The sequence below is a fragment of the Rhamphochromis longiceps genome, linkage group LG16 (assembly GCF_057381845.1).
Source record: "Rhamphochromis longiceps isolate RC_006_pf linkage group LG16, R_longiceps_female_GT1.1, whole genome shotgun sequence".
Classification (NCBI taxonomy): domain Eukaryota; kingdom Metazoa; phylum Chordata; class Actinopteri; order Cichliformes; family Cichlidae; genus Rhamphochromis; species Rhamphochromis longiceps.
Window position 1 is genome coordinate 25,187,704 of NC_140572.1, and position 51,391 is coordinate 25,239,094.

At 39.5% G+C, this 51,391-nt stretch overlaps 1 protein-coding gene across 1 annotated transcript; it reads right to left on the minus strand.

The window, feature by feature from the left end:
- Window positions 1-26,473: 26,473 nt before the first annotated feature.
- kcnj3a (potassium inwardly rectifying channel subfamily J member 3a) lies at window positions 26,474-50,121 on the minus strand. Its single transcript, XM_085384937.1, has 3 exons — window positions 48,602-50,121; window positions 47,416-47,632; window positions 26,474-28,294 (listed from the first exon to the last, which is right to left on the minus strand). The coding sequence occupies exons 1-3, from the start codon at window positions 49,277-49,279 to the stop codon at window positions 27,699-27,701; spliced, it is 1,491 nt and encodes a 496-aa protein (XP_085241063.1). The 5' UTR covers window positions 49,280-50,121; the 3' UTR covers window positions 26,474-27,698.
- Window positions 50,122-51,391: the final 1,270 nt, after the last annotated feature.

Genomic DNA, 51,391 nt, shown 5'->3' on the forward strand with positions numbered 1-51,391 from the left:
CATAACAGCAGTTACAGATGACTCTCCCATCACTCCCCAATTCTCCCACAGCTTTATTTTGGTGCTCCAGTTTTCCACTCCCATTTTAATGCCCCCTTATACCTTTCAAATGTACTTAGACTAGAACCTCTGTCTAAGGAGCTTTTAACCTTTATTTTTATTGCTGCAGCTACCAGTGTCTTCCAGTTGGGTGATTCTCAGCTTCTTTCTTCGACCTCCGGGGTTAGACCACCCTTTAGTCATTGCACAGTTCTGGGGATTATTCTGCCCCGATTTCAAACAAAGATCTGTGTGTTTTGGGTTCACCGGCGTGTCCCCCTTTTTGCCAAGAGCCTCTTGAACCTCGTTGGTCTGGTGTTCCTGGTTTTCGCCAACCCCTTCATGGTTATTGCTGTGTTTGTGGGATCCATCTTCTCCAGGAGCCCAAACGTCATGACACTTGACCCCAGTTGCTGTCTCGGCAGTCCCTACATCTGTCCCTGCTGTGAAGGGTCCTCACATCTCCGGGTCCCCGTCTGGTGTCTGTTCCTTTCTCTGCAAGAGACAGAAAACCAAAACACCTCTCTCCCTAGCCTTGATAATCTAATATTGTTATCCATTGTTCTTCTAATGATTCAAATTTGGTTTAAAATATTATGTTCAGAACCTATTCTAATCATAATCTATGTGTGTGTAAAAGAAATCAAAAATTAATGAACCATTTCTAAGTCTACCACATTATAAGCTTAAGTTTTACCATAGCTAAATTATTAAACACACAAATAAAGTCATAAAATGTTCATAACACCATTGTTTGATGTTCGGACTCAACTCCCCCTTTTTGACACACTCCCATGTGTCAATTCATTGGAGCTAGACACTTAAAAGAGAAGGTTAGTGACATCATATCTGGTAACTGGTCCATCCAGAGCTGTAACATTTTGAAATGTACATACAACAAGCCAAACCACACCTTGGTCACACCAACTCTTTTCCGCCCCGAAGATGTCCAATGCCATCCTAGTATGGACTGTCAAAAGTGGCTTTAACGCTGACTGTCCTGACAATCCATTTTATAACGTTTCCTGGTCAGATTTGCCAATCTCTGCACCAGGGTTTTAAACTTTTCGCCATTTCCATTAGTTGTTATTTTTATTTAGTTTCGACTCCAGATTTTCAATTTTTACCAGTTGTAATTAGTTTTTACCAATTCTTTGCTAGTTTAGTGTTGTTTTTATTTTCTGAAAATCCTTAGTTTCAATTTAGTTTTATTTGTGTTTTGCAAAAATTAAGTGTAACAAAATCCCAGTTCCATCATATCAGTCATGCTCTTCTGGTTATCCTTGGGTGTTGAGACTAATAACTATTAACTCTTGCCGCACCGTGTGGTCCTAATTTTGGTTCAAGTGAATTGATAACCTTTTGAAGGCGATTGTTTCACACCTTTATTTAGATGTCCCAGTCCTGTTGTCTCGGGATACATCACGCTGCCTTATCTGGGGTTAGCTGTTTTCTGGGGATGCGGGTTGAGTGGGTGAGCTCTTCAAGGAGGGGGAGTGTGCTCCCCCTGATGAGGTCTTCTAGGTAAGCTAGGTTAACCTTCTTGTGTGGGCTTTTCAAGTGCACTTTAAGGTTAGTGGGACTTTTAGTTTTATAAATGTCCCTCATGTCCCCCTGATGACCCAGTATTTCAATTTTGCACACTGTAGTACACATTTTAGTTTTTGCTTGTAGCTCGCATACTCTACTTGCCACTCCTCTAAGTCCTGATGTTTCTTAGAGAGGGCAACAGTACCTTTAAAATTATATCACACGTGTGGGGGTGTGGCCTTGCCAATTGTTTTGCCCACCTTTTCAAAATGGCTGGCGTGCCCACAAGCACATTTCATGGAAAAAGAAAGGTAATCTTGATATTTACATTTAAAATGTTTTGTTAAACTCAGATTTTTATTTTATTCTTTTTGCAAGTACCCCTCCTCGGTGGCGAGAAACTGTTGGTGTGGTCAAGTGGGTGCTCTGGAAACAAACGCTCAGGACAGAACAGTTATCAGTCATGTACTTCCTACAAATTTTGCATATGTTTTATTTCATATTGATCCTCTGAGTGTAATGGTACATTTTAATTTGAATTTATCCAAACTAAACACAATATTTTCTTTATTTACTTTGCTCTTGTTCTTTTGCAGTACCACATCCTATCAAATGTCCCTGTCGATTATATTCTACATTTAATAACTTACTATTTCAAGTGAGAACCTAAATCACGTGGACCAATGTTTATTATTGCATATCTCTATTCTGAATGTGGCCAGTCATTCATAGGTATTGTTCAATTTTGGCGATTTTCCTCTATAAAATTTAATTGACTTTTTACAGTGGCCTGCTGTGGTTAATAGTAACATATTCCAGTCATGAGTGGTATCAAAAGTCTTCTCCACTGTAGCATTTGGCATTCCCAATAATATAACATGATACCTTACTCAAAACACAGCTAATATAGCACAGTTTTCTTAATGCAAACATCGGTAACTCAAAATCAGCAACCACAGTGTTAAGTCTGCAGTTCATACTTATGTGAAGCTAGAGTCTCCTCCTCCAGTCTCTCTTATCCTCCTGCTCCTGAAAAAACAAAACAAAACAAAGCGAAGCATCCACCCTTCTCTTGTCGGCTGGGTGAATTGTTTATGAATTGTTTATTGGCATTTACTAATCCTAAAGTGGGTGCAGTCATTGTCTCAGTATCAAGTCAGTCAAAACTTTTAGTCGTCAGTCCATCACAGTCCATTCACATGCATACCTCCATACACATTCATACCAGATGTTGCTGATAATGGAGTCTCCCGCGCAACCTATTCGAGCCTTCATCACCAGCAAGATGACGTCATCATTTTAAAGGAAAACAATTCCTTGTTGTTTTTTGGGCCGGATTGACTCGGTGCAATCCTTTTAGATCAGTGTTCCCTATAAGTGAATTTCTCCCAAGCCAATTACAATCATGGAGAAGCACACTTTGCAACTGTTTACAGTAATAATATTTTATAGCGCTTTAAATTTCAATCTTTCAGGCCTTGTTTAAAGAGCTGATTGTTAAATCATGAACTCACAAAATATCAACATATCACCACCGGTGGATCACACCTCTCAGATTTTCTTATCTCAGTGCACTGTAACAAAACGAAAACAGACATAACCAACAAAACACTAACAACAATAACACAAACTAGGGCCCGTTGCAGACATGTCCAAGCATAAAACTATCCCTCTCTCGCTTACGAGAAAGAACACAAGCCAAAGCTCACTGATAACATCAAACTAGCGCTAAACAAAACCAAACAATCAACCAGAAATTCACAGGAACATTTTGCTTCCTGCCGGGACAATATTGTGTGGGAATGAGAACCTCAGGTGCCGTAACACCTTTTGTTCCTCCTTGAATTAAAACTCAATCACAGAAAATGCCGTACTCCGACCTAAAACTTACACTATTAATTCATCATTTTCACTCTGTGCCACTGTTCCTCATCAGGGCTGTGTGAAGCACAGCAAAGAATTCAGTCAAGGCCTTGAGCCATAAACAGACATCACGCACAGACATTGTTTTCATAACCAAACCGTTTTAGAGCTTATTCCTAAAATCTACATAAATGCCCTCTGGGTGACATATAACACATTCTAAGTATTTAATGGTAATCAATGGCTCCTCATAAAAATTATGCATTGGGATGTTTGTGTGCAGCATTTTGCATATCAGCATAAGCAAAGCATTCTTCATTGCATCAGCGTGTATGTGTGTGTGCGTGTGGATCACTCTTCATTGCACAAGCGTGTGCATGTGTATGTGTGTGCATCACTTCTCAGTGAATCAACATTCCCGTGTGTGTGTGTGTGTGTGTGTGTGTGTGTGTGTGTGTGTGTGTGTGTGTGTGTGTGTGTGTGTGTGTCATTTCTCACTCACTCAACGAGTGCACGTGTTCATGTGTGTATTTCACTTCATTCTGAATCTGTGTGTTTGGAGACGTGTGTGTGTGTGTGTGTGTGTGTGTGTGTGTGTGTGTGTGTGTGTGTGTGTGTGTGTGTGTGTGTGTGTGTGTGTGTTCATCACTTTCCTGTTCTGGTGTTCTGGGTAAACCACGGCCTGAAGCGTGCCCTGGGGTCCTCCCCCCCCTCCTTTTCAGTTTGTTTGCGACCATTGCTGCTGCTGCTGCTCAAAATTCAGTCCATCCTGGTTCTGACCCCAATTGGGGCAGTCCTTTCTCCAGTGTCGATGTTCACCGCAGGTGAAACCTGCATCTTCTTCTGTGTTTTTGTCCATTCTGAGGTGCCTTCTGACCTCAGTTACTCCTCCTGTCTCGGTCACGCCCTTTTTTCGCCACCCGATCATCCGTGTTGGTCCATCACTGTCCTGCACAGTGTGAATGCAAAGTTATCAAGGTCAGCATTCTTTCGCTCGGCCTTACTTTTCATTCGGGCTTGGCGGGCGTCTCGTCACAGCTCTGTCAGCTGACGCAGTCTGGGAATTTTTCCCCCGTGTAGTGAAACGGGCCTTAGGTTTAGTGCTCTCCGTCTCGGCTGCATAAGATCACATTCCTGCAGGTCTGTTGACATTCTCAGGTCGTTGTTGTGGGTCCAGCTGTTGCAGCATTTGGTCAGTGTCACGTATGGGGGAGAGCAGGAGTCCAGTCAGCCTCGGCTTTCAGGGCCGGCAAAGCAGCCTGTAATTAAATATGTATAGAAAAAACAAAACAAAACAAAAACAAACAAAAAACAAAAACAAACGAACAGGAAAATGTTGTTGTGTTGGCTGTGTTATTCAGAGGGGAGACAATGGGGCCAGGCCCTGTGTCAGCCTTCTCTCCCCCTTTTTTTGTTTTTTGTCTCCCGATATAATCAACTCCTAACCCACCAAGTTGACAGGACAACACCGGTATATGTTAAAATTCTTAAGATCATGTTTAAAAGCCCAAAAAAGGAACTTTCTTTCATTCAGTAATCACTTTTATTAATCAATCAACAGAAAACATGTCACAATTTGAATCTTTTAACCACTAAATTTGTTGTGTCTTGCCTGGTTGGTTAGACCAGTGTTCCTTTTTTTTTTTTTTTTTTTTTTAGTTAAATTGTTGTCCTGCAACCCAGAGGGTTTCTTTGTCAGTAATGTATAGACTTCATCATTTAAGTATGTTAATTTTTCTTTAACCTTGCTGGAAAATCTTCACGTGTTCATGAGTGTAAGCTGTTTCTTCATTGTGTGTATGTGCATTTGTATAAAAGCAGGTTAATTTTATCTTTTCTCAAACTAGGCGTTACCTTAAAAGGAGCCTTTCTCTCAGATTTCTCTGCTTGTGTGTGTTTTTGTTTCACCTTTTTGTTGTGATGCTCCGGACGCCTTCCCAACCTCCACAAGTCCGTTGGCCCCAATTTTATGTGTTAAAACTTCTCTTAATTTCTCCTCTAATTCTCTCCTCGCTGCTGTCTTTTTCACAGCTGCTGATTCGTGCTGGGTGTGGTTCCCATTACCTATAATTTTGCTTCGGCCGCTGTGCTTGTGGGGGCAGTTGGTCCAGGTCCGCAGCTTCCTGTATTAACACACTAAGAGATTTATTTTAATTTCATTTTCATCACATGTTAAACAGATAAGCAGGCAACCCGCCTACCTTGACAGCGTAAACTGTACGCCAGTCTCCCAACACATTCCTCTCTCTACTCCTCCATAATTCTCCACTGCACACCTCTTACTATCTCTCCTTTTTATTTTTATTACACCACAGAGTAATACACCCAATTATGCCCGTCTATCTCCATGTGGCTCCAAATTCCCTCTTTATTTTAATTTCACACTCGTCAGGGGACAGGCACACAACAATTTCAACCACTGAAACGAGGAATTCAACCTTTTTATATTTCTTTACTAATCTAGACTCAACGTTTGTTCGCAAAATCTGTCTTGTTCTAGTCCGAAAATAAATGTGAACCCGTGATTACACGGCCGTTCCAGTGTTATTTCCGTGGCTATGCGGGGGCCCTCACCTCCCCAAGTCACCACCTCAGCACCCGGACGACGCCGGTCCTGGCCACGCGTCCACGGACAGGAGGGTCGCTACTCCATAGGCAAATGTTCCACAGGTACACTAGGCATCAACCTTTGATCCTAAAATGTGTATTTGCTCTAATGTCCTCCTAATCAAACACATTAACCGTCACTGTCACTGTGTTCACGCTTCACACTCCACATAAAAAACACACTCAGAGCGCGCCTCACTCACAGTCTCACTCAGTGCGCGCTTTACCCACAAGACAGCACCCAGAGCGCGCCTCGCAGCTTCACACACACTCTCTCACCCAGAGCGCGCTTTCACACTCACACACACAACACTTTTCCTCAGCGGGAATTTTACACAGAAACCTCTGAGCTCAACTATTAGATCTTCTGAAAGCACACTGCACCATAGACCAAAATACCCTTTTCTCTGCGCTTATGACCGCCACCACGGGGCAAAGTCGCATCATAAAAGTGATGCTTGCATCCCCGAAGTTATACCAGACATCATAAACCAGGTTTTGCTCTATGTACTTCTTGGCAAGTAAAATTTTACTTTGTTTTATGACCGCAGCCCTTAAAAAAAAACTCGACTGACGCCACAAACCACCGTCAAGCCTCTGTTCAATGTACTAAAATTAGCACCAACCACTACTGCACTTCACGGCCGCACCACCGGAACACGGCCGTATCATAAACCAAACCTACGGACGTGTTTCGCTCTCGCGTTGCCAGTGTTCAACCGCACCGTGAAGCCAGCATCTGCTTTTCCTTAAATCAACTTCTATTTCATAGCCGGCAAGAGCCAGGACGTAACCGACACCATAAACAAACTTCAAACCTCGACTTCAATGTACTGAACTAATGGCCGCGTCTTCAGAATAAATTCTAATGTATTATTGCTACAGAAGCCAGTATTAGACAAAATTAAATGTGGAAGGTAAAGTGGCTGCCACTAGTCCAACGTAGTATGTTATTAGTATCTCGGTAGAAGCAGATTACTGCAACTAGTCCAACGTAGTATGTTATTAGTATCTCGGTAGAAGCAGTTTATTTAACACACTGGAATTCAGCCTCAACTTATGTTGTTAGTATCTTGCGCCAAAAACCAGACACCGACAAATTTACTGTGAAAATACATGTGACTCAGCGAACAGATTAATTTGGAAAGCCCAATATGCACATTTGGTATTTATAATACAACAGGCTGTGCTTACCTTTTTATTTTTGGACCGGTCCTCTGTTCACCTCGCCTCACGATCTCACCAAAGGTCAAATCTGCACCTCCTCAGCACACCAAAGATCCGGGTCACACGGCACCAAGTTGTTGAATTCTCCCAATTCTTTGAATCTTTGGGCTGAAGGAGGGACAATACTCGGTGTATAAATGCTCAATCAACAATCATTTATTTCCATACAATTCAACAGTCAGAGCATTACAACGTCCGGACGGGAGAGATGCTACCAGAGGGTCAGGCACATGTCTCAAAATGGTGACGGGTTGCTCAGCTTTTTATAGTCTCTAGTGGCCCCCAGCTAGTCGTAAAAGCCAAAACATCACATTTTTTCTCTGTTACAGCGCCTAAGTTATGACCTCGGCAGTTGTTTCTCTGCTTTCTGTAAGGTGGGGGTGTGGAATGTGGTCTGTCTATCTCCCCTGTCTTTAGACACAGAGTCTCCTGCTTACAACCTTCTCTTCATGATTCAACAATTAAGCATGTCAAGAAAACAGTGTAACACATTCCCAGCAGATCAAGGATACAGAGTGATGCACATTTATCTAATGAACTAATATGTGAATATGTTCTGTTAACTCAAAAGTATAATGAGAACTAAACTACATACAGCTCACACACTCTATATTAAAGGGTATAATGTGATCTACAGCAGTATTCTAATTCAACTACTTTGACTACATATATAAGGTAACATATAATAACAGAATAATCTAATAATAATTAAATTAAACAATCAAATGAGCACATGATTACTTATAGGTTTATCTTCTGGGATTAAGTCATTTAAAAGCACCTAAGGTACCACTTTTATAAATATATATTCCTATGCATTTAAAATTTGAATATCTTATAAGAATTAAGAATTTCAATTGATTGGGGACCCAAGTGGACCAGCAACACATAACAACATGGGACAACATGACAACAAGCAGAGGAAGAGACAGAGCACTAAATACACAGAGGTTAACGAGGGGATGGGAAACAGGCGGGAAAAACAGCTGGAACTAATCAGACTAACAAGCCAGGGAACATAATGCACACAGGATAGGAGACTATGAAAATAAAGCAGGAAACAAGAGACGCACAAGGACACGGACTGACTGAATACAGGGAACAGAGAAACAGACATTGACTGATGAATAAACATGGAGACAGAACTTAGCATACTTGTTAGACATGACAGACTACACAGGGAGGCACAAAAGACAACAGACTAAAATGAACAAGAACCTAAGAACTAGGAACTAAACTGAAATTAAATGAGAACATAAGGAACATATAACACTGGGTCATAGACTCAGTACCATGGCAGTTTGCCTCGCATCTTGCTGGGATTATGCTTCAACTGAAATCCTAAAAAGGATAAGCTGCAGGTAAATAGATGGATGGATGCAGTAAGAGAACTGGAGTAATCAGAAAAAACTCGAGATGTTATCCAAACATTTTAAAGATAGTTGGAGAGTCGTTGTCAACATAACTAAAGCTTTATTAATCATGCAACAGTATTTAAAGCCACGTGCTTTCCAACATGATATTTCACCACAAATGAGGTGATTTGAAAAAATGACAGGCAACACCACCAGCTCATCTACCTTGCCTGAGAGTGAAGATTGTATCAGACACTAAAAAATAACCTCTGATGGGGGAAGAGTAGTGTGTGTGACCACATAAATATAAGTCCAAAATAAAACCAAATATAAGAGAATGATGGTGACAGACAAGTACCACATATTGGTTTAGAAAAATGCTTAGGAGAAACTACAGGTTGGTCTGTGCTGGGTTGATGTTCTGAGTTGTCAGATTAATATTTTTCCTAAATGTCGAACAAAGTGGAAGGGTTCAGTACAGAAAGTTTTAAATAGTGTCAGTAACACTGCTAATCTGCACACATGAAATCAATATTTCTTAATGTTATCACTTTTGTCTCCTCTCTGTCGCATCTCCTAAAAATATGTCCCAGATTAAAGTTTGTCAATTTTAAAATGGTTGGGGGAAATGGGATTTGGTAGCAGCAGAAAAGCTGCCACGCCCACATAATATCCAAATTCAGCTAATAACATAAAGAAAGGAAGGGAATGACAACAACTGAGGAAAGAACTTGGCAACCTTGTCACACTCACAGGAGAGTGCTGTCAAGTCATACTACTGTACTACCTGTCTGGAATGATGGAGAGGCAAATGATTAACAGCGACGTGATTTGAAGCCAACACACACTGCATTCAGTAGATTACACAAGACGGCTTCAACTTTGACGTGAAAGTGGAAATAGACAGGGAGATTCAAGGAGACTCTTCTTCTTCTTTGACTGAAAAACCCTCTAGCCCCAAAAGACCTAAGATAGAGATCATAGATAAATACTACTGATTCCAACAAGAAGCTTCAAAGAATAGTAGGTATCAATGTGTTTTAGTTTAAACTCTTAAATATTTTCCCCATTTTCTTTTAGTGCATTAGATGGCGCCATTGTCCTTTTATTGTGGTTATTTTCAACCCACAGTCATATTCACATATTTTTTAATCACCAATAGTGATTAGAGCACTCTGCAAAATTGATAACATTAGGCTGAATAGGGTTTCTATTTTAATTTAAAGCATGTTTCATGACAAGCTTTTGATGTGTGCCCACTTTTTTCTATAATCATTAATACTATATGTGAGCAGGAATTGATGTTGGCTTATATAACAACCTCACAGCTGAATAAATATTGTCAACAGATAAAAGAATCAGTAACTACATCACAAATAATGCACCAAAAATTAGTTTAAGGTTATTTAGAAGACTAACATGAATATAAGTATAACTGTATGACAGTACTTATGCTCAATTGCACGGCCAAACCATGCAAGAGATAGCTGGATCCTTTTGTGGATAAATAATTTGACTTGCCTCGTCTCTTGTGACACTTCCTGACTCTGTAAAGGCTGATTTGTTTGCTTCATGTACCCGCACAAGTCCAATGTTGTCATCTTAAATGAAGATCCATGGCACTAACAGGCTTACATCCTGCAGCCGCTTTGCCTTAATGTGTTCTTGGTGCACTGAAGGATCACCGTGCATTCTCTATATGTGTATGTATATATGCTTTATAGCTTTTCCCACTTTTATGAAGGGTATCAGTGGTAAGCACACAGTGTCTTAATTTTGTGTAGGTAAACTATAAAGACTGCCACACCTAAAAAGTATATGGAGTATAAAGCAATAATATAAGTATAGACACACAAGTGGAAACATCATCACAGAGAAATTCATTTTTCCCCTTTTGGCTCTGTTGATTTCTTTACTTTTAACTATTAACCTGCACTGAAAAGAGAGATGGTGCTTAATGTAATAAGTAAAGTTTTTTTTATCCAAAGCCCTTTGATCCTGAGCACGCCTGTATATGATGTATCCAAAATGACACACGCATATATGTCGTTAAGAGCGGCCGTATAAACTGCTGTTTGTGCTGATGTTGAAAGGCAGGATCTCAGACTGCGAGATTTATTTGCATCTGTAGTTCGAATTGTTTCGATATGAATTTAAAACCAGTCCCCGGTGTACAGTACGAGCAGCATGAGGTGTTATGGACGAAAGAGAGAAGCACTTTTTCACAACCCCTGCAGAGCAAGGTGGCCTGCGCTCCATATCAAAACGGAAAATCTTCTACACCTGACAGAGCTCGTCTGACAGGAGAGCAGTGTGTCATTATAGGTGACTCATTATCTGCTCTCCTTGCTGCTTGTGTGTGTATGCGTGTTCTTCCCTGCGCATTAGTTTGTGTGTGTATGCACACGTTTGATATGGCATTTTCCCTTTTTGAGTATACATAGCAATTATGGAGGCATCGTGTTTAATACAAACACTGTGTTACCAACAAAAGGGGAGGCAAGTTTCATAAAGGTAAAATACAGCAGTGAGCATTAAAGTCAGCATTTCACAAAACACAACAATTCTCTGACCTTCACCGCATGTTCGGTAATTATCCTCGTATGTTCTCTCAAAGTGTGACAGCGTCTGTCTTTCTCTTTGCTCTCCCTCTGTATGTTTGCAGGTGTTTAACTCACCTGTAATATGACTAAACCTTCATGTGACTCTGCCTTTACCTGTCCTAATCCCTCGTCTTATTATTTAAAAAGGTGGTGTGGACTGAAAAACACAGCCTTCTTCACTGGAGTGGCTGTGAGGATGATTTTAATTAGCATAATTGCAATGACCATGTGGACCGAGATTATTGTGTGGCTGCTAGGCTGTCTGTTCTATTGTAGCTCCTCTTAGAGAGAGCCTGTGGATTGCTCATTGACTCACCCAGCAGTAGCGTTTCCTAGCAACGCCTCTTGAATGTACTGTACAGTACTTCCCCATCTCATGGGCGCCTTTAATAATCTGCTTTGCCATTTCCATGTAAGCTTTGTTAAAAGATTTACTGTACGAAGCATTTGAAAGTGTGGTTTTCTTGCCGCTGTCCGCACAGAGTGTGTGCAGCAAACGGTGCTGATTCGTAGGATAAAATGCCGTTTACAGCAGGGCTTTTCCATGCGTGCAAGCGAATTAACGTGATGCAGGAATCCAAGGACTTCAGCTCATACAGTGAGGGGGGAAATGCTGATTGCTCATAATGAATTGCCATTAATGATAACGCTGTTCTGCTGAAGAACAGCTTTGACCTGGGCAATTTTATTAACTGTACCACATGCCTGATAGACAGTTTTAATAACTGAGGCTAATTTCACTGAAAGACCTCACAGTCAAGATGAAGCTCCCTGAATGTAAATGTTGTGGTGTTACACAACTTAACCATGCAATGGCCTCAGTTTATTCTGCACAATTTAACTAACAAGTAATTGTGATACTCCACAAAATCAGTGCAAAAAGGAGTGCATCTGACAGCCAGGAGCCGAGGGCAGCAGCAAGGTTATCATGAATCCTGGTATCACATGTATTGTTGCTGCCTGAGTTCTTGCTGATGGACAGCTTATATTCTCCGGGACAGGAGATCATGAGTCTTGCTGCCTTGTAAAATTGTGACTGAGTTGCTCTAAATCACCGCACAGAGAATGTGTCTGCGTGTGGGTTGATACGTAGACCTCAAAGCTTTGGTTTTGGCATGGAATTAAAGTGCGTATGCCCTTTTGTTTTATATTTTTATTTTCCATCCCCCTCACTTCTATCTTCTTACCTTTATCCTGGGTGATGCGTTTGTATCTTACCACTGTTATGACACATCCCTTCATGCACAGCCAGCTTATTCAGGGTTACACACACAATAATCAGCTGTTATTGTGTCTTATTAACTGGACACATATGAATATTAGCATCCACAGCACCAGGAAGAACCCTTTGTTTTCCCTACTTCCTTTTCACTTCTCTGCTCGTCCACCCCTTCACATTGTTTTGTTTTATTCATGTCTTTCTCTGAACTTCCGCGATTTCCTGGCTGCCACATCCGACATCCTTGTGTCGCGCACACACAGTTCCTCTAATTTTGCTTCAGTTGCTTTTATATTCTTTCTTTCTCTCTTCACCTGTTTCTGTTCACTGCTTTTCCCTGCGGTGAAGATGTCTCCCATCTGGCTGACTTCACAGCAGACTGACAGTCTCTTGCAGCTCTCTTGTGACTCCTTGCTCCTAGTGCCCACTGCCAGAAGCTCTACAGAAATAACACAGGTAAATTTCTTTTAATATAAGAAAGGCCAGAATTGCAAAACTTGGATTAAAGAACATAGCCTTAAGTATTCTAACACAGGTAAAACAAAGCACATTATTTTCCGAAGTTATGTAAATAAGGCATTTTATATCTTTTGTAATATAAAGTTTTGGTCAGAATGTTTCATACACTTATCATGGGCATGAATGTCATGGTAATTTTGGTCTTTTCATGATTTCTTTGCCCTGTTCATTTTCCAGGGTGGGATGAGTGTACAGCATACCTTTTGTGCACAAAATCTGCGTGCACAAGTTTAAATTGGTAGCCAAGCTTCTGGCTTGATTCTGGCTCAATATTTGAACGATCCTCTTGGTAGAATTGGTTTAATTGGTTGGTTTCCTGCTGTAGACCCAGATGTTTTAGTCCACAACATTCCTATAGGGTTGAAGTAGGTTATTTGAGAAAGACATGTCCATAAACTTAATGTTACCTTACTATATCCATTCCAAAAGTTGAAGTTGAGGAATTTGTAAGAATTGCTCCTTCATTACTTTGTGCAATGTACCATTCCCACTCGCAGCAAAGCAGCGCCTCAACATGATGCTACAGGCACCATGCTTGACAGTGGGTACAGTGTTCTTAGGTTTGAAAGGCTCACCATTACTCCTCTAAACATAAGAAAACCCAAATAAATTTAAACTTCTGCTCCCAGCTCTTGTTTTTTTTTTAAAGTTATACAGTTCAAGTAAATCATTCAAAACCAAAAATTGACATGACATTTATGCCCACGATTATTGTATATAATCTTCAAACCACTACTATAAATATGCTAGCCACATAGAAACTGCTTTATTCTATCTTATAATCATTCTTTATTTTCAGCAACAGCAGGGAGGAAAGCTGTCACTGATGTGACCCCACTAGGATAAGCTCACGGTAAGATTCATACATTCTTTTCCTTAAGTAAAGTTTTATTATATTTTCATAGCACACCAACTAAATATTGCATCGAATATTCAGACAGCTCTAAAAGTAAGATATGTTTTGAGAGTAGGTTCGGGTTCTTTCATATAAACAATTTCAGGTCGAAATATTGCAGCACAATACCTGCAACCCCACACTATGTCTTAATTAAGCCATTAGGAAGCGCGTTTCCTAGACTTGGACACGTCTGGTGTTAATGAGCCACCTCAGCTGTCCACTGTGGTTACTTGCAAGGCTAGGTGGTTCTCTTTGGGCAAGGATAAAATGGAATGAGGAAGCATGAGCCAGCAGTGAGAATTCACAGTGAGGTGATTAAAGGTAGTAGTGAAAGCCCTGTCTGGGAGCAAAAGATTAAGATGATGCTACTCTCTCATCTTCCTCAAAGCCAAAGTCATTTGATGTGGCCCCCACAGGCTAGTTGCCTAGAGCCAACGTTCTTTGGCAGAAGATCACAAATGAAGATACACATATTCAAATATGTTTTTGATGAGAGTGGCTGCCATTAGACGATAAATTGAAAGATTGGCTTGGCACATCACAGAGTGCATTTGAAATTCCTCCTGTGGAGGAATTGGCAACACAGAAGATTTTATGTGTCCAGAGCCAAATGTTTGCAAATATACAAAGTACCGTAGCTCTCTAGATAGTGATGTATCAGACGTGGAAGCAGAGGACGTCAATTTGTAACAGAGTTAAAAACCTCAGTCTTTGCTCAAAGTGCTAAAAAAAAAGATTTTTTACACAGGTAGATAGTTAGGTATGGCAAACAAAAGAAGAAGCCAGAGCAGCACGTGGAAGTGTGACAAACACTGAGATGTAATCTCTGACATACGGATGAAGATGAAAGGCATTTTTAAAGCAGCTACTGCATGGAAAAAAAAGAAACAGGTGTTACCAGTGACAATGATGAAGATTAGGTGTCTATTTAGGGGCAGTGCCTTGATTAATGTAATTAGTAACACCTGTGTTTACCTACTAATTTCTGTCAAAATGTCTGCTGTGAAAAAAAGTGTATCTGGCAGAGGACAAAGGGAACACGTGAAACTTGTATAGCGTGGGAACGAGACGACAGTTGGACACAGGTGCAGCACATTAGGGTGGGGCAAGAGATCACACAGGAAGGGCAGCAGGTGAAGGATGTGCGAGCACATTTAAAACAGAATGTGACAGCGATAGTCCAAGGAAACAAAAACATAACTGAACTAATTAGCTGTATGCAAACAAACAAAGCGCAGGCAGATAATGCCTGTGAGGATTTGCTGCTTTTTTGCCTTGTTTTGCAGATTGTATCCACTCTGGCTGGAAGACTCAGAATGACCTTTTTATTGTCTTTTTTTTCTTGTTTGTTTGTTTACAATACTTATAATGCAAAGAAAAAATGCCTGGTGTCATATTGTTGAAAACTTTTTTTTTTAATGAAATGTTGTTTTTCCATACTGCCTCTAATATAAGCAGAGTTAGTATTCATGGGTATTAGGCTTACAGCATGACTGCGACATGCTGGGTGTAACTAACAGTCTGCTGTGTGTTGCGCAGAGACGGAAATTACCATAAGAAAAACGTGAGTCAAGGGCACTGATCTTTAGTGGTGTGCTGCTTGACCTCTTGTATGTACAGTAACATTTGTATTCAGTTCAATTCAAGGCAAATTCAAGTACTGTAATGCCACAAACTTTGTTGAAAATGCGTGTCTTTCCTGTTGCACGGTTTATCTTAGCGTATATGCACATCCCTTAAGGATTTAATTTTCTAATCACTGAGTTGGTCAGTGGAATGTTAGTGTTTGGGAAACCTACACATGTAATTTCAGTCGCTTCTGTGTTCTTAATTGTGTATGTGTACATATATTTAAAGTGCAGCATGTGTGTGGGTGTTTGTGTGTATGTGCATGTCTTATACAGTATATGTATAAGCAAATGTGCCTGGAAGGGCCATTAGATATTCCACTTCCATATGTCCCCCATATATTACTCAAGGGAATGATCTTATTAACGTCAATCAAACTTAACCTCGCAGGCTAAAGATTTAAATAGATCTTAATACTGCTGTAGTGTGGTCATCTTACTGATATATAACTCTGTGTATTTCATACTTTTCAAGGCAATGTATATTTCAGAAGGTCGATTATGTATGGGCATTGTCCGTTTCACCGGCAATGAAGCAGTTTATTCAGATAAAAGGTTGTTTTGAAAGCATTCATGCAGCCAAGGTCTCCCTTTTGATTGCTTTCACTGATTTCCTGATGTAGAGCAGGCCATTGTGCTGTACATGGATGATGCTATTATCACAGATACATTAAACATGAGCCATGAGCCAGGCACTGGAATAAAATGGAACAGATGGTAAGCATATTTTGAGCTGAGCCAGAATGAATAATTCCCCCAACTGATGACACAGCAAAGCCTCAACAGCTTTGAAAACTTCTAAATTGTTGTGGGAAAAGTTTTAGTTTCTATATTGGAGTGATTTGTTGTTGTTGTTGTTGTTGTTTTTGGATGTCAAAAACCTTGGAATAACAGATTTTTTTAAGAGATGCTTTGAACAGATTGAAAATGCAAAACTATGAAAGAACACTGTGTACAAATCGTAACAGCAAAAAGCTCATTCTCAAACCAATTCCCTCTAGTTTTATTCCTCCTCTCGCTATGATGATCTTTAGTTTACCTTTGTAAACAAGCTGTTGCTGTGTGTGACATTCTCCTTTTACAGCAGCTTAGCTTTCCAGGTCCAGATGCCGGATGTTTGTCCTTGAGGGGACAGTTGCCCTCAGACCTACCTGTCAGTTTAAATAAGAGGTGGCAGGGCACTTTGCAGTATATTTCCTCAAAGTACAGAGGTTATAAACCATTTTTAAAAAGTAATAACAGACTTTTGTCTGCAGTGAGAGGTGTGTGTTTTCAAATTGTTATGCATTTATGACTTCTTTCACTAGAAGTCCTGATTTTTGTTGACCTTTTTGCTATCCACAGTTTGCTTTAGCTCACTGCTGTCCATAAATCACAGTTCAGACCTAATGGCCCAGTCATGTTTTCTCTGCACAGGTTACTTCTATCTTTTTTTCTTAGTGATCATTAGTTTAAATGGCAAGGCAGTACCACCAAACCATGATGGTCATTAGTTCTGTAGCATAGGATTATTTTTCACAGCAAAGTTTTGTTATTGTTTTATTTTTATTATTTTTTGACTCCATCGTTCATTACAGTCGGTGAATGATTTATTGTGTCTGAAAAGCAGCCCATAACTGAACGTAACTTTTAAATGCAATCTTGTTAAAGCTATCAAATTCACCAACTTTCAGCTTCATTGCCTCCAGGTAGTGTCCTCCCCATTATACCCTAATTAAGACTGTTTCTCCATTCTAATACTTTCAGTATGACTTTAAAAATGAAATGCAGGGAAACCGAAAGAAAGGTCAAATGTACGTTTGAGTAAATCAGTTAGGATTTGTTTTTCTACAGCTATTACCCCCCGCAGGAGATTTAGTTTATAATTGACAGGCAAGTCAGTCAATCACTTGTCGGGATGTAAAGAGATGAAAACATCTTGTCCTCTTCTATATCTACTGTGAGCTTTCTATTCCTCTTACTCCATAAGTCATTAGTTAATTTATCTGAAGTCAAGCTGAAAGGCATGTTTTCCTTTTCATGGCCCTCACGCATCACTTAAAGTGGCCTTACCTTCCTCAGCTCATGTTAATCTTTATTGTCCTTCCTCTTGTCACCTATTGATCTTACCGGTCCTTCAAAATAACAATTGGGCAAGAAAATTAAGCTCTTGTGTGCTTACATGACCCTGACAAAAAGGAAGACAGAGGGGGGGGGGGAGAGAAAATAGTTCTTCATTCTGCAACATTTAGTCCAATCAGCTTCCTGAGGCTGAAAGCCGACGGGTGGTTCGGCTCCTGTGGTGAAAGAAAGTGGAGGCTGTAAGCCTGCTCCATTTTTCTATAGCATCAAAAATGCATGGGAGTAAAGTGCATTATGAATTACATGCAGGGCTATGTCTAACAAATTCATATAGCCAATAAACACATGGCTGTTCAACGTCTCATAACTGGCGTTTTCATCAGATTCAAACATCTGGCATGGATTAATAATGTATTTTTAAAGGAGAGTCTGCTTTAAAATTACCCTGAAGAGACACGAATCTAACATTTATTGTTATATAAGTGCTTAGTTTCTTTACAATGCAGGCTAGATTTCTTTAACAGTGATTTTATTCCTGCATGTTTATTTAAAATGAACACATTTTAGAGTGGAAAATAGGTGAACCAACTCAGTTCAGATGCATAAATCGTACGGTAATAGCATATTAGCAAACAGCCTAGTGTTTGTGTAAAGTGAACAGAGTTTTTTGGCAGCATGTAAACACCATGCTACCTGGGGAGGAGTCCAACACTGTTTACAACCAAAGTAACAAATGGAACATAGTGTAGTCTCCTGAAATATTCATCCCAGAGCCACAGCAGACACTGCAATGGCAAAGAAAAGACAATGATGAAGTGAATGACCAACAGCAGGGCAGAGACTTTGCTCAGTCAAGTGAAACCACCCTTCAGTCTTCTCCTGGTTTTTACTCCTGCTGCTCAAAATGGAGAGAAATCATCATCAGTCAGCACGTCTTTCCTATAGAAATCACGCGGTGTGCAAAATGAATCTAGGTTTACATTAAAACATGTTAAGTTGTGGGAACATGCAGATGTAATGTATTCCGGTTGCAGTTGCTAGGTAACAAGTGTTTCACGGGGAAACCCTCATTATGAAGTGTTTAAAATGCGTCATTAATTGCCAATGTGCAGATAGAAGTATTTGAACGTTAACCTTCAAAACTAGTGCAGTACAGAGCGATTGCTTGTGTGGATTGTGGTTCACGCGCCTTGCATACTTGTCTGAAATAATCCAAGCATTGCTCGCAAATTGCCTTTGTGAGTTTAAGTCATATTCAGGACAAATGACCGGATTGTGTGCTGGATCAAAAACCTTTATGTGCGTGCAGTGGAACAGAGGCACACCGTTATGTACAATCTCTTTCTCATAGCTCTACACTTATCAAACAGTTGCCTCCACAGCCACAGAGCAGAGGATGCAGCCGAGAATCTGCCACCCTCGTCTGAACAGGATTATTTTTAGCAAGCATGGATTGTGAGAGAGCACTTGTTTTATTTCAGTCCTACTGGCTGTGCCTGAAGCACCACAATTATTTGGTGCCCTTCGAGTATGCAGTCATTTTCCTCAAGCGTACATCCAACACAGGGATGGACAAAAGGTGGCAGGTTTTATGAATTCTGCTATCCTCTATAAGAGCTGTTCACTGCAGCTTTCAAAAGCATTCCTCGTGGCTAGTTTCTTGGATAGTGTCCTTTTTTCTTTCCTTTTCTTTAACAAGTTAAATGCGGGGTAATGTGTTCGATACTGACTTAAGCGGTTCCCACATTAAAATCTATTTATTCTAGTTTTCTTGCTTAAAGGCCCAAAAAGAAAAGAAAAAAAAACCAAAACAAAAGGCATACTCAGAGCATTAGCATTTCAAATGATTCTTTAGTCCCAAATTTCAGCTGTGAATCACATTTGGCTTCTCATAACTAAAAAAAAATAAAAATAATAATTCTTCACTGCCCATCCTCTAAAAGCAATAGTTTTGGCAAAGGAGGGCAACAGTCACTTACTGATCTTAAACCAAACATGAAATGGAAGGGAGCAGATAAAGCGAGCATCAGGCGAACAGGCTCACTATTCTACAGAGAGAGTGGGCTTGGTGTGATGTGTCCTACTCAGCTCCTTTTCCCCTGTGCTGTTGGCGACTACAGCAAAGATGGATTTTGACTCAGGTGCAAACTGAGCTGTTTTGCAGACGCCCACACCAGCCCGTTATCGTACAAATACAATACACCAGAGACGAGGCATCTGTTGTGGCTTTTTGTGTGCATGTGTGCGTGTGTTTCAGAGTAAGTACGGAGAGATGTGTTTTCATGTCCGTGAGCATGAGCTTGTTTAAAATGATGGAAGACAGATGATACCGATTTTTTTTTAGCATCACTTGTTCTTTTTTTTCCCATTTTTTTTTTGTTTGTTTTTTTTTACAATGCACTTCAGAAAAAAAAAGAAAAAGAAATGGTGGGTTATGGACCTTTTATAAATGCACCGCAGTATGCTGCCTCGACAGAACTTGCATTAGGCTGTGGCAGCTGTTTCCACACCGAATTATCAAACCTATTTGTATTGCCAGGAGAGGAGCTGAGGGATAAAGAGGCAAAGTGTAAATGTAAAACAAGTCATGACAGAATCTGACAAGAGACAGAAATATTCTCTATCCCCCTCTGGTGTTCTCTTTTACACTCTCTCAACCATTTTAATCTCCCCCTTAATACCATCCCTTCCAGACTCAACTTTGATCACTGTCATTTTGAAAACTTACAGGATTGGAAGGATTGAGACAAATGTATTATTCATCCCACACACCAATTCGGCTCTCCTCTGTTGTCTGTAATACACTTCTCTCATCTTCCTGTCAGTTTTGTCTTTTGTTCACTTTGCTCTGTCGAAGCCTCATAGGAAGGTACTGATCTTTGATGATCTGTAATGGACTACAAGGAGGAAAATGTCACAAAAGTCACAAAAATGTTTTTTTCAAATATAAAAGATATTGTAAAAAAGTCATAAAATCATAATTTGCACGTATATACAGTCTTAGGGTATTGATTCGCTAACTATGAAGAAAAAATATTTATATATTAGTAAAATATGGACTCAAAATTCACATCACTCCCAGAAGCAGTGGGGTTCTTCAGTAGTCTGTCTTGGATTCATGGTCTTGGAACAACGGACAGAAATGCCACCCTCGTATTTGTTTCATGAAGCAGATATCATGATCACCTTCAGCTGGCGTAAGCACTAAGCTCCCTAATCCAACCGGCACCTCAGAAAATCACACCCAGAGCTCATGAGTCAGGAGCTACGGCAATAAAGATGAATTGGAAATCACTACGAAGGCCTTGAAAAGTTGATTTACTCTGGCCAGAAGGGTTTAAAAGTAATCTGACAATTTGGAGGAGGAGCAGTGCAAAAACGCTTGGCATTCCAAAGTCTGATTGTCAAGCCAACAAGTTTACATTTACCCGCTGCAGCTAGGCTCATAGTGACAAAACTGAATCCTACGGTCATGCTGGATTTTTTTAATGTGTTTAAACACAAGAAACTTTTGCTTTAGGAAGCAGAGCTTTGTAAAAGGAAACACTCACCTACATTTGCTTGCATGTTAGATAAAGTGAGTAAAAAAATAAATAACAGACACTTCATCAGCTCACTAAGCCTCTTTTTCTCTACTTCAGCATATACTGTGTGCAGTTACCTATGCATGACAACAAGCAGGGTAGATTTACCACTTGGAGCTTTTCGATAGCAGACATTTTGACTTGCCAGAGCAAAAATAGCACAGGTGAGACTAATTTGGTTTGTGATGGCTCAGTTCCATCAAGTGTCCCATTATGCTATGACTGTGAGCCAGAAAGCACTAATTTTTGCTCCAATGGCTCTGTGGTTTCAGAGAGATAAAGACAGCCTTCAACCTTTGATTTTTGTCAGCAAAAATGGCAACCGTACATAACATGCAGATATTGTTAGCTGTAAGAAATCAAGACTTTAGGCTAAAATGTACTTCTCAAGCAGCAGATGTATTAAAACACGTAACTGCTAATATAATTTAAATATTCTCTTAGTGTAGACAGTCCATAAAAGACTGAGACAAAGGGATACTGTATTTGACTAGAGTGCTTTTTAAATAGTGAATGACTTCACCCTTTATGCATGCAACTTTCCAGCATGGAAACCAGCAGCTACTTCCACCACCAATCTTCTGAAACTGACAGGCACTTCGTGCAGTGGCCCAGAGTGTGTAGGTGTGAAAGTGTTTTGAATTCACAACTCAGTTTTTACACATAAAACCAAAACAACAAGTGTGGCTTTTTTAGTTTTCACTGCTTAACGAATTTAACAAATCATCACCCACTGTAAGGTTTATGCTACAGCTGCCCTAAATCAACAGTATTGGTGATTACCAAAATTCTTTCTTTCATGTTTCTGTACTGGTTAATATGAGGTCAATCCCAAAAGTAAGGTCTCCTATTTCACAAATATAAACAGCTGTTTATTTTCTATAATATTTACATCATTTATCATTGAAGAATCATTTCTTTTTAATGCATTTTTGTTGACACTGTGGCAATTTTAGAATGCTGATGTTATACCAGCTTGCCGTCATGTCTTTCAGGAAGCATTGAACCTCATCTTTCACCTCTTCTTATGGCGGTAAACTTTCTACACCACTTGGTGCTGAATTTCAACCAGTTTAATGCCTTTTGAGTTCAAAAATTGAATAACTGCGCGAACTTCATATTTGGCAGTAGCGTTCAAAGGGAGCTCCATTTTCAAGGGCTGCCAAGCCAAGATTGAGCATCCCAGCGAAACCGTGCATGCTCATTTGGGGGTGGAGAAAGCACCAATCGCAACAGTGTGGCCAACAGCCGTACGAACAGTTTCTCTACGTCCCCACAGCTTTGGATACCTTACTTTTGGGATTGCTCTCGTAAATAAAAGTATAATTTTTAGTTTCAAACAAGTTTCTGAAAGAACTCTAAAATATTTGCTCCTTGTTTCTGTTACAGGTGGTCTGATACATTTGTTAAGCACTGCGATACATAGATTGTTGCATGTCGCAGGCAAGACGTCAACATCTGAGACACCTGTTATTAATATGACAAGGAAAAAAGTAAGATAAGCCTGTTTAATTCAAGTTAACCCAGATTGGTTACCTTGGATTTAATCAATACAGAAAAAAGAAGTTTGACAAGTTCTTCTAATTATCTCAGAAATTCAGAGAAAACTTGTTTTTCTGAATTTACAAAAGAACTTAAAATCCTGAAAGAGCCTCTGTTGACTTCAAAGCTTGATTTAATGAGCAGTAATGACCTCCCCTTCCAATTAGTTTAATACACCTTTCTTTTGGTTTAGCTTTGCAACATTGAGATATACAAGCGTCTTTGTGTCTTGAGTCACCACAGAGAAGCCAAATTGAATTTTAGATGTGTCATCTTGTATCCTGGAGCCATACAGGTTCAGTGCCATCTTTACTACTGAAAAAAACTGTATCTCCCAATCTTTTCAAGTATGTCTGCAGTGGGACCATTATTGCACGTGAAATCTTTCAAGTCCAAAAAGACTCTTTAGGGATTTTAAGTTATATTGTTAATTTAGAAAAACAGAGTACATTTTTGTGTTTCAAATTATCTCTGAATTTCTGAGATAATTAGGATAAATCTTTTTGTTTTCATTTGCTTCCATAGCTTTTTGGCCATGCGTCTGAAATGCATGTCACAAGTTGATGGATCGAAATTTGCTGAAAAAAACAATGAGCTAGAATAGAACCAGCAAAGTAGAAAAGAATGTTTATAATATAGTATAATTATATAGTATTAGATAGCAAAGATTATAACTTTTACTAAAATGATGTTTAATATGCTATGATTGAATTATTTTTGTTAGCTTAACAGAGTGATTTGGATGCTGAAACTCTTTTGGCCACACAATTGGCATTGGTGGGATACACTGTGAGGAGATTTGTGTTGCAATATTTTAAGCAGTGCAAAACCACCAACAGTTCAGTCTTATGTCGCACCACTCATCATGTGTGATGTGTCATATATCATCCCATCTTGATGCTGGCACAGAGTGAGTGTTCAAACAGCTAGTCAGCATACCATATTTAACTTTGAATGTTCAATGAACTTTCACTGTCACTGTATTTTTTACCAACAAAGTGTTAGATTTGCACATTTCTTGAAGTTTGAAGACATTCTCTTCTCGTGCGTCTTGTTTCTCTTTTCTTCATTTTGGAATAGTTGAGAAATTTTGCGGGCAAGCTGATATTGTTGAAAGTCTGAATGTACAGTTGTGTTTGTCTTGCATTTATGTTGTTTTCTTTGCCACAGGTTGAGTTTGTGACAGATTTTTATTGGTCAAGGATTCTGATGATAATTTTAAAAAAATCTCTCCAAGACTTTATTTTTTCTGGAATGCGAACAAGATTTTCAGAGAAACCCTTTTTCTGCTTCCTACTACAGTCCTCCTACATCTTCTGAATCTGCTCGTGTCAATTATTTTAGCATTTAATTACTATGTTGTGGAGAAACATTGGCAAAAGAAAACCCCACCACCATCATCACCACTCAAAAGAAAGGCAACATCTAGATCAAAGATCTCTTAATGCTGATAAAGGGCGATTGTGTGTTTTGGCTGTTTCGAGGTGGCCTAAAAAGATTTGAACCCTGTTTCCAAGATGTTTAAGGATAATGACTTTTGCAATGTTGATATACTGATTCATCCATGGGCTTAAAGACATTTTTTTGGGGGAAAGATTATCTTAGGATAAGGACAGCATTAACCCAACTTCCTGTGATGCCTACAGTCACACCACTGACTTTATCTCCACAAGTCCTTTAAGGTACCTCTCAAAAAAGACTTATTTCCCATAGCATATTTAACGGTAGCGAAGGCTGTACTGTGAAATTCTAACGGCAGCAATGATTACACAGAGTATGACCAAAACAATGAAAGATGCTGAAGAAAAGACTTCTCACAGTGTCACTGGCTCTGTCGATGTGGAATCCTTTATCTGACTCAATTTTTGGCCCGATTTAGAAATACATTGCATCACTTTGCAGCCCCGAATGTGTCCTCGGCAAACAAAAGTCAAATGTACAAAAATACCACAATGCTTGATCTCCTGTTAGTATTGTATCTGATTTTTAAAGGGCTGAAAAATGTGCCACTCACTGTAAAAAGGTCCTCTCAGTTCTCAGTTAACTCCTATGGCGATTGTCATTATCAATCCTGCACAGAAATCTGAAGTGATCATTTAAGTATGTAATTTTTAACAGCGTTCTCTGAATCTGCTGATTAAAAACACACAATACATGTCCCTCTGAGACATTTACAAAGAAAACAACTGGTTAATGAAATTGCTGTAGAATTTACCTGGAATACAGAGGCATCCTTGCTTTTCAGGAAAGATTTGCATGCATTTTGATATCGCAACCCTAAGCATGATACTACATTTTACACCAGTATTTGAACGTTTTTACACTTCACGTTAAATTACAAATGGAAATATAGAGAGCTTATACAAGAAGTTATGTGTCAAAAATGTTTCTTGTCATGCTGTGGCAAGTGGACCTTTTTTCATCTTGGAGTGGAAAAAGAATGGGGGTCATATCAATAGTCTCATCTTACACTCGGAAAGTAACGTATTTTCCCAAATGTCAAAGCATTCCAAAATTTAAAAAGAAAAGGTTGCATAGCCAAACTGAACACTCCCCAGACACTTTATTAGGTACACTTTTCCATGCTCAGAAATGCTTTAATTCTTTTTGGCATGGATTTAGCATTCCTCATAGATTTTGTTCTATAATGGCAGGGTAGCATCACACAGTTACAGCACATCCATTGATGTGAATCTCCTGCTCCCCCATATCTCAAAAGACCTCTATTGGATTACAGTGAATTGACTTAAACTTTGTGACATGGCATGTTATCCAGCTGAGAGCAGCCATCAGAAGATGGGTAAACTATGATCATAAAAGGATGGACAGGTTAGCAATGCTAAAGTTGTCTGTTTAAAATGATGCACAGTCAGTGCTAAGAAGCTTAAAGTGTGCAAGAACATATTCCCACATCATCACATCTGAACCAATGCTGAAACGAAGGATAGATCCATGCGTTTATGTTGTTTACATCAAATTATGTCCCTACCATCTGAGTGTTGCTACTGAATCTTAAAGAAGTCCAGTCGCTTTTCTTTCCTTAGATTACCATGACCTGGATGACTGAGAACCTTCGCAGACAATCATCACATCAGTTTTCTATTGTCCAATTTTGTTGTGAATTATAACCTCAGTTTTCTGTTCTTAGCTGACAGGAGTGAGACTCGGTGTGGTCTTCTGCTGCTGTAGCCCATCTGCTTCAAGGTTCGTTGGACTGTGCATTCAGAAAATGCTCTTCTGCATACTTTGGTTTTAGTGAGTGGTTATTTGAGTTGCTGTTGCTTTCCTTTGAGCTTTAACCAGTCTGGCCATTCTCCTTTGACCTCTCGCATCAACATGGTATTTTCACCTGGAAAACTGCCACTCAGTATTTTCTCTTTTATGGGACCATAACCCTAGAGATAGCTGAGTGGGAAAATCCAAGTACAAACATCATGCCACATTCAAAGTCTTGTCAAAGTTTAGTCAAAGTTCGAAGTCACTGCATTCTGATGCAAAGTTAAAATTTCAGCACGTTGTTTTGATCATTTCGAAGAACATTTGGGTGCATTTTGCTGCCATGCGATTGGAAGTGGCCAGTGAGTGTACACAGCTTTGGGTAATTCACATGGCAGTAGATGCAGCCACACAGGTCAGCTATTAACAGTAACGAAACAATGGTGTTGGTCTTCCATCGTTTTGACCGCCCTTAACACGGTGACATTTTTTCACCAACTCAGTAAAGTATGCATTATATCAAGTCAAAGGAGCAAGATGCTCAACAGTTACTTTAGATCTTTATTCCTGAAGAGATTGGGTATCATACAATGTCTTTGATGCATTTAGAGAAAACCAGATTTCATGGCATGGATTCAGTCAACAGAATGAATATGGGGCTGTGGTAGACCCTGTGGCTATATAAAGATTATAGTCATTATAATATTATTGCTTTCATCACAGAGGAGGAATATTATGGGCCCCTAAAACAAAGGTTATGATTTTCTTATAGGCCCGGTAAATCTAAATAGTAACACCTAAGTTGAAATTCTAAAGGAGTGTCTTGTATGACCACACAGGCCTACTATAGATTGTATTCTGTTATATAATGAAAAATGTGATTGCACAGTACTAGACTACTGCCCTAAGCAGTCAATTTAAAACAGAATGCCCATAAATAGGTTTTAATATCACAGGGTATAATATAATGATTGTTTTGTGCTTATCAGGAACAAATATTCAATCTTTCAACTTAAGTGTTACTTTAATAAGTGAAACTCATTGTGCCCAGTTCCGATAGGTCATATGAGGCTGATAATGCACTCCTACGTAAATGTAAAATGCATCATTTAGCAACATATTTTGTATTTGATCATCTAATAAATTCATAAAATCGCACATGGTAAAATAGTCTATATATGAAATGCCAAAAATACGGCTGTGAACAAACATGAAAATGGAAACAAGGTAATATAGTTAAGGCTAAACATCTTTGTCTATTACCTTTGTATAGCTAAGTCAATAAGAGAAGCATGCAGTTAACATAACATTGCCACGATTTTACATTAAACAACAAAAGCAATCAACTCAAAACAAATGTATGTGCCTGTCGTCACCACAAATTAGAACCATGTAATGTAGGTTTTCCATGTTGTAAATCATATGGCTTTGTGCAATTGTTCCACCGTCTGCAAATTCATTAATGAAATTCTTTTTGTAAAATAATATATCAATAAATGTCATGCCAGAAATTATTTAGATTCTGTTCTACATGCGCTGTTTCTTACATGCCAGATTGTGCTAATTGTACATCATCCTTAAAAAAACAACCCAAAAAAAATCAGAGGTCTTTCATCAGAGCATGTACACTTACATCCAGAGACAAATGTGCTCAATTCCATCCCCACACTTTATATAAGGTTTTTGTGCACATATTCTACATTTCGTTTAATATAAGAATATTGTCCATTAATAAATTAGGAATAGTACAAGGACTTCAGTTAGGGAAATAAAAGTGGATGGCATAATTTAAAATATGTTGCCTGCTTTATGTAAAGCGATCTGAATTCATCTTTCTAAGTTTAGGCGGCAGGTGTCCGTCCATCCTGCCCGCCCCTCCTCCAGCCAGTCGCTGCAACTTTGGAGGTAGGTCCGCCACTGACTTACTGATGGGCTCTGTGCTGATCTTGGAGGCCTTCCCACCCTGCTTGTCGTCAGAAACGCCAGGAACAGAGCTGATTCGCTGCAACTTCATGGGCAGGTCGCCAAAGCTGTAAGTCATCTCTGAGGTGGTGGAGCTCATTCTTAGTAGCTTCTTAGGCAGGCCGTCCCGCCCTGTGATCTTCTGGAGCTTGGTAGGCAGCTTGGTGGTGCTGTCATTGTCCTCCAGGGTCTCCAAGCAGTCCAGAGAGCTGTTCTTCTCCCCGCTGTTGCAAAGGGATGGAGCCATGAGGGGCGAGGAGAGAAGCAGGGCCTCCTCCTGTTCCTTCACGCTGTAAGGAGGGGTGGGCACCTCGAATGTAGCATGAAACTGAGAGTAGTCCACTTTAAAGAAACCTTCTTCCAAAGATATGACCGGGAAAAAGCGATGTCCCCACAGAACCTCGTCCTCGGTGTACGATGTCCTCGCTTGGCAGGTCATTCCTGTGACGAAAAGACAGAAGACCCTTTAAGTTTCACAAATTATGTGTCACTGACTTATAACAGTACAGTTAACCCCAAAAATTTAAATATGAAATATTTCAAGACTCCACTATTATACAGCAGAGCCCTGATTTAATTATGTGCTTGGCACTCTTCCATAAGAGCCAATATGTTATTCACCAGAGCTATTTTTAGATGACAAAGCAAACAATATTGCAAACAAAACTGCCTCAATGATTAAGCATTTACTGTATTACAGAGCCAGCTGCCTAAATAAAAAGCTTAATTGATTTTCCCTTCCTAAATGTGATGTTTATGAGCAATTTCCAGGCTAACATGAACATTAATTAAAAGTATAGTTGAGTAATTGGCTGCACGTGTTTTATAAGAATGAAAAAATAATAATTACAAAAGTCCAATTTTAATTAAAAATTATGATTAGTAAGGAACTTCCACTGCACCTGTCATGTATTCAAAGAGTACAGTGCATATTAATATTACATTTACTCTTTGGTTTAGCATCGTCTTCACTTATGGCAGTCCAGTACAAAAATACAGGAAAAAAAGACCTCAAATCCACTCTTATTCTCTAATTCTATCTGTCCACGCCTTAGCAACTACAACAGATAGAAGTAATATTTCTTTTTAAGACATTAAAGGGGAATCAGATGTTATGCAAAACACACATACACACACACACACACACACACATACAGACAAAAAAATGTTCATTATCCTTTTTCATGACATTGTTAAGCCAAAACCAGCGTGACAATTTGGGTAAAAGTGCTCAATTCTGTCCTTTGGAGATTACAAATTAAACCACAATAGCCTTATTAGCATGTGTCTGCCTTGTGTGTGTACTTGTAACCATGCCTTGCAAATTTGGCACATGATAGCAGACTATTATACATTTGGAATAAATGTTCCCTCACTGGGGAATTAAAATCCTGCTTTAAAACTCCCCTCGCATCCTCAGAAACAAATTAATGCAATTAGAAAAATCCCAAGGTTTGAATTAAACAGCATTAAACATTTGTTTTCATCCAAAGTTATTGGATGCTTGTAAGTGATTACTCATCGTCATTATTCAGCAGTAGCTATCAAAGCCATGTGTGCATTATGTCACACTCCCCTGCTTACAGGAAAGCCTTTTCTATCCCAGCATAGTTAACATTCCGCTGAATAAACAATTTTAATTTCTAGCTGAAAGTGAGTGCAGAAAAACTATAATTAGGTTTACATCTTGAACAAAATACTAAATTGGTTATATCACACAGCTGAATGGCTGGGACATTCATGTTAAAACTTGTTGAAATCCATCAGGAAATCAGCAACTGCGGTTCATAATTATCACACATTTTAATTACCAAACTAATATTGTTCTAGCAGCGACATTTGGGTCCAAACTAAGAGAAGCGCTTATTCACAGTGAGACACTGCTGCTGATTGCGAGGATGTCATCATCGAAACTAGCAGCATCTGCGATTCCGCCTGATTCCCAAGGTCATAAAATAATTCACTGATAACAGCTCTGTACACAATCACAGATGTGAACATCAAGTGCGTTTAGGGTATTCAGTGTATTACTTCTGCACTATTGCCTCAAAGTCCCCGAGCCTTTTGGGCATATACAAATGTGCTGCAGTGAATAAAGTGGGCAAAGCTAATGAGAACTGTAGGGCCAGAGCGATAGAGTTAAGCCTGAATGGAAATCTTATTGCATAGTGAACCTGTTAAATTTCCGCCAGCCAAAACACAGTCGCCATCAACAGGCGTGCAAACACCGATTGTGAGAAAATTCTGGTGGAAAATGCTTTCAGATTATAGCTTTTGACAGCTACTTAATCACCACCACAAATGAGCTGCACCTTCTTAATCAAACATGTCGCTCAGTGCTAATTGGACATTGATACTATATCTAAAAGACTACAACACTCTTTAGTTATTATTTTTTAAATCAAAGGAGTGAAAGGGGTTGCTACAGTAAAAACAAAATCCAAATAGCTTCATCTTACATCTATTAATAACACTATCGGCCCTGCAGATAGTGTAGGAGTTACTGTAAGACCTCTGTCTCTGGAAACCCATGAACCCTGCAGGCCTGGGGCCGAATCCCTGCTCAACCTGTTCCCCTTCCTCTCAACCCACTCAGCCCACTACGGCAGAAACCTCTCTGATGTCAATGATCTAATCCGCTGTATCATCCTTCAAGAACTAACAATAGCACCAGGCTTAATCAAGATCATTAATATAGATTTCAATTCCATACATTATTCAAGAACAGATACTTGAGCCATTGCATAATTGTAGACACTGTTGCATCAGATATGTACAATTGTGTTGCTAAAGACCTGCTGTTCTGCAACGCCCACATTCATATGGCCACACCATAACAGACACAGCAGTGATAATGAACTGTGCACCTCGACTTTCAGTAAGGCCAAGACACTGCAAATTTGTATGGAAATTTAAACATTATGCTGTGTATATCGAAGTTTCGTATCAGTTAGAGAGGCAGCCCTAGATCGAGTAACAGAGTGCAGTTACACAGCCTAAAATAGCAGCAGCAAGAAACCATAAAACCTCATTTAGATATTTTTTTTACAGTTACTATGTATCATTGCTAAAAATAGAAATCTACTCAAATGAGAATGCCCATATCGGATTGTACAATGTATTACTGGTAAAGCCTTATGTAACTCTTAAACACACGCCTGCCCAGAACTCAGCGTTTCTATGGAAACAAAACTGTAGAAATGTGTGCATGTGACAGCCATAAAGCTTTTTCTCTGCTTAGTTTGGTCAAAAGTAACAGTGACACAACACAAAAGTCTCTCAACAGCTGAAAAAAAAATGCACAACCCAACTGCTCAGAATGGATTTTCCACTGAGGACGGGCTCAGATCCTCAATATGGCTCCCGAGCCAGACCAAAATAGTTTTATTGTCACTGAAATGTGACCTTTTACAACACAAAACCACACAGCTCAAAAGTGTCTGCCTTTTGGTGAAGTGGGGAAAACATATATTCTGGTGACATCTCATCAGCGAAGCCCAAAACTCATAATACAAATGTCATTTTTAATAAAGCGCAGAGCAATTTTCTCATCCCCTTTCATCCATCACTCGGGCGGAATATTGCACTGTTTCCCTCGGATGATCTTTGCGGCACGCACGTTCTGTATCACACGAACGGGTCATAAATGCACGCGAAGCAGGGGTAAAAAAAAAAAAAGAAGAAGAACACAACAAGCAAACGCACAAAAATAAACATATCTGTTGTGCTCTGTGCTGCTGGGAACAACAGCAGGACGTCACAGCAGAGAGGGGGAGAAAAAACACCTCTGATATGTGGTGTACAGTGTTGTCACTGAAACTTAGGTTTATTGATGTTACCAACACCTCTATGTCAAAAAAGTGAAAGCTAAAATAATTTTGTAGTCACAGTTTTTATACTGTATGCTTGATATAGTATAGGCTTCCCAGTTATACTGAGTTGGTACCACTGGAACTACGCTACATGGATTTTTAACCACTTCTGGGAAATTCAAATTCTTTTTATTCACCCCATCACTTCAAAAAGAACAAGTTGCAGTTAACATCCATGGCTGTCCTGATTAAAATATTATCTTTTCTTATTAAAATATGTACATTGTGAGAGAAATTTATAGGTGGATATGAAATATTAAAGCCACTATTTCAGCATCTGTGAAAATGTAAAAATAAATTATCACAATCTCCCCTTCTGTTTCTGAGTTATAGCATTTAATAATGGTGAGAAAAGATCATCGCGCCACAATGAAGTTGATAAAATTCACTTATTCACTTCACTATTTCATCCGATCAAACATTTATGTGTAATTATTTCAGTTTCGCATTTACAGCCCAAAAGTTGTTTTGTGAAATATCGTTAGCATCGAGGCATAAAAACGATGTGCTGTAACAATAATTTAACCTACCTCTATGAGTCATGACAGAAAAAACTGAAAATCAACATAATGTTTGAAATTTTTAATCCAAAAATCACTAAAACAGCGCTTTCCAGCTTTTCCAGTATTTAGATTTTTCTTTCTTTTTATGATTTTTATGATAAAAAAAAGTAATTTGAATATGTAGAATTTTTTAACTGTCCTTTGAGGAGACACAATGACTGACAGATTTATTAATTACACTAATAATCATAATAATAAATCAACCTGTGGTCAGTTTCATTCATTCTTCAGTTCATGTAAACAGAAAACCGTCAGGTTTCACCAACTCTGTTAAAGAAAAGAGAAGCCAGAAGAAACTAAGTGGGGGAAAAAACATCACTGGAATCAGTAAAGAGGCAATTCCTCATTCAGCCCATTAGGAGAGAAATTTGTAACTGTGTGGATCCATTACACTTCTAATTTCAGTAAATCGTTATCTGTTCCCTTCTGTGACTCTGTATAAGGCAATACCAGTATATTTCAAATCCTCTGTGGAGTGGCTCTTCTCTATAAAGTGCTCCGCAATAAGAGATTCTGAACACCCCTCTTACAGATTCTCTGGAAGACAAATCAGGGTCTTTTGGCTGTTTTATCAACAATACACAAGTTTCACAGAGGAAGACCTCTCTGTTATCGACTTACAACATCTTAAAAAAATGTATCTCTCCTTTTGTCTGATTTTTTTGGTGTGTGTGTGTGTGTGTGTGTGTCGATAATGCTGTTGCAAATTACTGAACCACCTCAAAGGCACTTATGCTGGCAGGCAACATATGGGGGAAGAGGGTAGACTCGGATCAAATTATTATCTGCTTTCAGTCCCTCAATTAACCTAAGCGAGTGGTACAAGAAGTGCAAAGTCCTTTAGTAAAAGTAGCCGTTCGACTAAAGACAAATACAACAGTAGAAGCAGAAGTCCCACATTGAACACCGAGCATCAAAACGCAGACAAAGTTAACGTCTGACTGCTGAACATAGTAAACAGAGCTAAAGATGATTTAGATTTTCCATCTCCACAGCTGTGAACTGATGTCATTGTTGGTAACATAATGAGTCCATCTGTTACATGCTTTAATTCTTACTTTATTATGTATCGCTGAAACAGGGGTAAAAACTGCATCTCTCTTCAGTTTTGATTGACAGTCTTTCAGATAAGAATCATTTCCCGTTTTACCTCAACATGCCAGTATATTGGTTGTTGAAAAAAAAGTGAAAGTCACAGATATTACTTAGTGCTGACTTTTATTGCACAGCTTTTTAAGAAAGATTATACATTCCCAAATCATTGCAACATTTAAACCAGTATTATTACCTGTGAACTTTTTAAAAAACATTTTAAGGATCTCTCTATTCATAAAAGTATCCCTACATTGCACAGTCTGTGTGATATATGGTATTTTGGGGCCTAAATTGAAAGTATGAAACTCCATCAGAACCGCCCCCCCTTCAGAACAGGACTCACATGATATGTAATATTCATGTAACAGCATGAATAACATTTGAATAATCCTCTGCTGAACTCAGGAATGTTGCACAGATATAAAAATGCAGCTCATTAAAAGTAGATTTCAGAGAGGAGAGAACATGGAAAACAGAACGAGCATGCAGATCTTCTTTTGTCATCTCAGCAACAACCATGTTTGAAAATCAACTCACAGGTATTTTGCTAAACCCTGAGGAAATTAGTAGAGAGCAGTGAGATGTAGAGGCTGCCTGTGCCCTATCTGCACCATATTTAAAATATTTCACCGACTGACTCCACAATGGAATGAAAAAAAGAAGAACAGGAAATCGCGTCAAGAATAAGCTTTGAGATTTAGGCGCCCAGAAAGCCACCTCAGCTTGAGACTCTAAATAAATGCACTTTTGTGATAAGACAGAGCTAGCTTCTTCTCTGGGCTAACAAAGTGAAGCGGATTGACAGCAAAGATAAAATGGGTTCTTTGGTGACTGGAACAGAAAAGCACTGTAAACTCAGAGGCAGCCTGCCAGTGTTTCTTGATAGTAGCTGAAAAAAAACAAGACAAGTGGTATTCACAGACACGACGGTCTAAAAGAAGCTTATCCAGGCTGGAAAAGCTGCAGGATCATATCCGATTGGTACTCGGCTCCGTAAAAATCACCGCTGCAAATCTGCACTTGACACACTGAGGACAGAGTAGAGTCAAGGGGCAGACGTGAGAGCAGAGGCCTATTAATTTCAGCTCTGTCAAATTATCTAGGCAGAGTCTCGATCTAGATTTTCAAATAAATAAATCAGAGCTATTGTATGATTAAACAACCCACAGCCACCCGGCAAACGACACTCAAAATTGACGGCTATGTGAAAATGAAGGTTTATTCAAATGACTTCTCATCTGAGTGCTAGTCAGAAGAAGAAAAAAAAAGGGAAGGTGGGTGTCAAAGAGTTCTTCGCAACCTCATATTTAGTGACAAAATCACAAATAACCTCCTTATTCCTCGCTCACTCTCTGTCTGGCTCTCCCTTTCGCTCAGTCACTCAAATGGTTCTACACACACACACACAAACACCAGCTCAGTGCTGTCAGCAAAGTCCCCTGACAGTCTATCACGGCTGTGGAAACAGCTCAAGTGTTATGTATGAGAAAAACGCTAGCAAAAACAAGCATGAGAATCTGGACATTGCACACACACGGTCACACAACATTATTCAAGATTCAGCCTTTTATCTGTGCGCCGCTCCTGTCAAACATTTGCTGCAGCCGAGGCTATCCGCATCACGTCTTTGTCTGCAACGCGCGATTGCGAGGTATAACAATTAATTCATAATAACTGCTCTGTTCTTCAATTAAATCAGGGAGGAGCATTCCCCTGTCTGTATTAGGTCATGAAAAACTGAAGAATATCAGAGGATGATGACGATGGATGCCATATCTGCTTGCTGAAGAAAGAGAAGTGCAGCTCACAGGTCTGAATAACATGTTTTTAGTTTGTCACAGCTATTTTTTTTGTAAAATTTGACTCTAGTATTAAATTTTTCCTGCAACACAATAAAATTTCTTATTTGATAGTGATAGTGCTATTGCGGCCACAAGTCCTGATCAGCTGTTTCTATGGTGACCACAATCAACTGGTAAACTGTAGAGAAATCCAGAAGCATTCAGTGACCTGTTTTTCACAGTTGGACTTTTCAAGGATGCAAATAAGTCCCCTCCCTTCATTAAATACTGTTTTAGTGCGTAATCCCTTTGTGAAGATGGCTTCAAGTTGCTTGCAGCTCTCAGATTCTATTCCAGCCCCACAGCGCGGGGCTCAGCAATGAGAACAAGAAGGAAGCTGATGGAGGGAAAAGGCAGGGGAAGTGCACTGCTATGGGGGAGGGGAGAGACTGGATGCTGTGGCAATTGCTTGAGTGTGGAGGCTGTTGGAAAGGGAAGGAAGGAAAAGGAATAGGAGCGGGGCTGCCAAGCATCTCCACGCAAGGTGGGGTGTCGGGCAGGCTACAGGAACATATGGCTGAGGGCCATTAACACAGCCAGAAGAGCGCATATTACCAAATGAAGGCAAAGCTGATACCGTCGTAAAGGGACGCAGTTGAGCAAAATGCCAATCAATGGATTTCCTTTAGGCCAAAAAACCTTTATTGTTCATACAGGAGAAATCACACTGAGTAGGTGTCCACACCAGCTGAGAATATGAAAGATTTGCTTCTCATTATAAAGTATATTGAGTTCAGAAACGATCAGAAAGCCAATTTCTTTCCTTAAAACAGACTGAATGAGTGAAAGAAGCTATAATCTCATATTGATCGCCACTATTAAATCTTCTTAAGTCATGAAAAGGAGTTACAGCTAAGAGGGGGGCAGACAAAAGAGGGATTTTCAAGCCTTAAGAGATCTCGCTTGGATGGTATTAAAAGGAGTAAAGAATCTCTATTGTTTTTTTCAAGTTTGTCACTTGAGCTTGAGAGCGCATTATTCCAGTAAACTAAACCATGTCTGAGCGGCAAAAATAGAAAGAGACATCCCAGAGGAGGGCCTTGCAAGAAGACAAGCCTTCAGAACAACATGTTCATGGGGCTCTGTGTTTAGGCCTCGGGATTGATTCACCTGCACTTCAGGGACGGTCACAGCTCCGCAAATCAATGCTGCGAGTGCATCACAACCTTCTTTGGGGTGATAACCTCTTAAACAAGCATAACAACGTAACACTTGCCCTGAGTGTCTGTCCTCTATTATGGCTGGAGTCATGTCAATGTTGAGGTCTCCAGTTTGTGTTATTAATAAAAAAAAAAAAAAAGAAGTGTCCTCACAACAAAGTGGCACACGCATCTTCTGAGAGACAACATCTACTCAAACCAAGTCAGTTATTTCTCGCACTCGGAGTAGAGGCAAATATTGAGGTACTGCTATTTTATCGCGCAGGTTCATTCCAGGTCTGCCACCACACCTCTTCTACCAGTGATTTATTGCCATCCAACAGAGACTTGACAAATCCCTAAAGACACAATTACCGTGCTCACCCCTTGGGATGGCAGCATCTGAAAGGGATAATGAATCCGGTATGTCATAGCTAGTTCGTTGCAATGTCCATTATGAGGGGTTCAGCCCCAGAGCAATTATTGTATGTGCAATAGCCATAAGATGTTAATCTTACACGTCTTCCTAGAATATCCTTGTTTACCTAAAATTTGCAATGCTAATGTCGCAATACGACATGAAGGAAACGCATTTGTGCAGAGCAGCAGTTGCTACAGGTGTTGGACAAAATACGTTGAACACATTTTAAATATAACATAAGCAAATCAGCTTTGAAATAAATCTGTCTGATGCCTATAAAGCTTAGGCTACGAGACGCTCTGACTTGTTTCTATGATGAATATGAAGCTTCAGTTTTTCTTGTTGTTGTAATGGAGTGAAATATATTGCAAATAAAACCCAATTACCCAATCCAGTGCAACTACAGCATAATCTAGACTCAGACTTTAGCTGAACCAACACCTCTCTGACATTCTCATAAAATGAAACGGTTTGCTTCATAAAGTTAGTTCTTACTGTGGGACTAGTGTGACGCATTGCATTAAATTTATATAGAACTTTGTGATTCTGTGTCATTTCTTTTTTCTTTCTGGATGTGTCACAGCTACAGATCTTTGAAGTTATTCATTTCAAGTGAGAAATACATGCAAAACCTGATTCTTTACTCAGGTACAATAAAGCAGTTTACAGTAAAGTGGCTTTTGAAATACAGTACATAAATGAAAACACAACTGAATTCATTAAATATTAATGCAAAGTGAAGCTATACTGTAGGTAAAGTTTATATAGGAAAGTCTCATTGAAAATATTTAAAGTTAAAGCTGAAAGGCATCCAACACGTGGTTTATCTCCTCAGCTGCACAGGTGGATCTCTGCGGGGACAGACACCTCTCTCAGGAGCTCTCACCCCGAGCACGTTAGATTTAATTGGAAAGCCTTGCTCTCACCTGAGCTGCGACTCTCAACTTCTCCACCGAACCCACTTTAACCCTTTGACCCGCAGGCCCGAGACAGGGAGCATGACACTGAGATGAGAGGACATGCTCTCGCTTCAATGACTCAAAATGAATTATGGTCAGCTCCTCTGATCTTTCACAGCTGGCTCATAAACGGGGTTTGCGTCTGTAACTGACGTCAGGTGACCCCAGACCTCCGGGGCAATGGCCTCTTGCTCATATGAATGAAACTGTGAGGCCTCTGGCGTAAAAGAAAGGTCTCAGTGTTCATTTCAATTATTGCTGCTGCTGATGATAAAGCACAGATCAAGCCATGACATTGGCTGCTCTGTTAATCAGTGGCAATGAATGTTCCCAATTAATTATGCTGGCTGGCTTTACCACTAGACAGAGTCTACATCAAAGTGATTATTACTCTTAATTTCATTTTCCAAGTATGTGTATTTGTTGCACAACAACTTAATTGATGATATTATATAACTTAATAGTTTTTCCTCCACACAAATCAGTATTCATTGTTGTTTATTTACATAAAATGAGTGCCAAGCCTTTTTAATTCCTTTTTTATTACTGATTCCACAATCTGATGATAAATCTCGAGCATCTGTTTATGTAGACGAATCCAAATGCTAATATTTTCTGCATCGTGTTTTAAAACTTTAACGCATGCCCAAACACAAACTTCATTTATAACAGACACACTGCTGTTCCAACAAACTGAAGGTAGAAGATTCATCATTCAGGGCTGATCTCTCCAGTCAGTATTTATACAGTATTTATGCATACAAAAGCACATGAATAAACATTAGTAGCTGCTCCAGTCTATAAGCAACCACCCCTGCCACCTACACTCATTTAACAAAAAATGAGCAGATAGCTGGGTTATTCTATTTTTTATTCCATAACAGTAATTCATGACAAATCTTTGTAGCAGTATGAAAAAGAGGGGGCCGAAAGAAACCTTTGCAAACAATCCAAATCAATGCACAACTTAATCGATGAAAAGAGAGTGCTTTTGATGTTTTACCCATAATTTCCTTCATTATCGGCCTCAGAACCAAATCAAGAGATGAAGCGTGATTCAGTGTTTCATGTACGACACAGAGGAAAATCATTTCGAAACACTGAGATCATTAGTTAGTGCAGTAAGCTGAATGCGTTTGTGCCCGCGGTACAAAAGTGATGCGTCACCAGAAGAATGAAGCAAAATCTGAGTGAAAACTGAGAAGAAGAAAAAAAGTAATCCAACCAACTAAATGACATCTAAGAGCACCGAGTTCATCATGAAGTATAAATCCTGAAGAACCTTGGCAACTGTGCTTAAAAACATTTCTAAATATGACCTATATGCAGCACTCTATGAATTTTGCAACAAGTATAATGATCACACTCCACAAATTTGCATGAAAGTCACATCTCTCTGAAAAGATAAAGAGTTTATGCTGATGATACACTTTATGCTCATGAATCACTGCTTTTCATAGCCGATGAGTGAATTTAGAAACACTTTTCGGAGGTTTGCGAAGATTTCAACACTGTTTTGCCGCTATGTTAGACTGAAAACATAATACAAAATTTCAGGGACAGACTAATGTGCTGACTTTCACTTCTGTAATGAAAATGAGGCCCCACGAAATAAATCATTAGCTTGTTTATCGTTATTTATTACGTCTCTAATCTGAAAAGTGCATGGTCTTAAATTACATAGATGCACATTAGCTCCGTGGGAAAGAAAAAAACACAGCATTCGCACAGGAGCGCTGTGGAAATCATGAAATACATTTATTCGCAACACACTAATGAGTTTCATGGCTACAGCAACCTAAACGTCTGTTACTGGCAGCTACAGTTTATTTTGAGCTCTCAAGATTCACCTCCACTAACGAACAGATTGCCTCTGGCTCGGTATTTAAGCCTTCGTAGTGCTGAGCAGCATTACTGGTGTTAATGGGACACTTATCTAAACTTCTGATGTATTTTAAGACTGCATGTAGTAGTTGTGATTCATCTGGCAAGTCAAACTCAGGTCACCATCCGCGCTGCAGCAGAACAGTGAAAATGACCTGCAGCGCTATTAATATGTCATTATATCACAATTTGTTTCTATTTTTCTGACATTCAAGATCAACTTTTTTATATATATTTAGAACAATACTTGTCATTTGCTGTGCTGCACAACAGCAGACGTGCGGCATGTCATACCAGGAAAAAAGTGTGACTGCATTGTATTTAGGTGGGCTGGGTTTGGGGCCCTGCTATTGTGTATGCTGGCTGCCTGGTATGAGATAAACTGTTGCCCATGAAGAGTATGATTTCAGTCAATATGGGTGATGCAAGGTATTATATGGTAAAAGATAACGGGAGTCATACTGGAAATCATGTCAAAAAGAAAAATAACAGGGTTAGCTATCAGATTTTTTTAAAAGCAGCTCTGTACATTCATATTCTGTCTGGTGCCTGTATTATATTCTGATGCCTATACTTGTTTAGCACAAATAGTAAATGAGCTGGTTCTTTTATAGCACGTTTCCACTTGCTCTACTTTCCTATCTAGCATTCACACACACTTCAATGAAAGCACTGGAGAGCAACTTCAGTTCAGTATCTTGCCCAAGGATACTTCAGCACGCAGACTGGAGCAGTCTGGGATTGAACACCAACCTTCTGAGTTGTAGTTGACCTGCTCTACCTCCTGAGCTACAGTCATCCCAGTCCCAGCCTGTAGAAACTACATTTATGTAAAACTAACGTGAATTATTTTCTTGAAAAATATGTTCTTTCTGACCTGTGATTATATGTGACACTCGTTTTAAAACACATAAACAGATTTTTCAAGAAAGGGCTGGTTCAGTTCTGCACCTCATCTTGGAGGTAATTTAAGTGGATGGTTGAGTGGAAGGATTCAAAGTGAAGGGCTTTGACACTAGAGTTTGCATCCTGCATATCTTGTTGTTCAAGCCACTTTAAAATTATTCTGTATGAAAGCAAAACCACGATCTTTCCTCACATTCAATTAATCCCAATGAGTGGTTGCACGTTCATCAAACTATACAGCCCGTACTGCAGACCAGGAGCATGCCTTGCAAGTTAACAATTTGCAGATGTTAAAATGCATTTATAGAAAACAATCAGAGTATCTTTGTTTATTTATTTTTAACTAATTTCATATTTGAGGTAAGTTCATAAGTAGAATATTTTCTGTCATTTCATTTCCTCCTTATGCAATTCCTTTTAATTGAGTTTTATGCATATATTGCCACTTCACAATAACAGTCATGTCAAGGTGTTTAATATCATAAGGTAAGTCCCTGCCCAACTAGAGCTAAACTCTAAGGGATGAGCCTGTATGATCAAGCACTTGGCAACTGTGGGAAGGAAGAACTCCATTTTAACATAAAAAAAAACCCTCTAATAGAACCAGGCTCAGGGATGGGCAGCCATCTACTTCAAGAAACAAAAATGAGAGCACAGAGATACAGAGTCAAACATTAATGCCGGCAGAGAGAAGACAACATTAAACGCAAAAGTCCAAAGGTGGTGTAGAAACACATGAGTGAAAAATGGTGACAGAAGAAGGAAGGTTCAGGGCATCATGGGAAGTCCCCGACAGAGCCTATTGCAGTGTAATTAAGCCATGATTTAGGGTGACCTGATCCAGCCCTAACTATAAAAGGGAAAGTTTTAAGTCTAATCTTAAAAGTAGAGAGGCTGTCCATTTCCCAAATTCATACTGAGCCAGTTCTTCACAGAAAATGAGAGGAACTTTGTAGCTGAAGGCCTTACCTCCTATTCTACTTTGAGAATGTCTGAAAACCACAAGCCTGAAATCTGAGAGCAAAGTGCTCTATGGTGGGGTGTTATTGAGAATGATTTCAAATTCAGTTAGATAGGTCATACAAAAGGCCTGAGTCAGGCATAGGTAGATGATAAATGACAAAGAAAACATTTTTTATGTGTTTGTTTGTTTTTGATTGGATATATAAGAGTAAAACATTCAAATGAATTATAACTCCTTTTAGGTCTTTGTAAGCTAACATGAAAGATTGCTGCCACTCCTCCTCCTGGGCTTATGCTTCAAGACACTTAACAGTTAGTATAATGTGAGGGGTTTGATTCATTTAAACTAATGTATTATTCCTGCCATTGCCAGGTTTCTGTAAAGCAACATAAATCACAACTGAACAATTATAAAATCATTTACTCATAAGCATTTAGAGGAGAGAAATCTAATGATTATAAAACCATATTTCATTGTTTTGCTCTTTGGTGCTGTTTCAAAAGTCATTTTTAATGTAATTTTTTGTGTTGATCTATTGTAGCTGATCTGGGAGCAGTCACAGTCTCTGTGAGGATGAGGTTTTGGAGGGATAACAATAGAAGGGAAGCTGCAGAGAGGAGCGTAAGATTGCAAGTCTGCTTTACAGTCCAAATTCTGGAATGTCGGGTTTTGGGGAAGTTTTACGTATTCAGCCATTCTTCTAGAAATGGGAGCAGCACCATCCAAAGTGGGATGGATCTCTCCTAATAAGACCAGGTTTTCCCCAGAGAGTTTGTCAGGTGTCTATAAAGCTCACATCATTTTCTGGACATGATCTAGACAGCCAGAGGTTGAAGGACAGCATGCAGCTGTACACGTACACGTACACAATTATAAATATATATTTTAACTCAAAAGTACAGTTTTTAAATGTAATGTTGCTGAAACAACAAAATATTTAAAAAAAAAAATCTATCTGATCGAGAAATCACTCATCTTTGGAAAAAAGAGTTTATTACAGACAAATGGCTCTTTCCAAAATAAAAGCTATACTATACGCTTCTTCTGGGCTATATTCTCAGCAGCATATTAAACATATCAGGTCCCCATAAGGAGAATCATGTGCTAATGGCTGTCTAAATGACTCGGGTAAAGTTTGTAGCATGCATGCTTGTTGTTTTTGTCTGCTTCCACTTGTCTTTGCACTAGGATGATGTCGGTGTAAATGTGCAGTCATATGTATTGTGTTCCCACTAGTGCTGTCAGCGTTAATCTTGTTAAAATGACATTAACGCCATAACGCCGCAAATCTCCGTTTAACGAGTAACCGCGGATCGCCCCGTGCATTGGGCTGGACGGCGTCAACACGTTAACAAGCTAACTGCGCTAACGCACTGGCGTGGCACGTCCAACATACTGTTTTACTTTCTAATGTCCATGACACGCTTACCATCAGGGTCATACTTCACATGAAAACCAAAATAGTTCCAAACGCCAGATCTGAATGAGGGTGTGAGAGGTTCAATTTCGGCTAGCGTTGAGGCAGCTGCCATGTTGCAACTAGCTTAGCTTCAGCTTGCGCTGCGCTCAGTGGATCTGCGCAGATCTGTGCAGATCAGTGCAGCCTAGGCGGAGTAGTCGAAGGCAGATCCACTGAGCTCTCAACACAGACAGCATCGTCAGAAGGAAAGTTGATAAAATAAATTTAAAATTTTGTATTGTTCGATACATATGCGTACCGAACCGAAAGCACTGTATCAAACGGTTCAATACCGATACGAGTATTGTTGCACCCCTAATATGTATATATATATATATATATATATATATATATATATATATTTTATTTTTTTTTATTATTATTATTTTTCTCAGCAGGTGTGTCACCAAGTGGGGAAAATCAATTGTGGTTATATGGGCTATTCTTGCTGCCCTGTTTTCATCATCGCTTCTGTTTTCACACACTGTCATCCAAATTGTGGACTTACTACTTTTTTCCAATGATTTATCTGCCCACATTGTCCAAATCAATCCGCCCCTGTTCTTTTAATTCTTTGCGATCTGTCAATCTCCCTTTCGAGCTGTCCTGACACCCCTCGTCCCTGTCGCCAACTCTTTGAGGTTGTCCAGAGCACCTCATCCAAAGTCTCGTCACTCATCTGCTTACTCTGCCTTCATCTGAGACTCACTGAAAAGGACTTTAATTTTGCATATTCAAATTTTTTTGTGAAAAATCTTTTTTTGTTGATTCCATTATAAATAGTATACTGCTAACTAATTCTAGTAGTAAATAAAGAGAAAAAATAACGTGACCACTAATATCTTCGGTTATGAAAAAATACAAAAAAACGACAATCTAAAACTTTATGTATATTTATATGTATTATCAGATAAATAAATTGAGACTGTAGGCAGGATGGCTTTGTTGCAGTCTTGCTGTATTAACAGTTTCTATGAGACAAACTCTGAATAATCACAAATGGACAGCGAGTGTAAACGGCCACTAGACCACTTGCCAGGATTGATATGGGACTCATTAGACCCTACGTCCTCTGAAGGGTGTTCTCTGCTTTCTCTGTATTATTGCAGGGTCTTTATCTTTAAATATAACACACCTTGAGGAAACTGTTGTTGTGATTTGGTGCTATATAAATAAAATTGAATTGAAATGAATTGTGCAAATACTATTGTGTTCTGAGACAGCCTCAAAAAAGGCAAAACAAAACAATACACGGGATGTATTAGTGCAGGATATGGTAGTCCTTTTTCTCACTACCCTAAATAGCTGGAATAACCCGTACATCTTGAGCCATTTAGGGGTTTTTTTTGCTCAACCTTGCTAAATAAATTTTTTGCTTCACTGGCGACAGACAATAAATTTGACCTTCTAGCGGAAGTGATGTAGAAAAAATCAGAGCACGATTGGTCAGCGAGACACCTTGGAGACACATAACGACACATGACACAGGTCTATGGTGACTGAGCCACGCTTTTCACACCTAATTACTCTTCAGTCTGACTGTTCGAAATGCATCTTCACATCCAGTTTAAACAGAGTCCAGCATGCACAGAAAACGCTTAAGCATATAATAATCACTTTTTCCTGCAGACCCTACCTTATTGAAAGTGAGCAAATATTTCTGCCCTACAGTCTTAGTCTATCACAGACTGTGCATTTAATGTCAAATGTATAATCACATATGTACAAAATGTTATCATTACTCTAAAAGGACAAAATGCATTTGTATTTATTAAGCATTGGAGTTATACCAGAGTCGCAAACATCAGATATTAGCTGGTTTATAGTCATTACTTGTTATCCACTCCTGCTGCAATAAATTCCTCCTCTTTGATCCAAGCACCTGTCAGGCCTGCAGTGCTCGAATAATGCTGAAATAACTAAGCCGGGTATTATTTTACAGAGATCCAGTAAGTAATAGGTGGATGAAGCACACACAGACACAGAGCCTGACGCGTACTGCTCTGTAGCCCATCACACTGCTAAAATTTCTTGCTGGGAAGTAAATTGGTGTGTGTTGCTTCTATTGATTGTTTGACATTATTCCTGTTAGCGCCATTAACTCATCTAAAACTTGTTACTACAAGCCTATGCTGTTTTTTTCTAAAGCTAGTCTGCTCTTCTGGCAGCATGCACAGTACATTAACTGCAATTTATCCTCTGGAGCACAACTGGTATTACTGCGGAAAAGAAAAAAGATAGGATGCCACGAGACAACCTACACGTCTCATCTGGAAGCTGTATCACATTGAGGCAGTGATTAAAAACACCTTAGGCTCTTGTTTAAAAGAGAAGAGGGTAGGCTTGTGCCTTTTTGCACAATGTAGGGGTTTTCTGAGGTTACAGCAAAATAGAACAATTCTGAGTTCCTTCACGCTCTTCTTTTCTTCTTTTGTGCGGAAAAAGAACTGACAAAATATTTTCGTGTGATCTAGAGGAACGAAAGGTTAGTGTGTCAAAAAGGGTACAGTGTTGTGTCTGTTATTATCTAATGGGAAGCCCAACAGCCCAGTGATGGCGAGGCTTTAATCTGGAGAGTATTTTAACTCATGTTCCAGACAGTGTTTTTCCACGCATAACAAGAGAGAGAGAAAAAAGAAAATAGTGGGGAGTTGGGCAGCTTCTTCACTAGTAAACACCAAGCCTCATAAATATTTCATCTTATTCTTTCTCTGCTGTATCACCTGTTCTGGAAAGCACTTTATGGAAGAGTAACGCCTCTGTGTGCTTTTCACATTTCAGAGGAGAGTCTCCTTGATGCCAGGTGGTGTCAACAACTGGAAATTAGATTCATGTTTAAAAAACATGTTTACCCAATTTATTACCAAAATGATTATATGATTCCTATACCATAAGAATATAAAAAATATCTAAGTTTAGGTGCAGTGCTGCAATCCTGAATACTTAAGGAGAGGTTGCCATGGAAACAGAGTTACACTGGCCAGAAATGAAAGCGTCTGAGGATTTAGACTTTCACTGTACATCAATTTTTAACTATAGATTGTTTCTACATCACCCTTCTCACCAACTTCACGTAACCGCAAGTGCTCCTCCATACAGACACTTCTGTGGAATACAAACGTGAGCACAACAATCCCCCCCAAAAAACACACGGATGATGCGATGACACATGCTTCAGCGACAGCGTAACGCTATAAATATCTGCAAATATAACAATGATGATTTTTATCGCATTGCTACACTGCAGATTTGCCGCACTTGCTTAAAACAGCGAGTTTTAGTTGTCTAGCCAAATGTGCGACAGTCACAAAAGATGTACAATCACAGCAAGATGAAAGATTAAGATTTAGATCATTTTACACCAGATGTTTAGTGATTATTTATTTAATTTATAATGAGACATCCTCAATTTGTCTTTCACAGAATTAAGTCTGTACAGATGCTGCGTACTGGAATATATTAAAACGTAATACAAACTGCAATATATTAACACAACTCAATAATGTGCAGCGCACTTTCATCTATGCAACATGCCAGTGAAATGACGAATCATAAATACTGCATGCCCTGAGCTGGAGGGTCACAGTGAGCTCAATCTTTGATACAACTGCAATAAATTGCTATCATGATTATCTATCAGGAATTGAATGTCTATGCTAATTACTGTCTGCAGTGTTGGCCTGCAAGCTTCCCTGTCACATCTCCATATGCTGTTTTCTCTGAACCAGCCTATTACAACTGCTCCTGTGTTCACTCTGTAACACTGAGGGAGCTCGCCCCACTCTTACTATAGCAACTGTGTCAAATAAATCGTCGAATTTAAAATGACCACGGTGGAGAATTTTACTCGGGGCATTGCTCATCTTGTGGAAATGGAATTCCCCTAATTCTAAAGGGACCTTAGAAAGCAAATTATCATGCCCTCTGAGAACAGCAGCCAAGAGGTAAGAGCTGTTCAGGCACAAAGACGGAGGAATGGAATTTACTGCAGATGACAAAAAGAAAAGGTGTAAAACCAAAACGGTGACCTGCTAGAGCTTCAAGTGTTCTGCACTTAAGTGTGGTTTAAAATTCTGCCTAACTTCTCAAAGCACACAAGGTGTTAAAATTCATTTAAAGCCTGCAGACAAAATTAATCATCAGTGATTTATAAATGCCAACCACTTTCATTATTAGCAGCTCTGTGTGTTTGCCAGAGAAATAAAAATCAATGAATTGCAATCAAGAGGTCAATACCAAGTCCATTTGGATGTCAACCATTAACACCTATGAAGAAGCTCAATATTATCCATTTCTGTTACAGAAACACATCAAAGTACTTTAGCACCATTAAAAAGACAATCCAACATGCTCCTATACTGAAGATGTAGACTGCAGCTATGACTTGAAGTAAAACAGGCTACAAGCTGTCATTTTCACCACAGCAAGCCAACAAAAATGCATGTTTGCTCTTACTCACCTGTGGTCTCCACTATTCCTTCTAATATAACCACAATTTCAAACTGCTCTGTTTGCATGGACCTCTGGGAGAGGTCGTAGAAGGGGCTTTTGGTGTCAATCACATGGCAGATCGTGAGTGGTGAGACGAGAAAGAGCTGATCTGCTCCGGTGCTGAAACCCACGTCCAACTCCAGCTGATCCAGCGGAAGAAACTCGCCTTCGGGGGTCTGGCGAGACTAAAGAAGCATACAGAAAGTGACAGAGAACTCTTCAGTAGAGAGAAGGAAGGGGTAAGACAGCTATCCACAGCTTATCAAGAGCCTTTGTGTAAGCTTTTCACATTTTATATGCAATCAGATCCAACCAGTCTATCAGGAAAATTACTACAATTTTCTTAAATTAAGGCAAAAGAAGGACACATGCTCTGAGAATATCCATTTTAGCATAGATTGGAGGTGTCACTGACTCTTTACATGTGTAATTAAATAAACTGGATTTAGTTTGATCCACTTGATCAAAGTGGATTCACCTGCATTAAACTCACCTGCCGTGGCTTATTTGCCCCTATGGAAAAACGAACAAACAAAGCAAAGCAAAAAAGCAACTGTCATCATTTACTAACATGGATGTTGTTGCAGTGTGGCGTATACGTCTTTAATGTGATAGAAGCTGCAGGGTTTTTTTGCAATGTTTCTGCTGTATTGTCGGCATACTCTTGTCTGTTGTTATGGTAGTGGATGTACATTTACATTATGGAAAGTGTTTATGAAGCAAAGCAGTAAAAGGCATGGGAAGTGACAAATAAGAATATTCTTGTGTAGAGAAATGAACTCATGGACACACAATGTTATTACTAAGGTGCAGGCCGCTTGGAAAAAGTTGCCAAATTATTTTTTACTGTTATTGTTCTTTTTGTAATTGTATTATAATTCCTGGAAACCATATGCCTTTTGTGTTTTGATTTAGGGTAGGTAATGATCTTCCTGGAGTTATGTCACAAATGTGGTGTAACGTGCATCCACTGCAGTCTATGAAATTTGGAAATACAAATGAGGATTTGTCCAACAGATGCCTCGCGGCTCTATGAACAGTTAGGAGTAGGCTTAAATGTCAGTGTGTAGGCCTTTCTGTATCAGTTTTCTAAACAACTCATGAGGTGAACTATGAGAAACACTGGGGACAAACCCAAAAGCATCATCACTCACTTTTAGCAATTTGCAGCGGATCTGTGCAGAGACCATATGGCTGTTACGCAGGTTCCCGACCCTGAACATGAGAGTTAGTTTTCCATCTCGCATAGAAATCGCCGCATGTTCACTGAACATCAAAGTCTCGGCCCTTTTCTTGGGCTGAGACATCTTGATAAACATGCAGCCGATCAAAAATGCATCGACGATCGATCCGAGGATCGACTGGAAAAGGAAGAGAATGATCCCCTCGGGGCATTTGTCTGTAATGTATCTGTAACCATATCCTATCGTGGCCTCGGTCTCTATGAAGAAGAGAAAGGCTGAGGGAAAGTTATAGACATTGGCCACACATGGAGTGTACTTATCATTGTGGGCTTTGTTGAGGTCTCCTCTGATGTACGCGATGAGCCACCACATAGAGGCCATGAAGAGCCAAGCGACTGTGTAGGTGAGGATGAAAATAAATAGATTCCAGCGCCATTTCAAATCTACTAGTGTTGTGAATAAGTCTGAGAGATATCTGCTGGTTTCACCACCCAGGTTCCCATGCTGGACGTTACATCGCCCGTTCTTGTCCACGAACCGCTGCCTCTTCTTCTTTTTCTCTGGGGGAGGCTGATTGAATCCAGACCCGCTAGATGAGGTGGTCACTACCTGATAATCGTCCCCAAATTTCTTTCGAAGTGCAGACATACTACGATGACAGCAGCGAAAGAAATAACAAATGATTCAATGTTTTTTTTTTCTTTTTTTAAAGTCTGGCTTTTAGTTGCTGCAGTCGTTAGTGCCCGTGCGCAATGTCTCCTTTTTGGGAAATAAGGCGATAAAAGTGCGATGTCTTCTCCCGAGTTAGACTTGCATCGTCCTCTTTCGCCACACACTACTGTTGCTACACTCTACAGCCATGAAATATCAATAATGGACGACCAGCTTACAAACCCCAAAGATAGAAGCCATATGAAAAAAAATAAAATAAAATAAGCGACGCACAGGATAAGGTATCCAAGCGCGCCAGTCGCAGTCCAGGTTTTAGAGGTTTATCAGTTGCAGCGTCGTGGATTACTCATCGCCAGTGAAGGTTGGGGGGGCTATATCGACTTGTTCAAAACTGTACTCACGAAGTAAGTTTTCATTGGAAAGTTCAAAATCCTTAAGTGGTCTATAAAAGACAATTATCTCTGCGTAATTAGTCTGTGGAAACGGTTTCCAAGATGAAAACGCTCTTTGCGCACTTGCGGCTGTGTTGGAGATAATTCGGTTTCCAGTCCTTCCTTTGCGATCTCTACACATAGAAGATAAATTGCGCCCAAGTATATGACTGTAAAAAATGACGAGCTGGAGGAAGAAAATCACTGTCCCACTGTCGTCATTTGCTGCTGCGCGCATCGACGCTGTTTGCCTGGTTCTTTTCGGGCACCTTTTCTCCTCTCTTAGAGAAATATCGACTGGATTCTCATAGTTCAGCGGCAGAGATCCACCAGATGCTCTTTTGGCTGCTTAAATCATTCTTTCCCTTCGATTTCCCTGTTCGGCTCCTGCGCACTTCCACGATTTCAGTGATGCACTCACTGTTGCCTAGTGGTACTACAAAGACAGACAATTTGGAGGAGGAGGGAAGAGGATTCGCCTGATTTGACAGGTTTTTTTTTCGGGTTTTTTTTTCAAGTGATCAAATATGGGAAATTGCAGTCGAGATGTCTTGATAACTTTCAAATAATTGCACCGAAAGCAACATTTTAGACTCCAATAATGGAAGAATGAACCCCTGGCTTAGAGATAGATTGCCAATAACAGTTATTAAGGATATTATAAATGCCTTTTGCGTGTTTTAAAAAGCTACATTTTCCTCCTGCAGCTTATCTCTATTTTGCAAAAAATAAAATAAAATAAAAAGTTGCCAAACTAATGCTCATTAGTCTTTTTAAGCAAGTAACCAGTTTAAGGAAAAATCGTCCCAATGCCAGTGAACATTTTGAAATGTTTAGTGGCTATTCTTCTGGGTCACCTGTACCGACAGCCACAGCTGACCCCCACATTCATCGATCCCATGGGTGACTGCACCCGATCTATGCTACACACTAGATCTCTTAACAGAGTAACACCTTCAGCGGTGTAGTTGCTGTCACTCCCAGCAAACTCTTTTAGATCTCAGGAGGACAAAAAAGCTGAAACCAGAATTCACCCATCATATTACCAAGATCAAGGCCACGGGGGAATACACCCACACCATAGTTACCCAGGCTTTCTCTCAAACACATGAAGCAGGGTGAGCAGCCTAAAACAAACAGCTTGTCTATTGTATCTCCATCTCTATTATTTTCTATTTTATTTTTGTGATTATGTCTTTTTTTCTTGCTAAAATCACAATTACCCCTATCGAAGTCAATGATGTGTGCCTCTTAGATATTAAAGCATTAAAGCAGGATACACACTGCATCATCAGCGCAACAGCAATGTGGATTGATTCGGCTGTATTCATTTTCACCCCAGAAAGAGTAAATAGATCAAATGAATAAATCACCTTCTGAATCAGGCCTGACAGTCACCTACACATCTTGTTGCATCCGGTGTAGTATCACACACAGTCATCTGTGAATATCAATCATTTGTTTTGTATTTACTGCCATTTCATGCGGTATCTCTTGATTTTGTAGTGTAAATATCTATAATGGCCTGTTGCTCCCTTTTCTTTAACCCTTTCTCAATGCAAAGTCTCTGCTAAGTCAGTCTGGTTCCAGGCGAAATCTACCTCCCCTAATATCTTTTATGTCCCTGTACTTAACCACATGATATTCCTTGTCCAGT

Coding starts and splice junctions, on each gene's coding strand:
- kcnj3a (XM_085384937.1), bottom strand. CDS start 49,279: ATGTCTGCACTTCGAAAGAAATTTGGGGACGATTATCAGGTAGTGACC. Junction 47,633..48,601: donor TCCGCTGCAAATTGCTAAAA/GTGAGTGATGAT, acceptor ATGCTTCTTTAG/TCTCGCCAGACCCCCGAAGG. Junction 28,295..47,415: donor AGGAATAGTGGAGACCACAG/GTGAGTAAGAGC, acceptor TTTTCGTCACAG/GAATGACCTGCCAAGCGAGG.